This window comes from Coccinella septempunctata, chromosome 6 (genome assembly GCF_907165205.1).
Source record: "Coccinella septempunctata chromosome 6, icCocSept1.1, whole genome shotgun sequence".
Classification (NCBI taxonomy): domain Eukaryota; kingdom Metazoa; phylum Arthropoda; class Insecta; order Coleoptera; family Coccinellidae; genus Coccinella; species Coccinella septempunctata.
In genome coordinates this window covers 32566499-32629715 of record NC_058194.1, presented here as the reverse complement: position 1 = coordinate 32629715, position 63217 = coordinate 32566499, and the positions used below count along the sequence as shown (strand labels likewise).

At 37.6% G+C, this 63217-nt stretch overlaps 2 protein-coding genes and 1 non-coding gene across 3 annotated transcripts; 1 reads left to right on the top strand and 2 right to left on the bottom strand.

Annotated features, from left to right (window-relative positions):
- Positions 1–27720: 27720 nt before the first annotated feature.
- On the bottom strand, positions 27721–31068 carry LOC123315579 (phenoloxidase 1-like). The gene is made up of 10 exons (XM_044901332.1): positions 30864–31068; positions 30504–30696; positions 30223–30446; positions 29971–30173; positions 29583–29835; positions 29363–29527; positions 29114–29242; positions 28713–29037; positions 28209–28441; positions 27721–28014 (listed from the first exon to the last, which is right to left on the bottom strand). Exons 1-10 carry the CDS (start codon positions 30975–30977, stop codon positions 27775–27777), a joined length of 2079 nt encoding a protein of 692 aa, XP_044757267.1. The 5' UTR covers positions 30978–31068; the 3' UTR covers positions 27721–27774.
- Positions 31069–33965: 2897 nt separating this feature from the next.
- Trnay-gua lies at positions 33966–34056 on the top strand. Its single transcript is given in 2 exon segments — positions 33966–34002; positions 34021–34056. It is a non-coding gene; the product is annotated as a tRNA-Tyr (tRNA).
- Positions 34057–34552: 496 nt separating this feature from the next.
- Positions 34553–62668, bottom strand: LOC123315041. The gene is made up of 2 exons (XM_044900585.1): positions 62410–62668; positions 34553–36568 (listed from the first exon to the last, which is right to left on the bottom strand). Exons 1-2 carry the CDS (start codon positions 62479–62481, stop codon positions 35156–35158), a joined length of 1485 nt encoding a protein of 494 aa, XP_044756520.1. The 5' UTR covers positions 62482–62668; the 3' UTR covers positions 34553–35155.
- Between the last annotated feature and the right edge of the window lie 549 nt (positions 62669–63217).

The following is a 63217-nucleotide window of genomic DNA, read 5'->3' as shown; positions in this document are numbered from 1 at the left end:
AATACGAATTTTTTTCCATATTATGGACCTCCAGAATAAATTTCATAAACCATGTAGAAATGTGAATATTTAGAGAAAAGATTTGCCGAGAGAGATTTCTTGGAGATTATTATTTTCACTCAATTTTGATCATCCAGCCTTTTCAATACATATAGGTGAAGTTTGTAACATCATGCAGTAAAAAAAAATTCAAAAATACTGCTGAAAATAAGACCAACAGATTCATTTGATTGAAAGTAAGTCTAATGAATATCATTAAAGTTCGTAGGATTGGTAACTTCAAGGTCAAGGGGCTCATATACAGGGTTAGAACTATTTAGAGGCTGACTATAGGAATATCGAAAACCGTTAAAAATAAAGGGTGGCTTCAATTACAAAAAAGTAGTACACCAGTATGATCGCTATATAGGATTATGACTTCACACCGAATTTCGTGTGGTTATCTCCAAAAACAAATGAGTTATGAAGAAAAAATGATAATTTTGGTTTTCAGTTTTTTCGAGATATCTCAGAAACCATCAGAGATATTTCGGAACTGTTCACACCAACCCACTGATCCTCAAATAACGCAACTTTTTTGTAATTTAAGCTAGCCTATATTTCTAACGGTTTCCTTAGTAGTCCCCCTGTTAATAGTTCTAACCCTGTATATTTCATAACTGATTTTCGAGTAGGCTCAGTTCCCCAATCTTTTCTCATAAATCGAAGTAACGGGTTGACAATTGAAGTAAAACATTCTTTTATGCGAAGAAACTTGAGTAGCCTTGTGGAATTCCCATCTTTTTTGATTTAGCTTCAGAATCGGACAGTAAACTAAGGTATCAAAGATGACAAAACCTAGTAACGTGTAGTTATCAGTTCTAACACATTCAGGGTTAAAATTTCATCTTCTTGTAAGGTGATTGATCAGTAGAGTTGAATAATTTGGAATTTTTCGAAGATTCAGAATGCAACGAATTTTTTTCAAGAAATTCTCATCATTTTCAATTTTGTTTCGTGATAGGTATACGTATATTGTCTGAAAATATCCCAAAGCTTATCAGATATCTCTCTAGGTACTCAATTCCAAATAATTCCAAGAATTATTTATTTGGCACAGTCTCCGTTTTGGAAAAACCAAGTTTAACAGATCCATTCCGTCTGGCCCATCAACAAAAGACCTTTTCCGGAAAGGTATCATTTTAAACAAATTACTTCCGTCTGCCTTATCAGCTGAACTTGTGAATGAATCCCAGTCGGTTTATGAATGAAGGGTATGGATGTTTTACAACGCAAATTTTATGGTGGTTATTTGAAATCTACACCACTTTTGGCAAGTTTCCGTTTAGGGAACGTAAGAATTTTGAAATTATTCATTCAGAATATGTTGTACGAAGCCTACCATTCATAAATTCCGAGTTAGTCATACATTTTTTCCATTTTTGGTATACCTAGATAGGAGTTCAGGTATAGGAGAGAAGAAAAATTCGGAATACCGAAAGCAAGTGTTATATTTCGTTCACAAGATTTTACTACGTTGTCGTAGTAAAGTTTCGTTGTTCATTCATGAATTTTCGAAGGATTACCCCAGCGTAAAGGTGGAATTGAGGCAAATTTAATATTCATACCGGAAATTGTAAAAGAATATGGCCTAGAACCTAGAACCTAGACTAGCGCAATGCGTCAATTGCTTGGAGCAGTTTTTAAAAAGAATTGGACTGTGGATGAGTTGGTTTCCCCAAAAATATTCTCTATACAGGGTGGAAATCTATAGTTGCATAAAACATATTTTAATATCTTGGAACTTTCGTATAACTTATTCAAATTTCCAAGGCTATATCTCCCATACTATTTCCCTGAATGTATTGCTGATTTTTCTAAAATTAAAATGGTCAACTGAGAATGAAATTAAAGCAAAAAACACTAGATTGTTTGCCTGACTTGTCAAGAAAAAGTTTGTGGAAAATTTGTGTATTTTATTCGGAATTCTCATGCCCCAAAACACGAAATGTGAAAATTTCAGGGTGTTTTATTCTTTCCACGCTCGGTTTCACCATGATAAATATCGGCCGCAAAAATTCACGAACAGAATTAAATCCTCCCAAGCTCTACAGCTAATTGATTCATACACCCCCGTTAACAATAACACCGCGAGGGTGTAGGTGTCACTTCTGAAATATATAGTCCCTAGTTCACCCCGACGAATGGATCAGCATAAACCAGCGTCTTCTACAAAGAAGCTGTAACAGTGGGAAAGCGCAATGTAGGGTGTACGGATCCTTTGTTGTTGGAAAAGCGGAAAATGGAATCATTGTGTTGCGTTTCATCCCCGAATGATATTTTTCGCTCAAGGAGTTCGTGATTTTCTCAATAACTGTCTAAATAGCTCGAAGGATGTATATTTCACCGGTTTCCTCTGGTAGGTACAGGCTGTGCCTTGGGAGGGAGCCGGAAAAGGGAGAAAATTTTTCGCTATGAGATTTTTCTCTGAATTATGAGGTCAAATACAAGGATATATTGAAAAATTCTTTGCCTACTATAGAACCAAACAAAATTTCAATGTCGAAATATTTTATAACTCAACATATTCTCCTCTTAATTGAAAATATCCATTGCAGCGAACCTCCAACGTCCCTAGACCTTTCAAAATAAATTTTTCTTCTTGCTCTGCAAACCAGACCTCCACAGCTTTTATTACCTCCTCGTTGGAAGAAAATTTACGACCTTTTGACCTTTTTTTCAGTTGAGGATAGAAATGACAGTCGGATGGAGCCAAATCTGGTGAATAAGGAGGGTGTTCTAGTAATTCAAATTATGAATCACGAATTTTTTGCATGGCAACATAAAATTTGTGTGCAGGGGCGTTGTTTTGCAAAAACAAAACACCTTTGGATAGCTTTCCGCGTCTTTTCTCTTTAATTTTTTTCCGCAGAGTGGTCAGAAATAGTAATCTCCGATTATTGTTCTACCCTTATCCAAAAAATCAATTATGATTACTCCATGGCAATCCCAAAAAACTAAAGCAAGAACTTTTCCAGCAGATTTTTGGACACGTAACTTCTTAGGTCTTGGAGAACCAGAGTGTCGCCATTCCATCGATTGTTGCTTTGTTTCTGGATCGTATAAATTTATCCAAGTCTCATCCATAGTGACAATTCGGTTTAAGAAGTCTACATCGTGTTCAAATCGAGCACAGATCGAACGCGATGCTTCTACCCTTACACACTTTCGGTCAATATTCAAACATTTGGGGATCCATATGTGTATACGTTTCTGAGGTCAAGATGGGTGAGCGAAATATTTCATATGAATTAGGAAGAGTGTGGGTCACAATACTGAGCCCTGAGGATTCCCCTGTTCAAGATAAAGTTGTCAAAACTGACCATGTGGATCCATACATTGCCATCTTCTCTGTAATTTATTCTCAACTGACGTACGTTTTTGCCTTAGACGTAGGAATCAAATGAGCCACAAATACACACGTCGAACAAACTTCTCGGCTTCCTCATTCTTCTGTAGACGAGAACGAAGCTAATATTATGCCCGTTGTTTAAAGTATAGGGGGATATGAATGCATTCAGATCTCATTTAATCCGCTGAAGCATCAAAACCATCTGAGGTATTCAGTTATTAATATTCGAGAAATGAATTCTGGCCCTCAAATATTATTCATTTCGCAGATCACCCCTCCTCATTTAATTCTTTGCGTTTGGTTCTGGCTTTGTCATTTCAAGTTATGAAGGTACGTCATACGGGGTTCATAGAAAGAATTCTGTACTTGGAGGTGAAGGATGGATATTTTTGACATCAGTTTTGTCACCTTGGATATAAGTAAGCAATGGTAGATTAGTTTTCGATCTGTTACCTTTCAGAACTTCTAAGAACGTTGGAATTTTATGCAAGTTTGTGTCTTTTAATATCGAATAGCAAACAGTGGAAAATGAATGTTTTTTGAGAAGTGGAATGGGATAGGAAACTCCTTGATTCTGTTTGTAAATTAAGGAAGGAGAGAAGAGGTGTGAAGATAGAGTAGAACGTTTGTATTACAGTGTGGAATAACATCTTTGAGTTTCTCAATTCGAAAGATGCTTTATTGGAGATCAAGATCGAAAATGAAATGTCCTAACCCTAATGCATATCTGAAAGTGCATGGAAAGTCAGGTGCTTCATTGCCCAAGACGCAGAGTCCAATCTCTGAGCATTCTCACCCTAATCCCCTGTTTCAATAACGGCTTTCTGACGATCTAACATCTCCGTGCTGGCTGTGTGGATGACATACATGGATGTTAAGCCCCAATTGCAACCGCACATTGAATGCACTTACCGATCTATGGACAAAGCTGCAGATTAGCAAGGCTAAATGTGGTCATTGTCGGGCCACTATGTAAAACCCTCATTGTGAAACTGTGGAAGGACAGTGGTGGAGGCGAACCACCCTCTGTAACGACGAATTTTTAGTTATTCGATCAACAAATACAACAAGGAAACATGGGATGAAAAATGGTGATCTAAAGTCTCATAATTTCAATTAAAATAAACCAACAGGGGTGTCATTCATTTGAGTTTCACTCCTCACTATTAATTATCAATAGTTAGGGGTGATAAGTTAGGTTTTTTTTAAGTGAAACCTCATGAAAATCCCTGCTTCAACCAATCCCTTTCTATTCCTTACTCCATCAAGATTCAGTGACCTGAATTGCCTGGCAACTTTGGAGAAAAACGACACGTATCTACGTCTATGATTCACTCTTCCCCTTCATGCAACGCTAATGATGCCGCAGATAGGACTCTCTAAAAGTTATCTCTCTACTCCTATCTGCGATCTCTGTTGTTCTCTGCAATGTCAACCTCTGTGTATTATATAGATCAGAAGGGTTCTACGACATGTTCATTAGATGGTTCAGATTACTTTCTGATTCTAATATCCCTAATTTTCGTCGGATGCAACAGATCTTATCGGAAAATGTGGATTAGCATCGTACATCACTTTGTTCTCAGAGGAATTTATGGAACACCTGGTCAAACTGAAGAGTGGAGGGTCAAAATCCTCTCAGTCCAAACCAATCTAAGTGAGAGTCGATATTTTGGGGGAATTCCTGATTTCATGAAAAATAATTTGAAGATAGAGTAGGCTGTACAAATTTGATGTCAATTTGATGAGTTAAATCAAAACCGATGACACGTTTCCAAACATTTTTTCAGAGAAACAAGAATGGTGAAAACCGTAGCCTCCTAAGATCCTTCGTTTTCGAGTTATTAGCAAATATTGAGATTTTGACAATTTCGAAAAGTTCTCCTAACTTTTTTGTCTTTGAGGTTACAGATCTGAAACTCCTACAGACACTTTTATACGTAGAATCTACTGACGAACGATTTTATTCAATTCAAAAATTACAAATTCATTAAAAACTAACTTGAAAGGCAAAAAAATTATGAGAAACTTTCAAAATCGTCAAAATCTCAGTTTTTGCTTATATCTCTCCTGAAACATTCGAAAGAATTTATGAAAATTTGGTACCTGGAGTATTCAAAAGAAGGCCACAGTTTGCTTTACCTCTTCGTAATTTTCAACCCAAGAATTTGGTTATCTGTTATCTGTAACAATTTGTATGATCGTACAGAAAATTTTATTGGTTTAACGAGCAAAAAAAAAAACGTTTATTCAAATTCTTGGAACCTGAGACTACCTACTATAGAAGAGCCGCTTGGTTTACAGCTGAAATCGATGCTCTTTATAACTCCATTATAGTGTCATTTAAAATGTGTTTTGAAGTAGGCAAATAGTCTATTCTAAAATGTATTTTCCAAAACGAGGGATATTTATAACTGGGTATCGGTTACTCCCTCAACAAGATAATAACTTTATGATCTTCGCCTTTGAAAAACGCCGACACAGAGAGGTATCACTTCCTAGATGGCGGGGGGTAAGAAATCTGGGTAAATTTACCACTTTCGGCAAAGTATGGAAGAAATTAGAGAATACCCAAAAACGTCTGATTTTTTACTTTGTAGCTCGTAGCCACTTTGTCATCTGCAAAAATTCTTACTGTGTTTTATTATTTGTTTACATACCGCTTTATGGCTTTGGTTTTACTGGAAATTTTTTGCGGGAAAAAATCGAATTGAATATTTTATTCGTGTTGCAGTTTGCGTCTTCGAAAATGTCGAAAATGAGTTCAACCTTTTGAAATTTTGAGTGTTTAGGAAGCAGGTAAAAAGTTATAACTATTTTCGAGAAAGTTTAGGGAAAATTGAGTCAGAGTCTGGGTGGGTTTCTCCAAACTCTGTATTCCTGGTGAATTATGATATAGGTCTTCTCAGAATTATTATTTTGAGGTCAAATCATAGTTTGAGAAACATCTAACAGGATTTTTCGAATTGCAAAAAGAACCTCCAACTCTTACGTCGAAATCGCGAAGAATTCGCGTGAATATTTTTTTTATATACTGGCTATACCTGACTTCTAGGTTCTAGGGTCATTTTATTGACTTTTACCGTCAAGTCAACACCTTTAAGGTCTGCATTCAAGTTGACTTCTGCTCTTTTCCTACATAATCCGCCCTATTTCAATAGGCTCTAAGGTATTCTTTCCAAATCTTTAAAGTGACTTGTTGACCACAACACAGGAACATTTTCGACTTTCAACAATGATGATGACTTTCACGGTTCAAGGCTTGAACATGATTTGTGACTTGTTACCTTGTTACTGATATAGCTATTGACGGTCTTTTCTAGGTGATAACTGCTTGTAAATGTTGATTAACTTAAGAGTTGTTGGCCACGCTTTAGGGGTTCTAGTTGCAATGTTGTGGGTGAAGTCCTTTGCATGTCTGGAACTGTGGTCCTGTGATATACGACATGTGTTCTTGTTCGCATAGTAGGGAGACATCGTCTTGGATGAGATTATAGAGAAACTGGGGTATAATGGGTACTGATAACAAAATTTGATCGCAGAGGGAGAAGCAAATATGTGATTTTGAGGGGGTCTAAACCCTTGCTCATTTTTGACCCAAAAATTCGTGATTTTCGAATTCGAATTTTGATCTAGTATTGAAGACTGACTAGTGCTGATTACGAAACCGGAAATTTCAATTGGATCGGACAAGTATAACGGGAGATATCGCAGATTGAAATTTGCAATTTTTGAAAAATCTAAAAGAAAAGAGATAGGCTCTCAATTTTACTCTCAATCGATTCTGCGTGTTCGAAAACCTATATTTTCATACCAAACTTTCGTATATCTCGCACTGTTTTCGAAAAACAATGAATTTTTATTATTCCATCTTTCACTTTTGAGTTCACTTTGAAAGGCTGTCTGCAATGCAACTTTCATTGGCTGATCAACTAATTGGTTTTTTGAAATCTTCAAAACAACTAGTATGAATTTATTTCTCTGGTGGAATGATTAAACACCGTACTTCTCAGAGAGAGATGCAAATATGTGATTTTAGGGGGGTCTAACCCTTGCTCATTTTTGACCCAAAAATTTGGGTTCTTTGAATTCAAGTTTTTGATCTAGCATTGAAGCCTGACTAGTGCTGATGACGAAACCGGAAATCTCAATTGGATCGGACAAGTATAACAGGAGATATCGCAGACTGAAATTTGCAATTTTTGAAAAATGCCATTCCGAAGATGAAAATCTAAACGAAGAGAGATAGGCTCACGATTTTATTCTCAATCGATTTTGCATGTTCGAAAACCTATATTTTCATACCAAATTAATGGATCTTCGATACTGTTTCCGGGAAAAAACAAGCTTTTATTTTTTCATTTTTCATTTTTGAGTTCACTTTGAAAGGGTGTCTAGAGTAAAATTTTTCATTGAATCATCCAACACTGTTTCTACTAATGGATTTTACAAGAAAACTCCTTTTAACGTTTCTACCTATCTAATCTAAAAGTACCAGAAACAGACAAATCAAGCAATTTGGGATACCCTGTACATGAAAAAACCAATCGTTGAAACTATAGGATAATTCGCGCCGTGTCAGTATAAACGATACACGGAAACGCCTTCGGACACAACATCATCCCTATAATTACATCCCCGATCGATTCGGATTCCCACATAAAACAAATTATTTTCCGGACAGGTATATCATCCTGTTGGACATCAGAGCTCTAATGAGATTCCCATGCATGATCGAAATGTTCCGATATAATTTGGAGTGGGTCATTCGCTGATAATAAAATAATTGTTACGCGGCATATGTCGCCTTAGTTGTGAAGGGATGAGACGACGACGCCCCTGCATCGGCATCCGGGATTGTCATGATATAGCGTCAGTTGTTTCAGAGGGAACTACGTGGGAACTTTGGTTTCGCGCAGTTTAATTGCCTATGGACCAGGGTGGACGTTTTGGATGTAAATGATACTTCAATCAATCGTTACACCAATTAGTTTTGGTTGCCACTGAGAATGGAACACCCAGTATTAATGATTTCATTACAGCTTTTTTTGTACACATGATTAAAGTGAGTAATCGATGGAAATTAGGGGTTAGATAGTAGAAGAATCAGTACAATTCGAATGCAGGTACTAAAGCGGTACATAAAGATGGTTTCGAAATTTTGTAGAGTAGGATATTTTACTTCGTCGAAGCATGAATATTCTGAGAATATTGTAAAGTACCCATTCCATGTAAGAATTGGCATATTTTATATTGCTAACGGAAACCATAAAAGAATATGACTCAAGGGTACAAATACTCCATTCGGTCGTAAAAAATCCATATAATCCCTTCTGGTTTTCACTATTCAACAGTGAATTTGAAAAAATTGTGAGCTAAATACATGGCTATAGTACTATCATTCAGTATTAAACTCAATTTAATACTGATAATATACAATGGTATTCTACGACTGCCGTTCCATACACATTATAAAGTGAAGCGAACAAAAGTTTTATTGGAGTTTCCAAAAATCAAGTTTTTGATTCTTTGGTCAACTGAATGGGGAGGATTTGACTCGTACAAATATTTCGACAGTAGATTATTGAGGTGACAGAAAGATATCCATTTTAAGTTTTCATAAAAAATTACCTTCAGAATATCTGACTAAATCTGTGATACAACACAGCTGTGAATCTTTCAAACAGAGTTGTATTTAGCCAAATTATCCAATTTTTCAAATTTCACTGATACTTTTTAATTTTTGAACATCAAATTACTCGAAAACGGCGCATTATACGAAAAACTATGAGGAATACTTTTAATTTACAAAACGTTCAAATATTCATTAGTTAGCTTCTAACATAGTTTCAAGAGTTGGGTTCCTTGAATTTTTGGTATTTTTACGGTAGGTAATGGTCATAATGAGAAAACTGGAAGACGTGGGCGATACCTTGTGTTCGAAAAAGTTTCATCAAACGAATGAAGATCTATATTCCGAAATTCATTTCATTCGATAAAACCGTTTGTGAGATAGAACTGAAAATAACATTTTTTTATGGATTTTCAACAGCCTGTATCTTTCAAACCGAGCTGATTCGGAAAAGATGGTAAGGGAAAAAAGTGTTTCTTTTGACCTCAAGAATCTATTGTTAAAATATTTGTAAGATTCAAAGATTCACCCTGTAAATTGTTAGAATATAACAATAATAAAGATATACCTTTCCTGGATCTGCCACTGCTTATAGTCCCAACAAATTATTACTGTTGAATTCTTCCCAAATTTTGATCTATTACCTAACGTAACCTAACCCTAAGATACAAACAATTCTTGTTTTAAATTCATTAATGTTGGGTTTTCTACACTGCGCAAAAAAATTAACGCACATTATGGAAATATCAAATTTATTCTACAACTGAAGGTGTTTTCAATGATAATTATTTTTATCAGAATTATGCATGCATATGTTATCCACTTTCAACGGTTTTCTTCAATACATATGTTTTCTCACAGCAGGAATAAAAAAGATGATATTATCAGATTTTGAATGTATTGGCTTCATTCTAAAATCAGTTGTTCTCGATCAATTCTAGTGATCATTAGTTTTTCTTTCGTTTGATTTTCTACACTCGATCGCTATGCAACGCTAAACACGCAATTTGACCCAAGAGGAATGTGCCCAAGCGGTAGTTTTACGAGAAGAAGGGTGGACATACACAAGAATTGCAGAAAGGTTTGGAGTTTCCCATACAAGTGTGTCCAGAATGTTGCAGCGATTCAGGGAGACAGGTATGAATGTCTGAAGACCAGGACAGGGTAGACCACGGGTAACAACTGCCATTCAAGAACGTTACTTGAGAGTTTCTTCGTTGAGACAACGCTCGCCTCCTTCAAATTCAGCTTGAGCAAACTCATGAGGTGCAAATTAGCACTCAGACAATAAGAAATCGCCTCAGAGAATATGATTTAAGGCCTCGTGTCGCGGCAAGAGGCCCAGCTCTTACCCCAGCCCATCGAAGGGCGCGTTTGGATTTTGCGAGAGAGCATATCCATTGGGAAGAGGCCGATTGGGAAAGAGTTCTCTTCACAGATGAGTCTAGATTCTGTCTCTACCATTGTGATCGACTTTCCCTTGTATACAGACGTCCACATGAAAGATATGATCAGTGCAATTTCCTGAATACTACTGGTTTCGGGGGAGGATCGATTATGGTATGGGGTGGAATATGTTTGACTGCTCGCACAGACCTAGTGGTCGTTGATAATGGAGCTATGAATGCTGATAAGTATATAAGGAACATCCTTGAAGAGCATGTAGTGCCATTTGCCCCATACATTGGTGAAAATTTCATTTTTATGGACGATAATGCCAGACCCCATCGTGCGCGCATCGTTCAGGAGTACCTTGAAGAGGTTGAAGTCTCTCGAATGGAATGGCCAGCAAGAAGTCCAGATCTCAATCCGATTGGGCAGGTTTGGGACAACCTCAATAGAAGGCTGAGAAGTCCAGAAAATCATCCAGCCACTCTTAATGACTTAGGAATCCAACTCGGAGAAATCTGGGAAGGATTAGATCAGAACATTTCAAGATCACTCATTTTGAGTATGAACCGTCGTTGCCGAGCTGTTATTAACGCAAGGGGTGGAAATACCAAGTATTAAATCACTTATCAGCATTTCAGTATTTTAAAAATTGTTCATTTCTCTTCTTTCACATAAGATTCGGTGGAATCCTGAATTTTTCTTCCATTTAATGTTTCTCTCAAAACCTTCCCGAGAGAACATGAAAAATAAGTTATAAAGTCAATGTAGAGTCAACTTTCATCAAAATTGAGATTTTCAGAATGTGCGTTAATTTTTTTGCGCAGTGTATTTTATAGTATATACACACATAAAACTCAGAGCGCAATATAGATAGAAAAGTGTTACAGGTTTCACAGGTTAACTTAAGTCTTCTTGGGCCATTTCCATCGTTTTCTATTCTCCGCAACGGATTCTCTAGCTGTCTTCAGGGATACACTCGTTGTTAACTTTATTAACAAAGAATTTGACAGATTTGACTCCTCGATACATGAAATCATCAGTTAATTTATTCTTTTTCCCATTCGGCTACCTTAAGAAAGCATTGTTGTGACAAATAAGAATCAGGGACGTTTTGGGGAGATCACTTGGATAGTATCAACGACCGGAAACACTCGTCGGCTCAATTATATCAGCGCTAGAAAACGCCGTCACGAAATCTCCCATCTATTTTCCTCCCCCGCTAACATATGCGGCTTTTCACACAATTTCCTCCGGGCCACTCAGGTAAAAATCATTTGTCGCCCCCGAAACGCCTGCGGAGTGAAACAATTTAAAATACGAATTCATCTTTTTGATTGAGTGCGGTTGTTCACGTTAGGTCGCCTCTCCGCCGCTGGGGGATCATCGATTTTTTTTAGGGATGATATAAGCGTCCAAATCCGGATTTGATATGGGGCTGACCGACGTCATGTTATCCGCGTCGGGTGGACACGTTTTTTGTCAATTTATCCCTGTGTTTAGAGGGCGAGGACAAGAGAATAGTCAGGCTATAAGTTTAATCCATTTTAGGTTCTGTGCGAGATGGAGCAAGTTATGTTTTTCCACAGGTTTCATAGTGGGTGTGTAGGAATAGCTGCGGAAACATTTTAAGGGAAAATTAATTGATATCAGATCACTTTACTTCACGACACACCTACGAAATTCTCTCATGAAACCTCCTGATCATCCAGGATCACCGTGGCGTAAGAGAGATCAGGGAGAACCCCCTCAATCTGCGATGATCCATCGACCTCCCCTACCCCAAACGATTTCATCCCGGGGATGCTGAAATATTGTGTGAAAAACATCATGTGGCCTGGTCTGGGGCGCTGTAACTTCCAAATGTTACATGACTCTCTTCGGAATACCTGAAAAACGCTAGAAAGCCCCTTTGCTACATCATCCTTTGTTCTCCCTGTATCTCTGTGATTAATTACAGCGTGGAAACCGGCAGGCTGGTCTTGGTCGATGATTGACTCGCACGAAGGGTAGTCCAGGATGGCCAGGATGCATGGATGGGGTCATCCAATATGAGATTTGGCTCCAAGAGGACGTAATCTTTACTGAACATGTTCCTTTTGATGTAAATATGTGGATGTGACAGATTTTGAGCCAATTTAAGTCTGAAACTGTTGGAATTGATTCGTTGGCCAAAATCAAAACTGTCCATTCAAAAAATTCTGAAAACTGTCTTATCTGCATCCACATACGATCCGAGATACACAGTAGATTCTTGAGGTCAAAAAAAAATACTTTTTTCCTTCAGCATTTTTTCCAAATCTGCTCGGTTTAAAAGATACAGGCTGTTGAAAAACCATAAAAAATGTTGTTTTTAGTTCTATCTTACAAACGGTTCTATCGAATGAAATGAATTTCGGAATATAGTTTTTATTTAATTAATCTTTTTCGGACACAAGATATCACCTACGTCTCCCAGTTTTCTCATTATGACCATTACGTACCATAAAAATACCAAAAATTCAAAGAACCCAACCCTGGACGCTATCTATTGCATATTTGAACGTTTTGTGAAATGAAAGTATTCTTCATATATCCTCGTATAATTCTCCGTTTTCGAGCAATTTGATGTTCAAAAATTAAAAAGTATCTGTGAAAAAAGTGTTTCTTTTGAATCTACCACCCTGTATATCATCCAGGATGACGAAGCTTCTTCACTGTACACCTTCAGCTGATCTTCGACGTTTCTATCAGGGTTCAGAGGATGGATACGTCGGGTTTGTATACGTCCTTTCGTCCTGAACAGATCCTTCCTTTGAGGGTGTTGGCGCAGGTTGTCGCGGATGACACACAGAGTCGATTTAATGCGTGGGATGCTCACCTCCTGGTTTCGATGGTGCGTAATGACGCTAGGGGAATTGCGATGCCATGTGGTCCATCCGAGAACCAGGGCCGTATTCACCATTAGGGTGGATTTCGTGAGGGGATGCGTCGTTTTTGATGTGTCAACTGAAGATCGGGATCAATGTGTCCTCTAGGGATGTAACAGTGATCCATTGTGATACAGAAGCTGCTTTCAACGTACTGAACTCCTATATTATCGACTCAAAGCTGGAGTGCCGAAGGAAACTTGTTAGAAGTAAGCTCCGCCTGAATACCGATGGATGACAACCAACAATACACCTTCACTGATAGGTGGTCATGAGGAACTTAGATTTCGTATTGTTGGAAGTTAAACTACCGATCGATGGCTGAAATCAATTATATGGATGAAATCAATCAGCTGATAGAGGTTTTGAAGCTCGGTTTATTCTGCTGTAGTATTCGCTAGAGTTAGAGGTCTACGAATAGCTAATAAAGAAGTTTAAAAGAGTTTTTGTGTTATTACTTATATCCCTGTGTGTTGGAAGAGTTTCCTAAATAACACGATAACTCCAACAGAGCTTAATGAAATAGGTAATAACAACAAGGTCTCTCTAGCCAAGGTTCTTGGTCACTCTGGAATCAAAGGAAACTAAAAGGTCAAACACAAACTCTCATGAAAGCCACTTACTTGACCAGAACCTTTCTGTAGTGCGAGAAAATGCAGCTATAAGACAATATAATCTGTTTGAGGCTATAAGAAAGAGTTTCTGGATAGAAACACTCTGAAGGAATCTTTCAAGAAAGGATCATCCTAAAGAGTCCCTTGGGGATTTTAAGATCTGAGAAGTATTTGGGTCTCAGTAAGGATAAGTTAAGTCTCCTCACTGGCTTCCTCACCGCCTTAGAAAGCATCCCTTCAATAAGATGGAACCAATTTCTCTTTCATGATCACGTTTCGAAAACACCAAAAAGATCGCGTGAATGAAAATGAACCAGGCCCTGAAAACAGCTAGCGAAGACACGTCGAAACGTTGGAAAACCCAAACAGAAGGGATGATGTAAACATCCCAAGTAATCATCCAGCAAACAACTTCCCTCGAATCCAATTAATTTCCGACCCCTTTCGCTGCCCGGTCCGGCCCTGCCCTCTGGATACAAGGAAGAGGACGGCCTGGGAACATTCACCTGTGGGGGATTATCACACTCCTGATAGAGAGTCGATGTCGATTAGTGAAATCCTGCGTCATGTATATCGAATGAGAACGTCACGACGTCCTATAACAGGGCAGGGATGATGTATTTCTTGTGATGTTATGTTTCACGCTTCTCGATCATATTTATCACCGGAGACGAGGCTCAAGAGATGAGGTGACGTATCATCCGAGGTCGTTACACTTGAAGGATGCTGCGGGGGTGATAATTTCATCCCCCTCGTGGTTTATTGTACTTGAAAACGAAAATACTCCCAATTCAATTATTCTTTGGTTTTTACTTTACATTTTAGATCGACTTGAAATGATTTTATACACGTTAGAAGGATACGTTGAAAAAACGTTGGGTTTTTCAAGTAACACAACCATTTTAAACGTCGACAATGGTGGTTTTGTCTGATAGTTACCTCTTCGTGTTGATATCACGTGAATAATAATCTTTTTGTTATAAAAATACTATTGAACAAGATATTGCTTAGGATTTATGTTGCTCAGATACGTATTTCTAACGTAGACTTTCATTATTTCAGTAACTTCAAATATTTTCGGTTGGATATTGGTTGATTAACATATTTGAACCTATATACCATCATTTTTAACGTAATAAGAACGTTTCTTTGACTTTAGTGGATAAACGTTTCTATTTAACCATAAATAAACCACTCAAGATGCTTGTAACACGTTACGTATTGTGCTTGAAGTTTTCATTGTGAGAAAATTCAATTTCCACTCTGAAAACGTTGAGAAAACAAATCTACAGACATACAGTTCCTTCAATAGAGCAGATATGAAATTTTATAACGTTAAATAAACGTTACACTTGAAGGTTGCTGCGGGGGTGATGATTTTATCCCCCTCGTGGTTTTTTGTACTCGAAAACGAAAATATTCCTTATTCAATTATTCATTGGTTTTTATTTCATATTTTAGATCGACTTGAAATGATTTTATACACGTTAGAAGGATACGTTGAAAAAACGTTGGGTTTTTCAAGTAACACAACCATTTTAAACCTCGACAATGGTGGTTTTGTTTGATAGTTACCTCTTCGTGTTGATATCACGTGAATAATAATCTTTTTGTTATAAAAATACTATTGAACAAGATATTGCTTAGGATTTATGTTGCTCAGATACGTATTTCTAACGTAGACTTTCATTATTTCAGTAACTTCAAATATTTTCGGTTGGATATTGGTTGATTAACATATTTGAACCTATATTACCATGATTTTTAACGTAATAAGAACGTTTCTTTGACTTTAGTGGATAAACGTTTCTATTTAACCATAAATAAACCACTCAAGATGCTTGTAACACGTTAAGTATTGTGCTTGAAGTTTTCATTGTGAGAAAATTCAATTTCCACTCTGGAAACGTTGAGAAAAGAAGTCTACAGACATACAGTTCCTTCAATAGAGCAGATAGAATAGAATAGAATAGAATAGAATAGAATATAAAATTTTATAACGTTATATAAACGTTAGACAACTCTTCGTGTTGATATAACTTGAATAATAATCTTTTTGTTATAAAAATACTATTGGACAAGATATTGCTTAGGATTTAAGTTGCTCAGATACGTATTTCTAACGTAAACTTTTATTATTTCAGTAACTTGAATATTTTTGGTTGGATATACGTTGGTTAACATATTTAAATCTATATACCATTTTCTATTTAACCATAAATAAACCACTCAAGATGCTTGTAACACGTTACGTATTGTGCTTGAAGTTTTCATTGTGAGAAAATTCAATTTCCACTCTAAAAACGTTGAGAAAACAAGTCTACAGACATACATTTCCTTCAATAGAGCAGATATAAAATTGTATAACGTTAAATAAACGTTAGACCTCGTCCAATTCAATATAATTCGAGTAGTTGAATGATATACGTTGATTATTGGTAGAATAAACGTTTAATTTTCTTTTAACATCCAACATCATTAATAATCTATGAAGGATGGACGACTAACTTGAATACTGTTGGACGTAACCAACCCTAGGTTCTACCACGTTCGTTTTTTTTCTTCGTATGTGGAAAACCCGTTGGCATTTAACTAATTCGCTGGCTTTCTGTCCTCGCATAAGAACATAAAACCGACACTTTCGCTTTTCACCGACTTTTTCACGCGTTTTCATCGATGTTCATTCGAGCGGATAATTCTTTCAACCACGAAGCTAACGAACTCTATGTCTCCACGTCTATGTGCGTATATCTGTGATGAAGCTACAAAGATGCCAGTAAAATTGATCCTTAACAAGGGGAAATTTCACGTGTTAGGCAGGATTAACGTGGTTATTGTACGTATATTGAATTAACGGAATTTTGAAACGTCGATATTAATAATTTCAAAGCAAAATTTAGTCTTGAGTTTTCTCCTAATAGCTTCTGCAGTTTTTGACATATTTGGCTCAAATTTGGAACATGCATTGCGTTGAAAGTTATATATATTCGTACATGCCAAATGATATTGGAAATCTACAGGGTGATATATTTTCAGGTATTGTTATCTTTACCTCCCCCTTTTTTTTGACGTGAGCTTCTGGTATATTTCGGTTTCCTTGGTGCAGTGAAAAACTCCTCTTACCTCCTACCAGTTTCCAGAAAATCGATGATGAACGAAAGGACGCTATCATTAAAATAAAAAAATGAAGGTAAGCACCCCTTTTTTTAAATAATTTCAATTTGTAACTGAAGATATATAATTTAACTTGATTTCTATCGAAAAACAGATGAATAGCTGGATCTTAGGCTGAAAGTTTTCCCCTATTTTCACGCCGAACCCCCTATTTCTCACCCCGTCATCTTTGGACGCACAATTTTCCACCCTCCTTGTTAAAAACGGGGTTAAAAACGCAAAAACCCTTTCGGACTTAATCGCTGAGCGTTAAATCGGGATTTCTGGTTTGGAAAAACGCTCACCCAATTACTTTTCCGTCGGGAAACTGTGTTACTACACGACGTGAGCAATTAGGTCAGAGGCGTACCGGTCGGGCGGTGCGTGAAAAGAGGGATCGTTCAAAAGAATAATCCAGTATTTAGTCGTGAAGGCATAAAGGCAAAAGGATGGGACGGCTGCAGATATGGGCTTACTGCCATTATTTACCCCCTAATGAGCTAGGGGTGTGCAACGAGAGAAGATGCACCTATAGGATCTGAATAAAACGAATATAAGGTCACATTTCGAGTTGCTTATCTTCCAGAAAAATCATCACAGATCGGAAACTGATACACATTCCGAAGAAGCAACTCTTCTAGTAATACATCTGAGAATTACAGCGATCTCGAAGTAACTGTTCGGTCTTGACGAATTTTTAACTGGCCCCATCTTTTTGGGAATTTTACGAAGGTCACATTAAGAGTGGATTATCTTCCAGAAAAATCATCACAGATCGGAAACTGATACACATTCCGAAGAAGCAATTCTTCTAGTAATACATCTGAGAATTACAGCGATCTCGAAGTAACTGTTCGGTCTTGACGAATTTTTAACTGGCCCCATCTTTTTGGGAATTTTTCGAAGGTTACCTTTGGAGTGGATTATCTTCTAGAAAAATTATCACAGATCGGAAAGTGATGCACATTCCGAAGGAGCAACTCTTCTAGTAATAAATCTGAGAATTACAGCGATCTCGAAGTAACTGTTCGGTGTTGACGAATTTTTAACTGACCCCATCTTTTTGGGAATTTTTCGAAGGTCACCTTTAGAGTGGATTATCTTCCAGAAAAATCATCACAGATCGGAAAGTGATACACATTCCGAAGAAGCAACTCTTCTAGTAATACATCTGATAATTACAGCGATCTCGAAGTAACTGTTCGGTCTTGACGAATTTTTAACTGGCCCCATCTTTTTGAAAATTTTTCGAAGGTCAACTTTAGAGTGGATTATCTTCCAGAAAAATTATCACAGATCAGAAAGTGATACACATTCCGAAGAAGCAACTCTTCTAGTAATACATCTGAGAATTACAGCGATCTCGAAGTAACTGTTCGGTGTTGACGAATTTTTAACTGACCCCATCTTTTTGGGAATTTTTCGAAGGTCACCTTTAGAGTGGATTATCTTCCAGAAAAATCATCACAGATCGGAAAGTGATACACATTCCGAAGAAGCAACTCTTCTAATATAAAATGTGAGAACCATAGCGATCTCGAAGCAACCGTTCGGTCTTGACGAATTTTTAACTGACCTCATCTTTTTGAGAAACGAATTTGCTCTTTTTCCATTTTTTATTTTAATTTGAAAGGCTGACCGGAGTACAATTTTACATTGAATCATCAATTCATTGGTTTTTAGGAATCTTTAAAACGATTCCTATGCATTTCTCACCCTAGGATGTGATAAAACACCTTACTTCCAACAGAGAGGAGAAAATTTTGTAGTATACCGGTACTGCTCATCCCAAATGTCCGATATGATGAATATATATATTTATATATAAAGATTCGATGAGTTTTACCCAGAATATCCTATCTATAGATGACAATTCTCCACCAGCTAATGTTAAATCTCTGAAAGGGAACCTTTTTAGAGCTTATCTTCAAAAAATGATATTTTTCGATCAAATGATCTCAAAAAGTGGCTTTTTAATGACATTTGATAGGCCTAGAAGGTGTATTTCAACTGCCTATAGCCAGAAAAGTCCACATTTTCGCAGAGTCTTCGCCAAAACCCCTTCAATCCCTCCGTGGACACCCCTGATCGAAAAACCATCGCCCGTTGCACATCCACTGAACCAAAATCATCTCTTTCTGTACGCAACATCCAGCCTACATACGCAAAGGGGGCTCGGGTCCATTGTCCGTGACCGACCAACCACCTAATAGGGATAACTGAAAAGTTAGGTCAATTCTTTAGGAGATACACGCAAAGGCACCCATCGCCTGTACCATCGCCGTGGTAGGACCCAGGTGCTGCTCGCGTATACAGCGACTTTACCTGGCTCTGGCACAGGCATGGATTAAATTTTAAAGACCTCTCCCTCCATCCTGATTTCTGTTACGGAAATTAAGTTGTCCATTGTGATGGGCTTGACGATGTGGGGCGAAAAAAATTGGTATTGTGATGGTACAAGGTTTGAGGATGTGTCGCATTGTATATGCGACTATTAGAGGTGGTTTTTTTCACAATTTGATGGACTGTGAGTACTCGATGATTTAATATAGGGTCACTGGAACGATCAAATCAAGGCATTATTTATGAATAGTCATGAAATCTTGAATGTTGATTGGAAACTTTCAGAATATCGCACAGCAATAGAGTGCTAGTCTCTAATTTGGGATAATTCAGTTAAACAAAAGCAGTTTGTGGTGAGCATGATAGGACAGGTCATTGATAGTTTGGAAATTGGAGTAATCTCGAAAGGTGTGTTTATCAGGGTACCAATCTAATGATTCTGAAAAGGACGTCACTTTGTTTCCATATCAATTGACGTGTTATCAGAAAAATACGAGGATGTATTGATATCTATAGTTAGCCTACACCAGTTCTATGCATAAAAAAATATTGCGTTACCATAGCAACGAACAATAACTCATCAGAAGTGTCAGTGTGAAGTTTGAGGTCAAAAAAGTAAACCAGAGTTACGCAATAAATTAAAAGAAAGAAGATGTCCACCGAAATTGTGAAAATCGAAAAATTGGAGTATCGAGCCATCATCAAGTACCTGTATTTAAAAGGGTTAAGAGGAAAGCAGATTTAGGAAGATATGCTTAATACCCTTAGTGATCAATGTCCCTCTTATGCGTCCGTGAAAAATTGGACTGCAAGCTTCAAAAGAGGTAAATTTTCCATTGAAGATGATGACCGATCGGGAAGGCCAGTTTCTGTGTCAGTCCCCGAAAATATCGATGCTCATGACATGATTTTATCAGACCGTCGAATTGGGCTAAAACGGATATCTGAAGCACTGTATATTTCATCGAACGCGTTCATCATAGATATAGTTTACGTCAATTTGGACATGAGAAAAATTGCTGCAAAATGGAACCCCAAATGTTTGAATGTTGACCAAAAGCGTGCAAGGGTAGAAGCATCGCGTTCGATCTGTGCTCGATTTAAAAACGATGTAGACCTCTTGAGCCGAATTGTTACTATGGATGAGACTTGGGTTCATTTCTACGATCCAGAAACAAAGAAACAATCGATGGAATGGCGACACTCTGGTTCTCCGAGACCTAAGAAGTTTCGTGTCCAAAAATCTGCTGGAAAGGTTCTTGCTTCAGTTTTTTGGGATTGCCATGGAGTAATCATGATTGATTTTTTGGATAAGGGTAGAACCATAACCAGAGATTACTATTCTACCACTCTACGGAAAAAAATTAAAGAGAAAAGACGCGGAAAGCTATCCAAAGGTGGTTTGTTTTTGCAGGACAACACCCCTGCACATAAATCTCATGTTGCCATGCAAAAAATTCGTGATTTAGGGTTTGGATTACCAGAACACCCCCATTATTCACCAGATTTGGCTCCATCCGACTATCATCTCTTTCATCAACTGAAGAAAAGTTTATAAGGACGTAAATTTCCTTCCAACGAGGAGGTAATAAAAGCTGTGGAGGTCTGGTTTGCAGAGCAAGAAGAAACATTTCTTTTAAAAGGTCTAAAGACGTTGCAGGTTCGCTGTAATAAATGTATTCAATTAAGAGGAGAATATGTTGAGTAATAAAATATTTTGACATTGAAATTTTGTTTGGTTCTATAGTGGGCTGAGAATTTTTCAATATATCCTCGTATGATGATTTTTGATAGAATGGCTATAATAATAAAAGGATGTGTATAATATTCATTTAGAGGTTTTTGAATCAGTGTGAGAAGTGTTTGTAGCAAAGGGAGGTGTACATTACCAGCATCTTATACCCAGAGAAAACCCTGTTCAGTTTTTAAGGGAGGAACTGAAGCCCTCTGAAATTAGCGTGGGCCCTTTCGACTCCGCTCGTGGAAGTTCAACAAAAACCAGATCTTCCTATCCCGTTGTTTGCCCTTAAACTTTCCCATCGAGATTCAAATCCGTCACTTATTAACATCGCAAGCTATTCAATTCCGAACTTTCGGGTTCTTCGCTCTTAACCGCCCAAAATCCGGTGGTTCCTTCAGCCCATTCAACAAGTCCTCGCTGCACACCCCGGATGTGATGTCAAACTGGCGCAAGATAGGGATCTGCTCCTACTTGGGGACCTGCACAATCGGGATTTTCTACGTTCTCCTCGTTGCCATTGTTCGAGCGCTGTCATTATTTTTTCTATGGGCGTGTTTACACCTGATTCCGATGACCTTTTCATGTCTTGCTTGGTCTTTTAGCTTCGCATGTGAATTTTATTATGGGTTGTTACGCGGTGGGCGGTTCTACATGGGGAGATATCAGGGCCGGTTTTCAATTTTCGAAAGATTAGAAGTCTGGAGCTTCAAGTTGGAGATCGTTTGAATTCGAACTGACCCCATCTTTTTGGGAATTTTTCGAAGGCCACGTTTAGAGTGGATTATCTTCTAGAAAAATTATCACAGATTGGAAATTGATACACATTCCGAAGAAGCAAGTCATCTAGTTTAAAATCTGAGAACCACAGCAATCTCGAAGCAACCGTTCGGTCTTGACGAATTTTTAAGTTAACCCATCTTTTTGTGAAATTTCGAAGGTCACCTTTAGAGTGGATTATTTTCTAGAAAAATTATCACAGATTGGAAATTGATACACATTCCGAAGAAGCAACTCTTCTAGTTTAAAATCTGTGAACCACAGCGATCTCGAAGTAACCGTTGGGTCTTGACGAATTTTTAACTGACCCCATCTTTTTGGGAATTTTTCGATGGTCACCTTTAGAGTGGATTATCTTCCAGAAAAATTATCACAGATCGGAAAGTGATACACATTCCGAAGAAGCAACTCTTCTAGTATAAGATCTGAAAACTACAGCGATCTCGAAGCAACTGTTCGGTCTTGACGAATTTTTAACTGACCTCATCTTTTTGGGAATTTCTCGAAGGTCATTTTTAGAGTGGATTATCTTCTAGAAAAATTATCACAGATCGGAAAGTGATACACATTCCGAAGAAGCAACTCTTCTAGTATAAAATCTGAAAACTACAGCGATCTCGAAGCAACTGTTCGGTCTTGACGAATTTTTAACTGACCCCATTTTTTTGGGAATTTTTCGAAGATCAATTTTAGAGTCGATTATCTTCCAGAAAAATCATCACAGATTGTAAAGTGATACACATTCCGAAGAAGCAACTCTTCTAGTTTAAAATCTGAGAACCACAGCAATCTCGAAGCAACCGTTCGGTCTTGACGAATTTTTAACTGAGCCCATCTTTTTGGGAACAAAATTATGTCGATAAATGTTATGAGTCTGAATCTTATAATTCAGAATATGGTATTTATGATCAGAAATTTTCCACTTTCTTCTGGGAGCCAGTCCTGCTAGGAAACCTGATATATTTCGGCAGTTCCAGCCTATCAAAGGAGTACACTTCTTAATTTCAGGGTGCGCTCTTATTCAATTCTTCAACAAGTGAATACTCCAAGTAGTCAACGTTCCCTCAGATCATATGACCGAGTTTCCGGTCCGGATTGAAAGGCACTAAGTTTTCAAAAGGTAAGAGGAAATGGCAACGGTAGTCAGAACAACAAATTATGTTAAATCGCGTCAGAGGATGGACCGCAGGTAGAGCAGGCTGGTATGTCGAACGTTGAGATGGTTTGTTTTTTATATATCCTTTTGTGCGTTGTCCATGTATTACGTTTTTTTGGGTATTCGTTTGTCGTATTTCTTTAAAATGATGTACTCAGCTGATTTTGTAACAGTCTGAGATGTAAGTCTAAGTCTAGACCGTCATTTCAATTTGTAAGTCGGAAGTTTTGAATGTATTGGCTCCATTCTAAAATCAGTTGTTCTCGATCGATTCTAGTGATCAATAGTTTTTCTTTCGTTTGATTTTCTACACTCGATCGCTATGCAACGCGAAACACGCAATTTGACCCAAGAGGAATGTGCCCAAGCGGTAGTTTTGCGAGAGGAATGGTGGACATACACAAGAATTGCAGAAGGGTTTGGAGTTTCCCATACAAGTGTGTCCGGAATGTTGCAGCGATTCAGGGAGACAGGTATGAATGTCCGAAGACCAGGACAGGGTAGACCACGGGTAACAACTGCCATTCAAGAACGTTACTTGAGAGTTTCTTCGTTGAGACAACAGTTTGCAACTCATGAGGTGCAAATTAGCACTCAGACAATATTAAATCGCCTCAGAGAATATGATTTGAGGCCTCGTGTCGCGGCAAGAGGCCCAGCTCTTACCCCAGCCCATCGAAGGGCGCGTTTGGATTTTGCGAGAGAGCATATCCATTGGGAAGAGGCCGATTGGGAAAGAGATCTCTTCACAGATGAGTCTAGATTCTGCCTCAACCATTGTGATCGACGTTCCCTTGTATACAGACGTCCACCTGAAAGATATGCTCAGAGCAATTTCCTGAATACTATTGGTTTCGGGGGAGGATAATGGTATGGGGTGGAATATCTTTGACTGCTCGCACAGACCTAGTGGTCGTTGATAATGGAGCTATGAATGCTGATAAGTATATAAGGAACATTCTTGAAGAGCATGTAGTGCCATTTGCCATATACATTGATGAAAATTTCATTTTTATGGACGATAATGCCAGACCCCATCGTGCACGCATCGTTCAGGAGTACCTTGAAGAGGTTGAAGTCTCTCGAATGGAATGGCCAGCAAGAAGTCCAGATCTCAATCCGTTTGAGCAGGTTTGGGACAACCTCAATAGAAGGCTGAGAAGTTCACAAAATCATCCAGCTACTCTTAATGACTTAGGAATCCAACTCGGAGAAATCTGGGAAGGATTAGATCAGAACATTTTGAGATAACTCATTTTGAGTATGAACCGTCGTTGCCGAGCTGTAATTAACGCAAGGGGTGGAAATACCAAGTATTAAATCACTTATCAGCATTTCAGTATTTTGAAAATTGTTCATTTCTCTTCTTTCACATAAGATTCGGTGCAATCCTGAATTTTTCTTCCATTTAATGTGTCTTGTTTCGTTCAAAACCTTCCCGAGAGAACATAAAAAGTAAGTTATAAAGTCAATGTAGAGTTAACTTTCATTAAAATTGAGATTTTCAGAATTTGCGTTAATTTTTTTGCGCAGTGTATTTTCATTACAATTTACTACACCAGGTCCGAATTTTGCGTTTTTCTTCAACAACCCCTCCTTGGACAACCCAAAATCGACGAATACAAACGAAGGAAGCCATACCATCCACGTTTGAACTCCCAGTGGACCGGTCCTTCTCCACCAGGTCACCCCGCCAGTAAGTCACTATTTGAAGATGATTTATAACGTCTTGAACCACACCCCCAACCCTTAGCGCCACCTCCGTCCTGCGCGTTTCACCACCCGTAAAGCACCCCTCAACGCAGTCATAATTCGCGAATCAATCCGTTATTTTCCCACGAGGAAAATGCCGGAAAATTCAGGCAGATTCGCAAAGTTATCGTTGGGAACTCATGTCATATAGAATGCCGAACAAAAAGATTACGAATTCCAAGTATAGGTCCATTATGACAGGCTCAAGTAGCCAAAACCTCCTGAAATGTCTAGATAAAAAACTGCGTCACCTGAGAAATCCCTATTGATAGAGGAACCTCCCAATTTTTTATGTCGATGTGATTTCCTGTGCCCAGGGCCTTGTAGTCAAGTGAACTTGTGAAGATATAAATTTACGTTAACCCTGGAGTGAAGAGCGTATAAAAGACAGGATAGGGGCGTGTAAAAATCGTTGCAGATCAGTCAATGGGCTCAAAAAGTGGCCCTGTCGCGTCTTGGGAGCCGTGAGACTATGTGACGATGAGAAAAGACACGCCAGAAACGTTTCGATAAGAGCGATTTCATTCCCACATTCGTAAAATTGAAAGTTTGACTTCCAGCGTCTATAAAATCTGTACGATTTAAGATACTATAGAACCAAACAAAATTTCAATGTCAAAATATTTTATTACTCAACATATTCTCCTCTTAATTGGATACATTCATTACAGCGAACCTGCAACGTCTCTAGACCTTTCAAAAAAATGTTTCTTCTAGCTGTGCAAACCAGACCTCCACAGCTTTTATTACCTCCTCGTTGGAAGAAAATTTACGACCTTTTAAACTTTTTTCAGTTGAGGATAGAGATGATAGTCGGATGGAGCCAAATCTGGTGAATAAGGGGGGTGTTCTAGTAATTCAAACCCTAAATCGAAGTTTTTGCATAGCAACATGAGATTTGTGTGCAGGGGCGTTGTCCTACAAAAACAAAACACCTTTGGATAGCTTTCCGCGTCTTTTCTCTTTAATTTTTTCCCGTAGAGTGGTCAGTAATGTCGATTAGTAATCTCCGGTTATTGTTCTACCCTTATCCAAAAAATCAATCATGATTACTCCATGGCAATACCAAAATACTGAAGCAAGAACTTTTCCAGCAGATTTTTAGACACGAAACTTCTTAGGTCTTGGAGAACCAGAGTGTCGCCATTCCATCGATTGTTGCTTTGTTTTTGGATCATATAAATGTACCCAAGTCTTATCCCTAGTAACAATTCGGTTCAAGAGGTCTACATCGTTTTTAAATCGAGCACAGATCGAACGCCATGCTTCTACCCTTATACGCTTCTGGTCAACATTTAAACATTTGGGGATCCATTTTGCAGCAATTTTTCTTATGTCCAAATTGACCTGAACTATATGATGAATGCGTTGGTATGAAATATTCAGTGCTTCAGATATCCGTTTTAGCCCAATTCGACGGTCTGATAAAATCATGTCATGAACTGCATCGATATTTTCGGGGACTGACACAGAAACTGGCCTTCTCGATCGGTCATCATCTTGAATGGAAAATATACCTCTTTTGAAGCTTGCAGTCCAATTTTTCACGGTCGCATACGAAGGACATTGATCACCAAGGGTATTAAGCACATCTTCGTAAATCTGCACACCTCTTAACCCTTTTAAATACAGTTACTTGTTGATGGCTCGATACTTTTTTTTTCGATTTTCACAATTTCGGTGGACATCTGGACTTTTTTGACCACAAACTTCACACAGACACTTCTAATGAATTATTGTTCGTTGCGATGGTAACGCAATATTTTTTTTTATGCATGGAACTGGTCTAGGCTAACTAGATATCAGTACATCCTGGTATATACAGTAAACAGTACTGAATTCAGTTAAAAAAACGACAGTTTTCGAAGACCAAGAAAGATGTGGAAATTTGTGAAAAGTTTGGGAAATGTGACCAAAATTTCGCTATTTTTTCTTCGTTTCCCTCAAATTCAACCAACGCTCAGATTGTCATCGGAAACGGAGATGAACGAATTGTATTTTCTTGGTGAAATCTCATAATTCAAATGAATTTTCGTGAAATTCTCTATACATGTCAGGCAAGAAAGATGAACACATGGTTTTCCAGTTAAATTGTGGTCGTAGATCAAGAACGTACAATATTTTCTTCGATGAATTCGTGTGTTTAGAAGAAATACAGATCAAGAATCGAAAATAATGTTTCTTAGCTCGAAGAACATATTTCTAAAGAAAAACTTCATTTAATAACTTAATGGACACTGTATTCTTCTGAATAATTAATATTCTTCTCACTGGAAGTTCCTATTCGAACGACACTTATTACATTCACATTTCCTACTAACAGACTCAATTCATATTTATCGAACAAGACATGCAGTCCAACAAGATATTCCAGCCAAAACCGAGAACATATTCCAAACAAAGGAAACAAACCCTTATCTTCATCAGCGATCTCATCTACCCTCGGTAGCTTAAAATCTTTTCACGCAAACAAAACTCAGATCTTCTTTCACTACGCTCAAATAATGACTTCATCCCAACAATGTCTTGACGTCAACGGCGCATAATACAGTCATGTCACTTGGAGCATCGCGTAAAAGAGCCCCAGATCTCCTGGTACCCTCTTGAGTACTTCGATTTCTTTCTTACAAAACGGCTGGTGTAGATTTTCATCTTTCGCCGAATGCCCTTTATAGTTTATTGTGGGAACGAGTGGTCCCTAGCGAGTGAGGTTCGATGAATTAGGTTTGGTATGCGAGAAATTGTCTTCTGATCAAGTTATCTTGTCGGTTGGGGTGGAGGCAAAAAATAGCCTAAGAGAGTCATCAGAAAAACTCATTTTAAAGTCACTTTTTGACAAGGGACCAAATTAAAACAGGTGGTGGCTGCTAAATTTCAATTTATTCAGAATAAAATCAATCAATATTCATAGATACAATCAATCATCATTCCTCTGGTTTCTATTTCCTTCCCTTGGTCTGACAGTTCTGTTCGTATGTTGTATGACCACATCTTGAACCCTCATGTTTGACGTCAAAAACTGCTGAAGTGTCCTGACTCCCTCACGAGGCATCCTATCGAAGGGGTAGCCCATTGATCTGCGATCTGGATAGAGTCTATCCTTCAGTCCACAGAAGGAGTATGCGTCACTGCAGGTGCCAGTTACATTCTGCTCAACCTTCAGAAGAAATTCAATCGATTACATAGCAAAGAAGTTCGTTTCGTGTGCTCAAGAACATTTAACTTCAAAACTAAGGCGAGAAATTCGAATACAGAGCTTGTCATTCTTGAACTGATTCACCCTGTATATGTACACGCGAAAATTCGTGAAATTATGATGTTATAGCATCGGAAAACTTGTTTAAGACTCACGTGATCGTTGGCGTAATTCGAAATCATCACGAAAAGTTGGCACTGGTACCCTTCAGCGTTTCCCTTTGGTATCAGCATGTGCTGAGGCCATCCACAGCCGCAGAAATTGAACTGAGCCAGCTCGTCTCCACCTTCTGGACGATTCGTATCGAAATCCCTGAAGGTACGTTCGAACGGGATGGTTACAGACGATTGGGTGGATGCGCGATTGATGACATTCTGTCCTGACCTCACTGAAAGCAATCAATGTGGTGAAAACCTAGGAATAGGCATTGTATATCTCAATTGATCGATATCATTCATGAATATCTGTTCATTCCATGTGGAAACTGTTGAATACTCGACAATACTCGAATTATTTAAGAAATGCTGGATGCGCTTTCCAATACTAGGATATTCATTATATTGTTTGGTTTTCAATATGATATGGGTTGAATCTCAGAATGAAATCTTCTATCCTTGCTATAAAAAAACTGTTTGCTACCTCAAATACAATCTACTTACAATTAACTTCGAATTTATCCAACTCGATGAACATATTCTTCTGGTCAGTGAACAGCCAAGGGTTTCCCCTCTCATCAAACTTGGGAGCCAGGAAAATCCTGCATGTACCCCTCCTGGAACTACCCTGGTTGTTGACGGTTATCCTGTAATTGAATTCCTGGTGCTGCAGATGGGTGAATCTTACGAAAACCGGACCTCTAGGTTGGAAGTCCATACCCCTGGACAAATCGATGTCAGATTGTTGCCAGAATGTGTTGATCCTGTTGTTGGAGCCTCCGTTGGAGTGGATTTCTACCTTGGTGACTGTCACACCTTGGTACGCAAGCTGAAACGGACAAGTTACAGCGAGGTTTTTATTGGTGTACAAGTCATTGAAGTTCTGAAAATAAGAGGATACTCACTTGATCGACGGGATAGGAAGGTAAAGTTGCTTTGAACTCCTGGAATATATCGTCAATATGAGCATGCCAACGGTAGAAAACAGGGTCTCTCATGGCTGTAGTTGAGTCTCCCATAACACCAAAACTTTCCTGTTAGTGTAAGATGGTTATAAGTACAATCAGTTTCGTAAGGAAGATGTTAGGACATTCCAATGAAGAAAATGAAGAAAAACTTGTTTCACAGTTTGCACTCAAGAATTTAGGACTCACCAGATGCCTGTGGTCAGGATCGTGAATGTAGGAGAGGAAAATATGACCCATATTATGGTAATCCCCGTAGAATGTCCTATTTGGCGACAATATCGAGGATTCCATGATGTTTCCAAGAACGTCAATACCCTCATTTTCGGTTAGTGTAATCCTCTGGCCACGTTCCTAAAAAAAACCTCTTCAATACAGAGAATCAAACCTAACCTCCCAGAAGACCTACATTTTCAACTGCCCCTTGATGTATGGCAGCGTAGATCCTATCCCTCCATCTTTCCATATCGTCGATATCCTGCTGAATCTGATCCACTGCTCTGTTCAAGTTACGCGGAGTTTGGTTTGCAACTCGAGCTGGGTAACTTCTGCTGGCAACCAGGCTGTCTAATTTCGGGAAATAAGCCTCTTTTATGGGCTCTTTTAAGCTCATAAGGCGTTCCACTCTGCTCATGTGGTTACAGAGACGCTCCATGTTGTACCTAGATGGGAAGGGATGTTTTGATGAATAGGGAGACTGTGACTTCAACCTCAAGAGGAATTTTGATGCTTAAGGTCATCCTTTTACTGATTGCCATCGAGTATCAAAAGATGGTACTCATACATCACATGCTCACCTCGCAATAACTTGTTGGTGCATATAATAGAAGAGCTCCCCTCTCCTATTCTTGTTCACCACGTCCATAGCGCCCTCGAAAGGGTATACCAAGTGCCAATGCCAATGGTGAAGGTTGATGCCTAGATCTTCCCTGAAATACGCTACCCTGTGTTCTTCTTCGAGATCAGAGGCTGTGTAGTCCCTAGGGATCTCGATTGGAGTCTGTAAGGGGAGAAATCAGAAATGGAGGATCAAAAAGCTGTTATCTTACCCTGGATCCATCTGGAACTATGGTAGCCTCTTCTCTGGCCCTGTTGAAGACCGAACTCTCCACAAATTTATCTGGGAAAGAGTTCACGATGGAGGGGACGTCCAAGTCTTTGGTATCTGAACGATGCAGAAGACAGACTGAAAGGCAATAGTTGAACATGTAGGGATTCACTGTGTCTCTGGCATAGACGCAAACAGCCAGTAGGTCCTCCACGTTTCTTACACCTTGAACAAACGAGAATTCTTTGGTGACTTTAATTTGAGGGGTTTGAAAGATGTTACCAAGGAAGATGTTTATCAATTTTCCGGCCAATCTACGATGTTTTGGGATGAAGAGTGAGAAATTCTCGTGTCTTCCAAGATCTAAGATGTCTCCCAGTTTTGGCAGAGAGACATCCTTAACATCGATCTCTTCACCAGCCTCACCATTGAAACGATCTGTCAATGTTACACCCAAGGGCTTGTAACGATCAGACTACAAGAAAAAGAACCATATACTTATTTCTATAGTTCACAAGACATAGATTACAGAGAAGGAATCCAAAATGGTGCCAATATCACACAAAGGTTAACCATTTCAAGATCAGAAGAATATAAAATTGTTTTTCAATGGAAATAAAAATGAGCTGGCTGAATACTCACAAGAAATTTATTTGGCACTTTGAACACCGATTTCTTGTCCCCTTTGGCGACGAAACAGGGCTCCTGGGGACGGTCATAGAGGAGGAGAAGATGTTGCTTGGTACCGGAAGACATTTTTTCTGAACTAAACGAATAAATCACTTCCTGACTTAAAATAAGCACACTACTTCGATACTGGCCTGTTCGTCACTAAAACAAAGTGTCGAACACAATGAATTACTGTGGAAGATTCGTCTTTTATATGCATCCAGTTCCGGCCCAAGCAATTTTCGGTGAAAAACATATTTTGGAGAACGTATCTCTGTGGTTTCCTGATAATCTTAAATGGAAGGCACATCCCAAAATAATTTGGTGGTTAATTATGAGTAACAATTTCGGTTTGGCGTTGATAACGGAAGATTTGATAACGAGGAAATTTGATGCAATGTCAAAAATTCACTTTGTCAAGGTTACACACGTGGAACTGCAACTAGATTTGATACACATGCAGAAAGAATTGATGTCAAATTGAGCAAGAAGATGATATGGGGTTTTTTAGTTGTATAATCTTCTGTCCAGCTTCTAAATCTCAAAGATGAAGACAAACCCATGAAGGAATGTCCCAGCATAGCATATTTTGAGTTTCACAAATATTCATGAGTAATTGAGAAGTATTTACCCTCTACTTGATGTGGAGGATAGTGTTGGGTTTCAAATAAAACACCTATTACTTTAACAGTGATACAAGTGATTCAAAAACTCATTGGAAAAACGACTGTTATATATCGTTCAATCCTACACATCGCAGATGCCAAAATATTGACATTTCATCTTCGTTTTCATACATCCAAGATGATAATGTCTTTAATTCATGACAGAAGCTGCACTACCCTCACCAACAACCGGAAATACTCTTTCAACACACTTTTGTCGTACCAAAATACCCCATTATGCTATAGACCGAATCCTAGGCCAGGTAAAGGACTTTGCACACCGGCGAGCCTTTACAGACTTTTATGTTTGACATCGAATTGACAAATCGTTGACATATAGTTCCATTTACTACGTGAATGAAAATATTTACTAGCTTGTTACCCTCATGAATGAATTTTATTGACAGCGTGGAATGCGTTTAAGATTGGCGCGGTTTAAAAGGAGAAAAATGTCGGGATGGACCTTTCTGAGTGTTTATTTCTTGTCACGGTTTCACGGCCAATTTGTGCGTGTCCATTTGTTAACGGTTGGCTGAATTTTAGGGGTTTGAATTGACCCTTGAATGAATACATCGTATGAAAGATGGGAGAAAGAGATTGGGAATGGAATAACGATTGAATTTTATGTTTTTGCGTTTGAAACTTCGAAAAAAAAAATGAATTATTCGTCGGATGACGATGAAAAGTCACAGAGATCTTCATGACGTTATCATAGAGCCAAGTACTAGTTTTTTACTTGATCAGATCTGTGTTTCAGAGGATATTGGAAAAGGAACATGTTCTTTCGATTGAAATTTAGCATATTTCGATGGTTTCATAAGTTTAATCGATTTCTATATTCTTGTAAGTGAAGCAAAGATAATTTCTAAAGAATAATGAATATTCTTTAAAATCCTAAACCATAGCATGTGTCTGATAACTTTGATCGACCCTCTCATCCATAGATTCCTTCCAATAACTACTTTCTGTAGTTTTTTTAGTCACCCTCAGTTGAACAAGGGCTAAATGAAGCGTTAAATATCATCCCTTTAATGAAAGTGCCTCTTTTTCGAGCTGAAAGTCTTGGAGATCGGCAGTGGCGTACCGACATAGTTCGGGGCCTGGGGCGGCTTTTGATGAGGGGGCCCTATAGAATATATTTAAAGATGAAACTTTTCCTCAAAATTTTTTGAAGGTTAGTTTTAATGCATCGTGATGAACACCCCACATAGTAACACTAATAAGTCTTTTCACTGTCACTCAAACAGTTTCGATAACAAATATAAATTACTATCAAGCACAATGAAGGTAGCAGACAACAGACATAAATAGGTATGTTTATAATGATTTTTAATTTTAAAATTACATAATATATTTTACTCTGAAATTACATAGTTATATGTTGTACAGTAACGAGTGAAAACAAGACATACAAATTTCAATGAATAGTAAAAACAAAGAACATATTAAAATGTTTTTTTGCGAGACTTGACTTCTGAAAATTGTTGGATTAATTCGTCAAAATTGACATGTTTTTTTTTTAAATATGTTTGGTTTTTTTTTGCCCATCATTTGGGGGCCTATGCTGGTGCGGGGCCTGGGGCGGACCGCCCCACCGCCCCCCCCTACGGTACGCTACTGGAGATCGGATTCAATTCAATTGTCGCTCCCTCATTTTAATCGGTTGAGGTTCAAGCTACATTCTGTTCAAAAGAAAATTGGGACAATCAAATCTGACGTTATAACAATGTCACGGTTGAGAAAAGAGCAATTGGTTTGTATTGGAACAATTATACAAAAGTTATCGCCGTTCTGGTAATATGAACTGGGGTTTATTGTTATTGCTCGTTGTGAAGTGCAGATGGGGGTGTAGTAGGGTAATTCGATCGGGGTGCTTTAGTGTAAGTGGTGGGTGAGAATTTAATAATGGGTTTGACGATTGGGTGACTGCTGAGCTGGAAATAGTTAGTGCGAGTCGAATTGTTCTTTATTGTTTCATTTGCAGCGTCAAAATACGACAGGAGTCTATCTGTAGAAAAAGAAAACCTAGGTATTAATGATTATATTCAACAATAAGAACCTCCAATGCTAATTTAATTGACTTAAATTCTTAGTAATAACTCTTCAAGAAGTGCTACTAATTTTCGATTTCGAGGATGATTGGATGTTTTGTAGTCATTGCAAAAGCTCAAAAAGCTGTATTAAGTGTTGCCTATGAAATCAATACATAAGGGGCGAGGATATCCTACACTTTTCCCAATATATCAGCAATCTGTAAATTTATTTTACATACTCCAAGATTGCACTCTACCTCTCTTATGGAATTATGTATTAGTACACTTGTACCATCTTTGATATATTGCATTGATATTTTGAAATGAAAGTTATATGTACGGTTTATATTCCACTTATTTTTATCTGTAACCAACACCCTTCGGTAGCTCAGTTGGTAGAGCGGTGGACTGTAGTTGGCACACAAGATTGATATCCATAGGTCGCTGGTTCAAATCCGGCCCGAAGGAAACTTTTTTTTCACAATCAAGTAGCAAAATCACTTTCAATACTCAATACAATGGCAATAAATTTTTTTCTAATAATGATTTGAATGCCCACGCAATTGGACAGCCTTACAAGGACGAGCAAGGTGAGGGACCGAAGAATTATTACCCAGCGCCAAAAAAAAAAATAGGAGGTACTGTCCGGCGAAATTAGCGAGTCAGATAAATGCAGTCCCGAGATGTGCAGATAATGTTACCAATTTCACCGTCTCCTTCTCCGCAGTTCCTTTTGTATTCTCCTTATTCCACGACTTCAAGCGATTGATAAATGATGATTACATGTGGAATAACTTTTGAAGCTTGAACATGGGCTGAGGATATTGCCCCCAAGAGATCACTGGACACGGAGGAGTTCTTCAGTAAATCAACAATTGAAACAGGATATATTTCTTGGTTCCCTCAAGAGCCTAGCTAATTGAAACTGCCAGACGTGGACGAGGATTTTCAAAGAAAAACTCCATCAATATTGCTTTTTTATTCAGTCCTTATCATATTGACTTACAGTAAAATTAACTAGTTACATAAACGATCGGAAATATCTCACAATAAGTAAAAAAATCGTATAAGGGCTTAAATTTACAACTATCATGAGCAATCATCGTACATATAACAAAAAAAAAGTTGGGTCTGAATGCAAGAATTCAAAGGCAAGAGATAATCAGATTATACAGCGAAAAATATCGTTTTAGACAGTTTAATCTGGTGAAAATATTCAACTTCAGTCCATTCCGAGGAACTTAGATTATACAGGCAGTACTTGGAAATATCAGCACCTTGATCACAAAGTCATACTACAAAACTTCACAGACTGGAGGTCGCTCTGATACTTAAGCAAAGCAAAATACATGCACAATTTTCAACCTACATTACGAGAATAAATTTTATTCTGAGACTTTATTGCTTTTATGCACGCCACTGCCGTACGAGGCGACATATGTGGGGAATTATCAAGGAAAACAATTCGAGAACAACTGAAAATGGCACTTAGAGTCCCTAACTGAAGATAACACAGCACCATCCACATCTAGAAGCACTACGAGTCTATGGCATCAATTCAAAACCATCACAAGGACAAGAACTTCATCAGGGCGTCGTAGATCAGGCGTGGATTTATCGTGCCATCTGCAGTGTAACGTACGCCCCTGAGTGAACCGTCGTCGTGACTCACCACCCCGTATTCCCCGACTATGAAGCCGTCAGAGGTCCTCTCCTCCACCCTATACTTCCTGTAATTCCTACCCTCAACAACGTAACCCACCTTTTGGTTATCGTCTTTCTTTTTCGTGTCAGGGTTTGGTTTGGGCTGCACACCGTGAACCCTCCCGTTTGTTACGACACTGACCGACTCATCCACCTCGTAGTTTTGCTCCGGTTGGGCCGAGTACGGTCCTTGGGTTGGCCTAGGAGCGTAGTTTTTTTCTGGGGATTCCCAGTTCCTTTCGCTGAACTTTGGTGTTGTGGGGGTGTCAATATGGCTTCTGCTCCAAGGTTTTCTCGTGGTTTCTGTTAGGGGATATTGGGTTTGGCTCTCTGCCATCTTCCCTTTGTCAGAGTTCCTGAAAGTGTTGATATTTTTGGTTTCATCGTAATGTCTCTCTTGTCGATCATGGGTTTTTGGTTTTTGGTTCTGCCACTTGTCCCTCAAGCTAGTAACACCCTGTGCCACGCTGCTGTAGGACACTGATCTTGCTTGGTTTGCGTCTCCGGTGTTGTGGAAGATTATAGTCTGCTGGTACGGGTGTACCTTGGTTTGGCTTTGGCCTTGCTTGAGCAAATCTTCAGGAGGGTTGAAATCTGGTAGTCTAGGGGGTGCTTCCACGTAAGCCGTTTGGGAAGCTTCGGAATCTGTTGTAATAGGCTCTTTTTCTTCTATGTTGAACTCGTTCTTGTTGGATTCGGCTATCAGGCTTGGATGGTCTTCTGAAGCTATCGATATTTGGTCTATAACGTCCGCCACTTGGTTATCATCTATAACGGTCGAACTATGATCTTCAGCTTCATCTGTGAGATTGTTTGGAACACCAGATAAGTTCGGCAATGGTTTAACTGTGGATCCCCAAGGGTTAGAAACGGTTGCATCACCCAAATCGTTCTTTTCTTGCTCGTAGCTACCCTGTCGCACATCCTTGTTGATCAACGTTTTCCCCACTGAAGAAGACACCCTAACAGCCAAAACGTAGCCCTCGCTATCGCTATTCTCACTGGTCAATCTGTTGCTCCGGTCGATCTTGAACAGATTACCGACCGTAGGTCTGATTTTTCTTATGGTGCTCGTGTATGGGTGCTGGTTTCTGGTACTGCGCGGTATCCTTGTCTCAGTGCTGGTTTCAAGAGGTTCCGGTGTTGGTTTTTGAGGAGTTTGGGGGTCCATTAGTAGGGATAGGAAGTCTGAACCGTGAAGAGGGCCATCATCGACACTGCGCTCAAACCTCATGGTAGGAAAGGCTTCACTTGTCGATTTTCCCTCGAAAAAAATCTGGAAAAAAATGTTAAGGTTGCGATTATTTCATTTTGGACAGTTATACGAGCCGAGTTTTAACAGTAGATTCTTGATGTCAAAAGAAACACTTTTTACCTATGACATTTTTTCCAAATCGGCTCGGTTTAAAAGACACAGGCTGTTGGAAAACCATGAAGAAATTATATTTTTAGTTCTATCTCAAGTTTTTTCGAATGAAATGAATTTTGGAATATAGTTCTACATTTGTTTGATGAATTCTTTTCGAACACAAGATATCACCCAAGTCTTCCAGTTTTCTCAGTATGACCATCACGTACCATAAAAATACCAAAAATTCAAAGAACCTAACTCTTGAAACTAAGTTGGATGGAATATCTGTGATATTCGGAAAATTGGGTACTTTGGCTGAATACAACTCTGTTCAAAAAATCCACAGATGTGTAGTGTCATAGATTTAGCTTAGTTTTCTTGATTTACAAGTATTTACAAGGAAGGTGATCATTTTTACAAGATATGTTCTCTATTATAGCTTAGAAAAACAATTGGAAAACTGGCACAGGCATGATTTTTTCAAATCGCCTTGAAACACTGACATGGCACTATTCTACCACGTTTTCTGTATCTCCGCCAAGGCACAAATACCGAAGCCAATTTCCCTTGTCCCCTTCGATTCAAAATCATGAATTGTTAACTCCAAGTCCACATTATTTACCATTCCAAAGATGTCTGCAAAGGATACCGCAGGGTCGTGGACATTTACTAACATACGCCGCGTGCTTACGAACAATGATCTAATTCGAAAAAAACCTTCGTTTTGTTAGAATGGTCGCGTATAACCATTGCTGATATGAAAATCGAATCAAGTCTGGGTTTTTTTGCTGGACGCAGTTACAAGGTAGTATTACGCTATTGTTTGGTAATTCTAGATATGCTCGAGAGATCATACTCTCTCTACCTCGATAATATGATCATGCAGCCATAGTGCAGGCTGTTATTTCGTTCGGGAGCCATATTTCAGAAAATAAATCCTAAAAATTCTGGCCCTCTTTCAATTTTGCGTCGTTGCAAGTATCAGAGACACTTCAAAACCAAATATAAAAGGGGAACACATTCGCAGAAATCGAACAATGCCAACATTAACAATGAGATCATCCTCATCGATCGACCTTGTCAATTATGGGGATGATAAATATTACGGAATGCCCGTTTGCTAACGAGTCAGGTGCACACGTGGTGACTAACGACAAGTACCGATATGTACCTCGCTTCTTTTCAGATGAGGAACTGTTCTACACGACCCTGACAACACCCAAAGTTGATTTGTGGCATTTCGACGATTCTGGTATAGTTGAATTGGCATTCGAATCATGAAGAATCCGACAAAGATCAAAAAATAATTAAATTTTCGAGTAGACAGGTTATCTAGAACTTGTATACGGTATACAGGATGTCCCAACTGAAAAGCTACAGTCATACAATCACTGATGGTGACATGAACCACATATATACTCCTCAAGTCTATTAGCAGTGATATCTCTCAGAGTAGAAGCATCGCCTTCGATCTGTGCTCGTTTTGAAAACGATGTAGACTTCTTAAACCGAATTGTTACTATGGATGAGACTTGGGTACATTTCTACGATCCAGAAACAAAGCAACAATCGATGGAATGACGACACTCTGGTTCTCCAAGACCTAAGAAGTTTCGTGTCCAAAAATCTGCTGGAAAAGTTCTTGCTTCAGTTTTTTGGGATTGCCATGGAGAAATCATGATTGACTTTTTGGATAAGGGTGGAACAATAACCGGAGATTACTATTCGACATTACTGACCACTCTACGGGAAAAAATTAAATAGAAAAGGCGAGGAAAGCTATCCAAAGGTGTTTTGTTTTGGCAGGACAACGACCCTGCACACAAATCTCATGTTGCCATGCAAAAAATTCTTGATTTAGGGTTTGAATTACTAGAACACCCCCCTTATTCACCAGATTTGGCTAAGATCAGTATCAGTAAAAGAGATTCTAGATTTCAAAGGGGTTTGACAGCTTGCTTCACTATAGCAGCGATCTCAATATGCTCATTCTGTGGACTTGCCCCATTGAGAAACAACATTCCTCAATAATCCCTTTGAGTATTCAACCCATACTCAATGATAATTCTTAGGCCCTTGAATTTGAAGTCAAGTACAAATAACTCCCTGATTTATGTTACGCTTTTTGTGGAAATGACACGCTAAAATGGCGTCTAGACCAAATCTTCCTCTCTCTTCAGACCCCAGAAATGATCGATGTATCCGAATGAAAAGTTCAATTAATTCATATTCAGAATAGGTACTTATTGTAAAGATCGACCTTGACCCACATGTGTTCACCATGGAGGTTCTCTCTATAATACGCATAACATATTACTCAATGGCTCTTTATTAGAGCGATATAATGTTCGAAAACCGTAATAGAGAGTATTAAAATAATTGGATCAATATCGATATCGAGAAGTGGTTTGTGTTGACTGCAGATTGAGATATCACGTCATTGATCTAGAGCAATTCTAGAGATCTTCAACAGGATATGATTAGTGAGAAGAACATTTCTTTTCTATGGGAAGTAGAATATGTTCATTATCACAGAAACTTCTTCATCTTCATGCGTAATGCAATGTTAGTATTCCACTCTAACTTCCCTTTTATAGTGTCAGATCTGTTGGTTCAATTGCAATGTTTGAAAGGATGTGACATTTATTTTGACATACTTCTTTCCCTGTCTCATCTAATTTCCCAATTAATTTCATAAGAAATCATCACCAGGAATTGAGGAACAGGAAATGAGGTAATTAAAAATCCTACTGAATTGGTGGAATGTCAAGATCAAATTTATATTTCACCTGATCTATTTCCTGCCAATCTAACCCACCTACTTGGGCGTTGCTAGTAGAACAAAATGAGGGTTTCAATCTGAATATGTTCGTGAAAGCTGGATTTTTGAACACATATTCGTGAACTCAATCTTCAGTTATAGGTAGAGCTCTGTATGTAAAACTTGAAGTAGTACTGAAACGTTCTTCTACCTATAAACGACTTGAACTTTAGAGAATATTCGGGATATAATTCAATGTAAAAAACCAGGGCTGTTCCAGAAAAATTTCAATGAACTTTACGTTCGAAAACATTGTTCTATACTTTCAATTTAAACTGATTTTCTTCGGTAGCAAACTCTGCAAACTCAATAGGTGAATTTGTATTTTCTCTCCATTTATGATGGAAAGCTCATGCAGATTTTTCTACACAGGGAACTGTGTAAATAATCCCTTTGTTTATGCAAAAACTACAGGCAGGTTTCTGACATTCTGATCAATGACCGTAGATAGAGGAAAGAGAAGATACCGCATTGCGCAGCTATGAAAGAGAGCTCTCTGTGTCCAACATCAACTTGTTTTTGTTTAAGTTTACCCCAATCCGAATCTATCTTTTTCGGCATATTTTCCACAAATTACACAATTTCCTGGCATGTCAACACCGAAATTCTTGATACTCAAGTCTTAAAACGCACGAAACACTATTACATCGAACACAAATACGATAATAAACATTCAAATATTGGGGTAAACGTAAACAAACATGGAGTAGATGCACAGTAAATGTCAACAAAAACATAGAGATGTTGGACACACTTTTCTTGTTGTCTACGTTATCTTTCCCTTCCTCTATCTACGCCAATGTCCCATCGGCCAGGGAAGTACCATATGAGGTGTCAGAACTGGGGACATAAACATCGCTTATCCCTACTGGTTTTTGGGAATTATCTCCTAACTTATGAGTCATTGGTCAAAATGAATGAGAAAGGGAAATACATTTGACCATTCTCTAATTTCTCATAGCGAATCAATCCATTTCTTTGATCTCTTCCGAGATTTCATAACCTTCAAAAGGAGTTTTCGAAACCGCTCAAATGGTAAGGATTTGAATGCGTACCAAGAAATAATTCTTTGCTTAGATGACATCATATGAATCTAGATTCCATATAATGAGTGATTTCAAAGCTCCCCAGTGTATGGTTCCATCCATTTTCAAAATTTATGCGCGATTCCAATCACCCATAATTTTACATGGAACAGTTCACATGTGTGCTAACCGCTGATATCTATGGGATTTCTTTATCTTGTGTAAGAGCCCACTGGGTGTGGTCACTGCAAGGAAATAATTATTCAGAGGTACGGTACACGATAAATCTGGCATCACGGTGGGTAAATATTCAAGGTCATCTTTATAATGCCAATCAAATGAAAAAAATATGATTGGACGCAATATCTATAACTTTTTTCCTTGTTCTATCACCGGCCTTCCTTTTATTCGAACTCTCTGTGCTTAATTATAGGTCTGGTCGTTTTATAGGTTAAATTAGCGTGGTTGTTGATTGCGCTAGGTGGTTCTTCGCGAGCTGCTATGATCCCATACAAATTAGGACGAATTTGAATTGGATATGCAGGAAATCTTTTGGGATGACGTGGGTGGAAGGCTGACAACAGCTTGAATCAGATGCTGCCCCTAAGTAGTATAGTAATTTCTCCAGGAGACTATTGACAAAGCTGCCTTTGCTCAATATGACAGGCAGTTAGGGTTGTCAGTTTTAGAAAAAGTCGGTGATCAGTTGGTTTTTCTATGGATTCACTGTTTTCAGTGATACACACTGCATCGATATCTTTCCTTAATCTTCCAACATATAGTGTGGTAAAGGAAGAAACTCATGCACTCTAGTCCAGCAGCGAACAGAGGCAGACCCCTTGAAAGAACCGCCAGAAAACCTACGCCCTTCACAGAACATCGAGAGCGCAAAGTGATCAATCAATTGTCCGACTTACAATCGCGTTCGTCAATCGCAACCCGTCAAAAATTGACAATTCTGACGTTTTGCCATTGATCAAGCCGACCATAACAAACGCTCGTCTTGTAGCTGCCAACGTGGGACGCCATTTAAGGAGGAAAAAGAAGGAATCACAGAAGTTGCGTCTGTGACAATGCTGGTTTGAGCAAGATGGATCGGTTTGGGTGTGGCCTAACGAGATGTTATTCGAACGAAATTGAATTAATTTATTCGTTATTTCGTTACAATATAGGAACCTTGTGAAGAATATGTCAATGTGCCATTTGGTCCAGCATCGTTGTTGGTTTTCTCAACATCGGTCGGGTTATTTGGCTTTTCTCTTCATCAAGGCCTCTACGAGTTGAGCATGCACAACACTTGATCTACCGCATGTTCAAATCCTTCTGCATCTCAACAGACATCTGAAGAACTTCCATTTGTCAGTTTTCTAATGACACAGCGAAGTATAACCTTTAATTTCACCCTTCTGAAGCTTAAGAAGCAAAATTCAACTAAAGATCTAATTGAAAATCACCAAAATTCTAGAACAATCCGTATCTTCCTCTCCTAAATATTTCACTACAATCGTGATCGACATTTGGTGTTCCTTCTTTTAGCATTCAACCGAGATCCATCCATTAGCATTGTTATTGGAAGAATTGTTAACAGCTCCATGCAACAAAAACACTATTGATTTCCCAACAACATCATTCCCATTTCGTAACACATCTTGGATAACACCTTTGTGATGGGCCAAAAAAATACGTTGAATAGACTTCGAAAAACTGCAATGGATCGTTGTTCTCAGAAGTGTGTAGTCATGGATAGGTAGGAAATTAATTTGTGTGCTCAATAATGGCTAATTAAGAGGTGAATCAGCGCCAATTGTTCTGATGCAGCTCCAGAAACCCATGAAGATATAATTGTTGTTTGAACTTCCTCTTGAAGTACGTTAAACCAGTCAACCTTTGAATTTGGCATTGAGTTTCGCGATTAAAAGAACGCAGTTTTTAATCGATACATATATTAGGCTTTTTCGATTGTCATCATCGTTTTTATAACTATATATCACGCCATCTACTTCTTAAATAACAATAAAAACTTTTCTTTTTATTCAGTCAAGTGATTCTTTTGAGGAATTGTCATTTTCCTCTTCAACCCATTCCAAATATGGTCTAGTACGCCCCTGCTTTCCTCGTCTTGGCTAATCTAGAGCACTTCCTCACTGCATGATCACTGGATTCTTGAAATAAACTAGTTTTCGATGATTATAATTCTTGTTCAGTCAGATTCCAAACCCATTATTTTATATGTAGATAATTATACGTTGTGAGAGAAGAAAATTTGAGTTCTTGATTCATAAACATCCTCATTAATTAAAGAATTAAGGATGACACGAAGAAGTGTCGACTTATTTTGCTTCAAAAATGGTAGGAATTCATCACTATCATTTTTTTAATGCTGGATCACTCAAAAACTTTTGAAGTTTTCATGTTAGGACCCTTAGACAAAAGAAAAATTCTTTTGTCTAAGTTAGGACCTCATATTTCAGTTTAAACAGAGCTAAAGCAGTGGTAACAGTGAGTCGTATAAAATCAATTAATATCACTTTCATATTCAACAACCTTTGTCAATGGAAGAATGTGTTGCCCTAGATATATGTAGGTATACGATACAATCAGTAATTCTTCACCGGTCCTGTTACAGGGTCAACCATCAACCTCTTGCATATTTCGAAATTGAATATCTGAAAACACGCCAACCGAAAAGAAAACCTATGTTTTGCTCTGTTTACCAAATTTCGAACATGTAAGGATATGCTGATCGCTTTAGCCAGATACTTAACAGGAGCACCCCGTAGAAGTGATTTGATGGTGTTCGATAAAAGTACTTTTACGTTGACTTTATCAGCAAGGCCAGCTGCTTACGTTATCAAACTTTTACCCACATGCTTGGGCAGACCTGCGTTCTGCGTTCATTACCATATTTTTTCGAAAAACGTGGCATGCTCATTGAGAAAACTTGTGGAACTGTACTTTATAGAATGTGGCTTGTTTTGAGTATAAATTATAGAAGAAGACGTTGTCAGATGTCTTCAGGTGGGCTATGGAAATTTGACATCAATAGTCTGTGTCTTAAAGTAATTTTTAGCTTCTACTGTACAAGTCACCGGCTATAAACTGCCAGGTTAGCGTTCTGAATTATTGTAGTATCAAAATTATCAGCAAGTTATGAAGATTAATTGATAATTTAAATGTCAAAACCAATCCCTGTATCTTAATCAGTATTTGAACACAATTTCGCTTCCTAAACTTATATTATTACGTCAAAACACTGTCATTATACTTTAATTCAGAGCATAGAAAAAAAACTAATGAACGAAATGAATTTTGTTGATTCAAACCAATGAATTAAGACATTTGGTTAGCAATTTGCATAGCAAATCGACCCACTAGAAGTGATCAATACGATCCACAATAACTGTATCAATATCATTTACAAACCGAATATAGCGATTTTTTTAAGCGATTTCTCTGCACCAGTAGGTTGTACTTTTTTAATTGCAGGTTGATCCAAACAACCTTCTTTTGCGCATAATTTCATTTGCATAATTAGTGGTTGACGCATAGGGTTATAGACGCCTTTGTGTTGATTAGACATTAGCTGTATTAATATTTATTTATTGGAAAGGATAAGAAGGAATTTGCTCTTTAAACATGACCCAGGTAGATTGAATTCTTTGACAACAACTCAGTAAGAGAAATTAAAGGAAATAAGGAAAAATTGGAATTTGATTCCTCAGAAGAATTGCCTTTTGAAAAAGATAAATTATGAGTAGATTGGACCTTTTTATATCTGGCAAGATGGTCAAGAAAATGAATCTTGTAAATTGTCAAATATTCAATGGGTTTTATCACTTTCAATTGCATAAAAATTCAAAGAATTCTGTAGTTGATTCAGTTCATGGCCTCAATCATCTTCATTTAAGGGTTGAAATTCTATAAGTGCTATAATATTCGTCTTCTTCGTTTTTTAATCCTTTGAAAATCTATAGTCTGAATCCTTGTTGAATTCAGTCTCTGATCAAACAATTTATTAACAAATTAAGCTCCTCGCAGTCAACTTAGCACAACTCATTCTGTCAGTAACGTTTTTTACACGACTGCCAATTACACAAAGGTCAAAATGACGAGATCCTGCTATTCTCATTCAAAATATTCCTAGATGCGTTGTACTTTTCATGCTGCATCTCCTCGCCATCGATTTACGTATGCAGAAGACAATTAAAACACAGTACAACTACAGCCTAATTGGATTCTGATCATGAGCAAAAAGATGGAATTATCTTGTTAACTGGCTTATTGATTCCTGTTGTATTAATTCATATTTTAATTGGAGAATTCGTTATTGTCGATATTTCATGAATATGATAAAATGATACTTGGAGAGGTACTTGAGAGTTTAATGAATTTCTTGTTTCTCGACAAGGATTTAATTCAACACAAGGTGTAAAATTTCCAGTATTGAACTCCACGATGAATAAATCTACCAGATCCGATGTATTTTGAGAACATTTTTCACATTCCGATACAAATTTATCGAAAATACTTCTCTCGGACCTTCCCTCAATTTATAACGCTTAAGTAAAACTGGTAGGCTATAAATTATGCGAGTGTGGCTTATCTAGATGATGTTAAAAAGCAATAACGCCTTTTTTATGTAACAGAATCCGATAAACAAGAAGAAAAATGGCCATACATTAATTAGACTTTTTCCAAGAAACACCGAAAAACGATAATTATTTTTATTGGCAATTAATATTCGGGACAATGTATGAAACAGCAGTTATTCGATTTTGCTTTGGATCCAATTTATATCGAATAACACGAGGAAAAAGTCAAAGGATCACCCATTAAGTCGTCAAAATAAACACTTTTTTCCCATTCGGCCCTGATAAAAAATATAGCCATTTTACAATATTAAATTCAAAATCACTATCTGACTGTCGGACACTACTCATCTGTGGATCTTTTAAACAGAGTTGCATTCAGCCAAAGTACGCAATTTTTCGAATATCACTGACATTTTTGATTTTTGAACATCAAATTACTCGAAAACGGCGTATATTATGAGAAAATATGGAGAATAGTTTTATTTTACAAGACGTTTGAATATTCATAAGAGAGCATTCAACTTAGTTTCGAGAGTTGGGTTCTATGAATTTTTGGTACTTTTATGGTACGTTATGGTCATAATGAGAAAACTGGAAGACGTGGGTGATATCTTATGTTCGAAAAAGATTCATCTGATAAATGAAAAACTATATTCCGAAATTCATTTCATTCGATAAAACCATTTGTGAGATACAACTAAAAATAACATTTTTTATGGGTTTCCAACAGTCTGTATCTCTTAAACCTTTGGTCAAAAGTCGATTCGGAAAAATTGGTAGAGGAAGAAAGTGTTTCTTTTGACCTCTAGAATCTATACTGTTGAAACATTTGACTTACCCTATTTATCAAATTTTTTCTCTTTGAAAAGGTCAGAGACTAAGATTAACAACGAATTCTTCATCTATCTGAATGATATTTTGAATATTGAAAATTTAAAGGTGAAGGATTCTAGAAGGCGTGGTCAGTAAGGTGAAAAAAAAAAAACAATAACAACATTTGGGTTGATAGACACCCGAGGTAGTACCTATTTCCTTGTTCTGAGATCTCGTAGAAGTTAATTCATCTTTATGTGGACATAAAACTACCCTAGAATTCTTCAAATGACTAAAACCTTTCGGGATATCAGTAAAAAAACAAAGAAAAACATTGATTTACTACAGGATCTTATATGGCACAGCAGGGTAGCTCGTATTGCGAGAAAAACCACACGACAACCGATTTAGATCGAAGTTCACCCATACGAAGATCGGAATCTACCATTCGATACCATGCCGGTGTCATTTCTGGTACGTGGGCGGTTGCATTCTTTCGCAACGCTCAAATCATGCCGTATACAACCAAGTCAGGAATTCCGTGAACTGAATTTATTCTGGTACCTACACCAATAAGAAGCCAAGTGGCGCCCAGAACGTCGACCGATGCCACTGTCGAGTGAAAGAGCCGAACAACATTGAACGGCCTTCAAGATTCACTGATCCCGACCGCTGGGATTTTGCACGAAATCAGGATACGCTTGCTACGTCTGAAAGTGACGAGCGACGATAGACAGAAACGATAATTTTCGATTTTGATCGGGATTTCCACCTAGGGTGACATGGACATGAGAAAAACATGCATTTGACACGTCTGTGCCTAAATCTGAACTCATCACCTGTCAAGAAAACTCTATGGGTCAATGGAACATCATTAAATCATTCGTTCCTATGGTAACGTCATATTTTGACCATTTGTAACATAGATAAACCAATTTATCTATGATTTGTAACTATTTTTTTATTTTCCTTCCACCTACAGCAGCTGTGAGACTGTATTTCCGAGTAACTACTTCAATCCACGCTGTTTTGGACCAAAGGTACTGACAGAATAGCCTCTGAGGGTTTTTCCATGCTTCTTGTGATATTTTGCAGGCTTCCAATTGCTGGTTCTGTCAATCTGTCAGGATATCAAGGGGATCTTTATAGGTATTCACCTCTCATACCATTTTTCCAACACTGAGATGAACATGCCCTTCCTCAGAAAGGCCCTACAATTTTCGATTTTGATCGAGATTTCCACCTAGGATGACATGGACATGAGAAAGGCATGCTTTTGACAGGTCTGTGCCTTGACCTGAACACATCACCTGTCAACATACCTCTATGGGTCAGATGAAACATCATAAAATCATTCGTTTCCATGGTAACGTCATATTTTGACCATTTGTAACATAGATAAACCAATTCATCTATGATTTGTAGCTATTTTTCTATTTTCCTTCCACCTAGAGCAGCTGTGAGACTGTATTTCCGAATAACTCATTCAATCCACGCCGTTTTTGACCAAAGGTACTGACAGAATAGCCTCTGAGGGTTTTTCCATGCTTCTTGTGATATTTTGCAGGCTTCCAATTGCTGGTTCTGTCAGTCTGTCAGGATATGAAGAGGATCTTCATAGGTATTCACCTCTCATACCATTTTTCCAACACTGAGATGAACATGCCTTTCCTCTGAAAGGCACTATAATTTTCGATTTTGATCTAGATTTCCACCTAGGATGACATGGACATGAGAAAAACATGCTTTTGACACGTCTGTGCCCTGGCCTGAACCCATCACCTGTCAACACACCTCTATGGGTCAGATGAAACATCATAAAATCATTCGTTTCCATGGTAACGTCATATTTTGACCATTTGTAACATAGATAAACCAATTTATCCATGATTTGTAGCTATTTTTCTATTTTCCTTTCACCTAGAGCAGCTGTGAGACTGTATTTCCGAATAACTCATTCAATCCACGCCGTTTTTGACCAAAGGTAATTGCAGAATAGTCTCTGAGGGTTTTTCGACGTTTCTTGTGGTATTGTGCAGGGTTCCAATTGATGGTTCTGTCAATCTGTCAGGATATGAAGGGGATCTCCATAGGTATTCACCTCTCATACCATTTTTCCAACACTAAGATGAACATGCCTTGGTGAGAGTTGATAGATGGGTTGCAGGATTGTAGATTTAAGGTGGATTTCATTGCACTGTGACCTAAGGGTCTACTGTGTCCCCCATCAGAGCTGTTCTTACTACAGCTCTCCAGTTCTAGAGTTTCAAGATTTCCAAGAAAATTTTTACAATAATTTAACCCAACTGAAGGCTGGAAATGTAGGTTTCTATTTCTAGTTTTCTATTCTATTTAGCATCGTAGTTAAGGTGTTCTATGAACAGAGCTGTTATAGTACTGCGTCACCTACAGCTTACCTTTACAGTTTTAGGGTTCCAAAGAACTCCCACACCTAGGAAGGTTCAAGGTGGTTTTCTTTTGGTTTGCTAAGACAACCTTCTTTCAACGTAAAATCACTGATCGAGTCACTGATACTGATTGCCACTGCTTGGTTGACTGTCCATTGTGGCAAATTGCTACATTTTGCTTCAACCACAGTTGCTGAAGCAAATTCACTGGTTATTCTGAATTTTTTTCGAATTAACCATCTAAATTTCAGTCTCCACCTCCAAGATTCTGCTTCAATCTATTTCTATCCTCAAACAAAGCTGCCCGACCGAAAATTAAATCATTCAAACCTCGAAACGATAAATTAGATGACTATCTAAATTAATGGGACTCGGTAAACGATTGCTACAGTTTTAATGCCGATGTAAATTACATTTATGATAATCCGTATGGATAGATTTGACAGCACACAGACGTTCAACACGAGAGGAGTGGTCCTTTCGTCTTTCAACCAGCCCCACGTACAGTACGGGCAGTAAATCAGTAATCATATATTCCTGCTTGATCTGTCAACACTGACAGCTCACTTACAAGAACATATTGTAGTTGGGGTACTCTTCGTGTGCGGCTGGTTTTTTTGCTGGGGTAAATTAATAGATATTTCGCTTGGTATTGAGAATGTAATATTGGAGTTATGCGTGTACTATTCAGAATGAAGACATGGATTGAGACCACCCTGTGGAAGGTGGTTTTTGATGAATACTAAGAGACTAGATTGTCTATACAAGAAGCTACTGATGAAGTTTTATTGTACCTATATATGGCATATATGTATCTACATCTGAAAAGATTTGTAATATGCTGTTCTTATCTTAATGTCACTTGATATATTGTGAATATTTCTTGTGTATCAGGAAGCAATAAATCTAATTATCATTGAGTAATCAACTTTTTCGAATTCCCTGGATGAACTTTTGAATTCTCCCATGGATTCACGAGATTAATATTATTGGAAATCAATAAATCAAATTACTTTTTCCGCATTAACATAGATATTATCCAATCCCATATTTCCAGATCAGATACATCGCTTTATCCTATAGGACGAAGTCTTAATATATACCCTGTATAATCTAGCCATTTCCATGAACCGAAATCATGAAAAATCCTACATTCTATCCGACTTCATATCATAACGGAGATGTAAATGTCAAAATAGCTTCGGTATTTTCATTGACGAAGGTAAAAGTTAAGATCATGGAAGGTGATTTATGAAATAGCGAGGATATTGATTGTCTTGCTTTGGTACTTGAAGAATGGTGTGCGAATTAATGTTTCATTATGTCTGAGTATTGAATACTTTGTGCGTTGAATGAGAATAATCAATAGATTACTCGAGAGACCAGATTTTGAAGGCTTTACAATTAATCACTATACAGAGTGTGCCAGGTGCTCGAAAACTATCATACGAGTAAGAGTCGTTTTTTAGTCATTTGTGAGAATACAAAATAGATTACGATCTTCTCCCACACAGAAAGCAATAAAAAATGTATACACCTCCGTTTTACCCATTCAATTTTCCTATATATAAATTAGATCACCTTGAACACCTCACAGGCACGTAATATGGTATAAACTATTCTTGATTCGTAATAGCTTATGGAAGTCCCCATATACAAAGCAAATTAAGGATGGCGTCTGAGTTTGATTGAATTTTAAACTATAATAACAGGATTAATATCGGAAAGGAATGTCTATTGTTGAGATGGTTCTAACCGACATTCTTTAGGTGCGTTGTGGTTGTTGAAATATTCAGGATCACTTTGGTTCTGGAATGTTTCGACTTTGATCGATTTTGGTGGCAAGTAAAATGGTTCATTTTTGACAGATATTGCCTTTATTTTGCAATCTGATATCTTCTTTGTTACTAAAAATAATACGCTGGATATTTCCCTTCAGAATAAATTTCACCGAAAGATTGGGGTTATATTTATGTGACTGACCTAAACGTCATCTAAAAATCCGAAAGTGAAGAGCTATGTCACTAAACTGGCCGTTCATTTTGTTACATTTTCAGCAGTATAAAATGAGGAGTCGTACGCTTTTGCAATAAACTATTTTTATGGATTCCGTATGATAATGAGGAGTTTCATAACGCAAAGTGTTGAAAGTATGTATGTACATTTACACTGGTTGTATATTTATTGCCGAATTCCATACCGTTTCATATTCCTGTGCGCAAAAAAAGAAATCAGAGAAATTGTTGGATATTTGAGTCACGATCCAACTTTTTTCGGCGATCGATAAATCAGGCGGTTTGTGTGGGGGTCAATTTGGTTAGGTCAATATTTGAATTTATACATAGGGCACTTTTTTTCCACAAGAACATGTTTATTGAGAATTTAAACGCCCCAGTTAGATCCACTGATGTTTGAAAGCCATCTGATACCATCTGATTTACCATTATATTGAGGCACTTTGTGCTCTCCATGACAAGAACCAGAGAGCAAACATGACGAGTAGCAATTACAAACAAAAATCAGGGAGTTTTCAAAGCTATATCAGCACACTCTATGAGAAAAAAGAAAAGGAATATAAAGACAAGCCTTTCAAACACAAAATCAGGCAGATATCGAAGCTCTATTACAAAATTATGGGGAAGCTTTTGACAGTGGACACAACATCTGACAGATATTGAGGCACTTTGTGCTCTCCACGACAAGAACCAGAGAGCAAACATGACGAGTAGCCATTACAAACAAAAGTCAGGGAGTTTTCAAAGCTATATCAGCACACTCTATGAGAAAAAAAGAAAAGAAACATAAAGAGAAGCCTTTCAAACACAAAATCAGGCATATATCGAAGCTCTATTACAAAATTATGGGGAAGCTTTTGACAGTGGACACAACATCTGACAGATATTGAAGCACTTTGTGCTCTCCATGACAAGAACCAGAGAGCAAACATGACGAGTAGCCATTACAAACAAAAATCAGGGAGTTTTTGAAGCTATATCAGCACACTCCATGAGAAAAAAAGAAAAGAAACATAAAAAGAAGCCTTTCAAACACAAAATCAGGCAGATATCGAAGCTTTATTACAAAAATATGGGAAGCTTTTGACACTGGACACAACATCTGACAGATATTGAAGCACTTTGTGCTCTCCATGGCAAGAACCAGAGAGCAAACATGACGAGTAGCCATTACAAACAAAAATCAGGGAGTTTTCGAAGCTATATCAACACACTCCATGAGAAAAAAAGAAAAGAAACATACAGAGAAGCCTTTCAAACACAAAATCAGGCAGATATCGAAGCTCTATTACAAGAAAGAGAGAAGAAATCTAACGAGCACCATCCTAAACAAAAATCCAATAAATCTCAATGCTCTTGGCACTCTCCAGGACAAGAACCAGAGACGAAAAATAACTGGAACCGATTCTAAGCAAACATCAGACAGATCTCGAAGCTCTGACCTTTTCCATTACAAAAACCAGAGAAGAAATATAATTAGGATCCATTTCAAACAAAATCAGACAAATTTCGATGCTCCACGCACTCTCTATGACAAGAGCCACAGAGGAAATATAAAGAGCAACTTGTCCAGAGAAGAATCTGACAGATCACAGAAAAACTACTCTTCCTCTTCTAGCGATCGCTGCGTCAAAACGTCGCCTGGCTAAGACGTCGTAGCAGAGAGTATCAACTCTTTGGTCGTGGCGTTAGCGACTGCTGTGAGAAAGCAGGAGTGCCCGATTCTGCCACCACCCGCCAGCTGTGATGTAAGTCAGATCTAGAGCAGACCAGCCGACCTTGCCTTCTTGACGAAAACGAACTGAATGTTGTTATTACCTCTTCGAGCAGCCTTCCGGTACGGTAGGAAATCTGCATGCATATTCCAATGCGGCTCGAACGCGTCATTCGCGATTAGATTGGCAACACTGAGTGGCGAAATTGGCGCGGTTCTGGCGCCCCAGAATTGGAAACTCGTCGAAGGAAATTCGAGATTGTTTTTCAACTGTACTTCCTGTATAGAATGTCGCAGATTTCAACGTCAGAGATGAAAAGTATTTAGGTTATCTCGAGGAACATAGAATAAGTGTGTATCTGTCATAATTTTTGACAGACGTCATATGTCATATGTCAAAATTTATACTCTTTGAACCAGAGAATCATATGGCCTTCGAAGGAAAAGGTCCTTTGCATAAAAAGCACTTAAATAGTGGAGGCAACCCCTCCATCGAACAATTTCTCATGGATTTTTCAAAGCATTTTTGTATTGTCTAATTTTCAGTCCTTACTCGTCAAAAATGAAGGTGCCAAAGTATGCTCACATATTTCATTTAGCCTTAGCGAAATGAAAAATTCAAGAGGAGACTGAAATTTACAGTCTTGCGAAAATTCAACAAAGTATACCATTTTTAATGATTCGTTTTCGACAAGACCCATAAATCCCGAACGACCTATAATAAAGACCAGATACACTCAGCAATTCATAAATGAATCGCCAGAGCAGTCACAGTGGGTTTTTGGCATATTATTATTTATTAAGTACTCCCACAACAATGCCAACAAAAAAAGTTGGATAACCATAACCTTTAATGCATAATTTATTGTGTCACTTTCAAGAAAATGAAATGTTCTTATGGTAATATGCCGACGCATGTTGAAGTCATGGGCATGACTTGCCAGAGACGTATCTGCTCCATTTAACTCTGCATCCATCTTCAGGAATTCAGCTTGAGTATATAGGTACACTAAGTACACTGAGGCGAGTCTTTCACTCCTACAAAAATTTCAACAGTAGATTCTTGAGATCAAAAGGAGCACTTTTTTCCTTTGCTATTTTTTCTGAATCGGCTCGGTTTAAAAGATACAGGCTGTTGAAAAACCATGAGAATTTTTTATATTTAGTTCTATCTCACTAACGGTTTCATCGAATGAAATGAGTTTTGGAATATGGTTTTACATTTGTTTGATGAAACTTTTTCGAACACAAGATATCACCCACTTCTTCCAGTTTTCTCATTATGACTCTTTTGTGAAATAAAAGTATTCTTCATATTTTCTCGTATAGTAATTTGATGTTCACAAATAAAAAAAATCTGTGAAATTCGAAAAATTGGGTACTTTGGCTCTGTTTAAAAGATCCACAGATGTGTAGTGTCATAGATTTAGCTTGTTATTTTGAAGGGAATTGTGACTTTTTTTCACCCTTAAGGCAAAGAATTCCATTTGGAAAAAAGGTTGAATCCATTTTTCTTAAAAAGACACCTAATATTTGCATCTATTTCCTGAAATTCGAATTGACGACTCTACTGAAGATCAAATGATACATAACGCGATGAACTGCTTGGAGATTTTAACGATGGGTGAAACAAGAAGCAACGTATGATTATACTATTGAATTCGCCGACTCAATATTCTTGAAGATAAATGATTGGAATTAAAATGAGCTGAAGAAGTATCAAATAACGACTTGATGATTGGCCAAATTACACCTATATCCAATAATTTGCTTCGCTAGATTCATCTTCAAATATGTAAATCAATTTTTTCATACGTCAGTCCTTGCTACCGATCATTTTGCACTTCATCAGGCTTGAATTCCAGCAATCATATCCACCAAATTCCCCAAGATAGCTACCATTCCAAGGTCGTCATCGCCCGCAGCCCGGCTAACAAGTGAAGGGTGGTACCAAGGACTGCTTTTTGTTTTTCACACAGACATCGCAAAAAGATCTTTAACCAGGAATCCTCAAACAACAATTAATTAAACCTGTTCAAGATATAAAGTCTGACATTTTTGTTGGACGTCTCGATATATAGTGTGATTTTTTCATTTTTCGAGTCAGGCAACTTTATGATGTTACTTAAAACCCTGCAGAATCGGATTATGCTGGAAATGGTTCTCGAGAATTCTGTGGTAGAGATTCCAGTTGTTAATTTATCAATACTTGAGGTGTTTTTCATTCCATGTTATAGTTGTACAATGTTTATGCGATAAACTATACTCTGTTCACTTTTATTTTAGCACTCGGTTGGCCATGAAAATTTGACACATTTCACTCTGTATCGTACCAAAATGTGGGGTTATGAAGATTGTCAAAACATTTTTGGGTTTTAAATCAACGCTATGTTGCCCGTTCTACGTAAAAGTTTCTGTTATTACGTACTTTATCACAATGTCGAATCTCTTCGGAAAATATGTGACGAACATAATTGATGTTTATACAAACTGATTGAAGGCATACCAAATCTAGTTGTTTGCATGGAAAATACAAGAGATCAGTATAATATCATAATATGCACTAACTTGAGGAGAGTTCATGTTCGTTATCTTCTTTGGCTGAAGTTTGAATACGTTACATCAGTTGTAGATGTCAAAAATATTAACCCGAAGATGAAATGCATATAATGCAGTGGTTGGGAATAGGTATCTCCTGAAGGAATTAACAGATGATTACAAGAATGTTAAATTCTTCAACAAAAATCATCTTGCATCAATATAAGTAAAAGGAATTGAAGGAAGTTTCAAGTCAAGATGAAATTCACCTTTGAAAAAAAATTTCACATGAATAAACAATTAACAGGACAACTGGCGCGTATTTGTGGCTGTTCATCTTAATACATTGATATAATATCAATAATTAGGTATTTATTGGTACCTTAAGACATTCACAATGTATAGGACAAGTCAAATGAAAAATAGAAAAATCACTTTTCGGTAACTTATTCTACGATGCTTTCATCGAAAATCCTGTGGTAAACTTTTCGCATTAATTCACTCAAACATGAAATTCTCAAATGCCACCACTTTTTTGGGACTCCCAATAGAAGGAAATTCTTTGTCATCCTCTTCATTCACAATCTTTATGATTGTGGAAATATTCAGCTGAAATATAAGTCGTTTAGATTAAGATGAAACATTATATAAATTCTCTTACATTGAATATGTCCGCTACCGTCTGACGTATTGTGGATTTTAGAATATCAGGGTATAACTATTTCAATGAGCGGACCTGAATTCTAAATAGCACTTCCTGAGCCCTGTCTCTTTTTTCAATCACTTTCGGCATTTTCGTAATAAAAATTGATATTAGTTGTGGCAACGGCGTTATGACATTAACGACATTTCATGAGTGCCAACCTTACTTCGTTCTAGTAACAGAAACTTGAGAAAATTATTTCATGGCCAACCGACTGCTAAAATAACTGTGATTGGAGTTACTAGATCTATTCATTTTACTTTAAATTTGAGGATAACTTACCAAATTTAAGGCCCCAAACTTTACATCCGTTTCAACATTCAAATAAAAACACCAGTACCTAATCGAAAAATATAAAATTTTACGAATCGTCAAGGTATGGGCCACATGATTCATCAGTATCATGAATATTCATGAAACGATACAGGCTGTGTGGTATATTCCACATCAGCGTCAATGACCTCTTCAGATCATTTCGAGTTATATGTATATCATATCGTTCCTTATTATTCACGTAGTGGAAGAAAAAAAACAGGAGATGTTCACCTTTGGTCAATGATTAATGGGTTCAGATGAAATTCTGAACTCGGGAAGCTGTTAAAATCAGTGTGGTGCTTAATGTGGCGTTATTAAAGTTGGAGTATCACTGGGTATAAAGATAATCTTGGTATTGGTTGAAAAGTACCGTTAAAGGGAAAGATTGGTGGTTTATCTCGAGATTAAGTGTTGCAGGTCATTTCCCTGATCTTCCCAGGAGTGTAAGAAGAACCATTATCTGACGGAAGCCTATTCGTCATAAGGAAAAACAAAAGCCATCTCAGCCAACTTATTACTACAAGAAGATTGCCATATTGAGCATTTTCAACAACAAAAGCCTGTTAGTCAACAGATGATTTCAGTTTTTGTGTGAAAACTTTCACACTATATATCTCGTGAACTAGCAATGTCCACATAAGACTTTTTTAGCTTAATCTTCATATAATCTGCAGTTTCTGGATTTTCCTCTGGTTTTGAACCACCCTGTATGTGGATTATGATCCCACGATCAAATCCATAACTGGACAGCTGATTTCTTGTTGACATCAGTTAAATTCCTAAAAGGATTCGATAAAACTATATAATAAACAATCGATTAGCTCAAATCCCTTCTCACAAGGCAAACGGAACTAGATATATCAAAAGGTGCGACTACAGTGTGAGACAATGGAATGACAAGGCTGTTAAAGTATAATTATAATATAAAGTACCGTTCTTGCTAAACTAGCACTTTGCGATATGAAGTAAATTGGATTAATACTCAATGGGTGCTCAATAAACGATTATTGGGTTCAATATAGACTCTTGTAGGGAGTTTTAGACTGATTGAACCATGTTTTTGGGACTTGTAGCATGGAGATATCAAAGATCAGGATACTATTGAAAGCTTGAGTAGAGAAAACAGTGAATAAATTGAAAAATATCACAGATATGGTTCGTTTTTCATTCAGCCAGGACTCTTTTAACTTTGATACCTTTAGGATTCAACGTATCTATGCAAAATGAGAACTTGAAGTTCTATCCCCACCAGATTCATCTCATTAGGTAGTATTTTAATCTCATTACTCATTATTCGAGTCGTTATATTGGATAAGTACCCTGCAACTAAACGCTCTAGACTACAAATCAAAAATATACAGGTTCCATTAGAGAAATTCTTTATCAATCTCATTTGAATAAAAGCCTCGCATGTTGTGAAGAAATGTTTGGTCCTTGATACTTATAGATAACAGGTAATAGCAGATATGCCCCAATGTCACTTTGCAATTAACGCTTAACGCAAGGGTAATTGAACTGGTAATAGACAATCCTCTCATTTGTATTGGCTGAATTTTTATTTTCTTCAATGTAATTTGCGATGGAAACAAGGGTGGTTGAACTGAAGGGGGCATAGGGGCTAGTTTCATAACTACAAGACTGAATATTTCAGAATATGTATCACATTAAGCTCTACCATGACTTTTCTGGGAGATACGCTTGTCGGAATTTGGGGTCAGTTAAAAATTTGTCAAGACCAAACGGTTGCTTCAAGATCGCTGTAGTTCTCAGATTTATTACTAAAAGAGTTGATTTTTCGGAATGTGTATCACTTTCCGAACTGTGATGATTTTTCTGGAAGATAATCCACTCGACAGGTGGCCTTAGAAAAATCCCCAAAAAGATGGGGTCAGTTAAAAATTCGTCAATACCAAACGGTTGCATCGAGCTCCATAAAATTTCGAGGGATATTACTAGAAGAGTTGTTCTTCTATAATATGTATCACAATTAGGTCTACAATGATTTTTCTGCGGAAACTGTCTTGCATTGCATGAGAACCGTGAGCAGTCACAGGAAAACGAATATTTTAACATAACCTACGCCAAATATTTGAACAAGGACGAACGGTGGTTCACTTCGGCGTGCAAAAATTCGTGAAGAATTGTCTTCCAACGTTGTTTTTTCTGCCACCTTCACGGTAGATCGCACATTCGCCGTAAAATTGTTAGAGGTTGCGTTATATCGAGCAGTGGTATACGGAGAACAGGTTGAGAAATTTGAGGGACTTTGAGCAACGGAGGAAATAAATTTCAATATTCGATGTGTAATGAATCGAAAGTCTGGATTTGGATCTGATAATGTTCGAATCGGTGTTGAGACAGTCAGGAAAACTCTACCTTTGACGAAAATCGATTTTGTGACTTCTCATCAAGTTTTGCAAAAAAAAAATTTTTTATTTTCGACCTATATCAACCCTGGTCATTTTTTTTTTGGCTGAATCAAAGTCGTAGATTACGAACATGCTATTATTTTTTCTCTACAAGCAGTATAGGTCAACAAAAAAACGACTTTTTGTGAAAAATTTCGAAAAAATAGGTCAACTTTGAAGAACTACAGTAGCTACAAAAATAGGTTGGGACAAATGCTGATTTTTTTACAAATAGATTGATCCTTCGTCAATAAAATGGTCCAATTTTCATCAAGCTGTAACGTACAGTTCGGAAGTTATGATTTTTCCCGCGAAGGTCCTAAATTTCGAATTTTTCATCAATCATAACTTGAAAAGTAATTTTTTTTTTAAATATCTTTGCATTTTCGTCATCTACGCCCTCGAATTAGATGAAAGTATAAATTTGGTTTCCATCGGAGTCAAAAAATAATTTTCGAAAAATCTAATTTTTCCATGTATTTCCATGTATTTTTCCATGTATGGAAAATTTGTCAAAAAATTTAATCTCTCCGATTTCCACCAAAATCTGATTATTTACTAAATCGAGGTCGTAGATTACGAATATGCAAACAGATTTTTTGTATGAGGATTATTTTTTAAATTATGGCCTACGGAAAATCCGAAATTTTAGACTTTGTCCTCTTTGAAGAGCTACAGCAGCTAGAAAAATTGTACTGGACATATGCTGATTTTTTTCTATGATTCTATGGGAATAAAAAGATCCAACTTTTATTCAGCTATAGCATACAGTTTAGATTTTAAGATTTTTTCCGCGAAGGTCTAAAATTTTGAATTTTCCGTAGGCCATAGCTTAAAAAATAATTCTCATACATAAAATCTGTTTGCATATTCGTAATCTACGACCTCGATTTAGTAAATAATCCGATTTTGACGGAAATCAGAGAGATCAAATTTTTTGACAAATTTTCCATACATATGTAAGGAAAAAATTCGATTTTTCGAAAATTATTTTTTGATTCCGATCGAAACCAAATCGATACTCTTAACTAATACGAGGGCGTAGATGACGAAAATGCAAACAGATATTTTTTTAAAAATTACTTTCAAGTTATGGTCGATGAAAAATTCGAAATTTTGGACCTTCGCGGAAAAAATCATAACATCCAAACTGTACGTTACAGCTTGATGAAAATTGGACCATTTTATTCACGAAGGATCAATCTATATGTAGAAAAATCAGCATATGTCCAATCCCATTTTTCTAGCTACTGTAGTTCTTCAAAGTTGACTTATTTTTTCGAAATCGTTTTTTTGTTGAACTACTGCTTGTAGAAGAAAACTAATAGCATACCTCAATTCAGCCAAAAAAATGACCCGGGTTTTTGTGGAATGACTTTTCAATTGTCGTTTTCAAAGGTTTCCTCCCACAAATACGATCTAAAAGCGAGACTTCTGGTCAAGTTAACAAATATAACTACCATCGTATTGGTCCTTCATGTTCGAGGAGTCGATCAATTAAAAATGTTCACCCAAATAATATTTCCTGCATTCACATCACAAATAACATTAACATTGAACACAACGTGACTTGGAATGTTGAAAAATCACATCGAAATATTGTTATCATTGAAATTCCGATTGTGATTGGTCGAAGGCAGATTCTAATTGGCTATTACAACATCCTCAAACAGGAGAAGTTGTGAATTTGGTGAATCGGCTAATTGAATGAAAGACAGGGTGTTTTTCGAGATTGAATTGAAGAATGAAAAAATTATTTTTGATATGGTCTGGCATAACGAACTTCTATTGTGGAGTTTATCTAAAACGCTTTTTAATGATGAGGAATGTTTTCTTCAATTTGAATTTTCTGAATAAGCTGCGGTGATATGTGCATTATCTCTTCTATACTTCTAAATCAGTGTATAATACAAATGTCTGGAATTACCATGAATTTAATTTCATCGATGAGTGACTCGCACTGTATAGCACAACATACTTTGCCATTTAAGAGTGCATAATCAACCCTTATTTGTTTTTGCTGGCTAGCATTTTGCTTGCTCAAATATCCAACAGAGTAAAAGAGCTTAAGAACTACTTTTTTTTTAAATCTCTGTCATAAAGGGCAAACTGGATGATGAACCAAAAGAACTCATCCTCTTTATTCGTGTTGCTTAAAATTATTACAATTCTCTCTTGTACTGACGCTCTTAAACTCTTAATACTGTAATTTCGTAGATATTATGGCTAAAGGTTTAGCAGATCGTACCACATGCGGGTTTATTACCTGTTTTATTATTCATTTCACTTTGAGTAACGATCGCAGTTTTTTGCTTCTTTTTAACAGTAACACAGTCAATCTTTCCCTTGGATAAAGAGACTACAATTGTGGGATTGAAAAGTAGTTTACCTTAAACTGCTCAATTTTTGTAGGTTCCCTGTTTATCGATTCATTGGCCTCTGGACAGGTTCACGTGGTTTATTCGTAATCTTTCGTGAAGTAGATTTCGATTTTTTACTTCCTACAATCATGCCAGATCGAAAAAGGTTTGGATTGTGAGAATCGCATAAAAAACTCTTTTTTGCCACTGGATATTAAGCCTCTAACCCTTTGATTTTAATATTCAAAAATTATTGAGTAAAATGGGAAATATACAGGGTGTCTAATCTTTATCCACCACCTTTTATAGATATACAGATATAGTTCTCGTACTGATATTTTAACTGTGGATTCTTTAGGTCAAAAGAAGCCCTGATAAAAATACACAGCCCCTTTTAGGTTTCATAATGAGCTGTGCTAACCCTAGAAAAACAAAATTACCTTTAGAATAACTAGCTAAGGCCCAGTTGCAGGAAAGTCCATTAAGATTTGATGCCCTATCAAAATTTAAAACTGTCATTTTTGAAGGGAAAAATGGAGGATTACGATTTTAATGAAGTATTAAATTTTAATGGACTTTCCTGCAACTGGACGTAAATCTCACAAAAACAGGTGTATTCGGTAAATTTTTAAAATTTCACAGATACTTTTTGATTATCGATCAAAACGACTTATACGAGAAAATATAAAGAATACTTCGATTTCACAAAAGTTCAAATATCATATAGCGTCCCACTTAGCTTCAAAAGTTGGGTTTTTAAGGTACTTAATGGTCATAATGAGAAAACTGACGTGGGTGATATTTTGTGTTCGAAAAAGATTTATTAAATAAATGAAAAACTATATCGTTTGTGAGATAGATCTAAAAATAACATTTTTTATGGTTTTTCAACAGCCTGTATCTTTTGAACCGATTCGATCAGGAAAAAATAGTGAAGGAAAAAAGTATTTCTTTAGACCTCAAGAATCTACTGCTGAAATATTAGGACGAGACAAAAACTCACACTGTATAAATTACATCATGATGTCACATCCATTGCAAATCAAGAGGTTGATACTTTTTCTGAAATAGACTCTATTTTTCCACCAGAACTTTTTTGATGAGCCACTGGACGTTTGGAAATTGTAAAATATCACCCTGTATCTAGATTTTCAATGGAAATTTATGGGTAACATCACGTAAACTATAAATTTCAGATTTTCAGTTGTATATTTTATACAGTTTCCCTTAAATCACTCAAGGAATCTTCCCTGTTCGTTTGCACCACCCATTCCTGATCACCCTGTATTTTAATTTCGTGGTGGATATACAGAGTGGTAACTAAAGACGCGACAAAAACGCAAAAGGTGATTAAATGTTTTGAAACATCAATATTTTGCGATAAAACATGGGTTCAGAGATCAACCTCATTTAAGATAAGAGGTAAGTATGAAAATTGAAGAAATCTAAACATTTTTATTGATGGGTTGAAAGGGAGAGAGATATGTTGTTGAAATTTTCAATGAGTTTGGCCTTTCATTATCTCAAACAAAAAAATTAGGAATATTGTTTGTTTTGATGGTGTTTTCAGGAGTTTTCATCCCTTAAAACCACTCTTATTTCTCGGAAAATTGGAATTTTCATCTGAAAACATTATACACTGAAAGCTTTGAGTGGCTGTCAAGAAAAAGTATTGTCTGACCCAAAGAGTAAACAACACTAACCCTTTTTTGAACATCTTGTGATAATTTGGTGGTCGTGGGCTTCATATAGTAGGCATGTGACCTTTTTTTTCAAATTATAGATTGATAAATGATGAAAAATCGAAAATGTCAACATAATATCTCTTTTCCTGTTAATTTTTTAAACGAAAACGTAATCAATTTTTCCGTTTTTGACGACCCATATCTAAGAAGGTGTTTTAATTTGATCCCATGCTTCCTCAGGCAAAATTAACATTTTTGGACGTCTCCAGACAACGAGGGTATAGAAAAAAATTACCCGGAAGTATACAGGGTGTGTCTTTCACCCGAAGAATTGTTTTTCGAGGAAAAAAACGACGTTGTTCGACTTACGGAAATCGTGAGGGCTAAGACGGCTATAAATAGGGGCAGGGCTCTGGGGTTGACACTAACGACGTTACACATGATCGCCAAAGATCGTCAAACCATCATGCTCTCTGCTCTCGACACACCACCTCTCGCACACCAGTCTGCGGGTACGCGAACCACAGAGTACGACGCGAAACTGAACAATAGAGAAGCAATTCTTCGGCTAGCTGACCATCTCAGCCGGCGCGTCGCAGTAAGCGGCACCAGGCGGCGAGGACGTCGCCCGAAGACGCCCGCGAAGATGCTGCTGACGTCGGAATTCTCCTGGTGCATCGGCGACCTTCGAAGACGACCGTGAAAAGACGTTGCGCAATCGAGAGCGATCGAGGTGGCTGGTTTCCTGGTGACATTGCGATTTTCCGATGGAATTACGAGGAAATTCTGGAGGGTTTCCGGGAAATTGGGTGGTGTGCGTCATGGGTGCGTCCTTGGCCCGCATATTTTGTCGAATTTGTCGGAGGAATTCGGGGATTTCTTCTACGTTTAGTGGAAGTGTGACGAGAGCTTGATCACCTAGTTTTGTGGGTTTGATTTTGCAATTATTGCATATGTAGATTGGTCTTTTGATGACTAGCATGATTTTTCCTGAGGAGATGAAGTCTTCGATGTCCTAGTAACTGTAGATCAATCATTTTGGCTGCAGACATTCAATTAGTCTAATTTATCTGTTATGAAGCAAGTCTAGCAGTTTCAGAGGAAGTTTTGCTGCCAAACTTTGATCGTACAACCTTCAAAATTTACCAAAAAGCTGAGAATACCAGGTGATTTTAAA

Coding starts and splice junctions, on each gene's coding strand:
- LOC123315579 (XM_044901332.1), bottom strand. CDS start 30,977: ATGTCTTCCGGTACCAAGCAACATCTTCTCCTCCTCTATGACCGTCCC. Junction 29,528..29,582: donor ATCAAGGGGCAGTTGAAAAT/GTAGGTCTTCTG, acceptor GGTTTTTTTTAG/GAACGTGGCCAGAGGATTAC. Junction 29,038..29,113: donor CTTCCTATCCCGTCGATCAA/GTGAGTATCCTC, acceptor TGTCCGTTTCAG/CTTGCGTACCAAGGTGTGAC.
- LOC123315041 (XM_044900585.1), bottom strand. CDS start 62,481: ATGTGTAACGTCGTTAGTGTCAACCCCAGAGCCCTGCCCCTATTTATA. Junction 36,569..62,409: donor TCTTAGCCCTCACGATTTCC/GTAAGTCGAACA, acceptor ATTTTTTTCCAG/ATTTTTTTCGAGGGAAAATC.